Source organism: Onychostoma macrolepis, chromosome 21 (genome assembly GCF_012432095.1).
Source record: "Onychostoma macrolepis isolate SWU-2019 chromosome 21, ASM1243209v1, whole genome shotgun sequence".
Classification (NCBI taxonomy): Eukaryota; Metazoa; Chordata; class Actinopteri; order Cypriniformes; family Cyprinidae; genus Onychostoma; species Onychostoma macrolepis.
The window spans coordinates 23567710-23639798 of NC_081175.1; the positions used below are offsets into that span (position 1 = coordinate 23567710).

At 37.5% G+C, this 72089-nt stretch overlaps 3 protein-coding genes across 3 annotated transcripts; all 3 read left to right on the forward strand.

The window, feature by feature from the left end:
• The first annotated feature begins 21026 nt into the window (after positions 1-21026).
• On the forward strand, positions 21027-31717 carry LOC131528373 (uracil nucleotide/cysteinyl leukotriene receptor-like). The gene is made up of 3 exons (XM_058757465.1): positions 21027-21852; positions 30009-30196; positions 31601-31717. Exons 1-3 carry the CDS (start codon positions 21027-21029, stop codon positions 31715-31717), a joined length of 1131 nt encoding a protein of 376 aa, XP_058613448.1.
• A 10968-nt stretch (positions 31718-42685) lies between these two features.
• On the forward strand, positions 42686-43838 carry LOC131528212 (chemokine XC receptor 1-like). The gene has a single exon (XM_058757216.1). It carries the CDS (start codon positions 42686-42688, stop codon positions 43559-43561), a length of 876 nt encoding a protein of 291 aa, XP_058613199.1. The 3' UTR covers positions 43562-43838.
• Positions 43839-51564: 7726 nt separating this feature from the next.
• LOC131528375 (hydroxycarboxylic acid receptor 2-like) lies at positions 51565-52423 on the forward strand. The gene has a single exon (XM_058757466.1). It carries the CDS (start codon positions 51584-51586, stop codon positions 52421-52423), a length of 840 nt encoding a protein of 279 aa, XP_058613449.1. The 5' UTR covers positions 51565-51583.
• Positions 52424-72089: the final 19666 nt, after the last annotated feature.

A 72089-nucleotide genomic window follows, 5' to 3' on the forward strand; every position in this document is an offset into this window, starting at 1 on the left:
TAAGGAACTCTTTACTTTCAGTCGTTTCTGTTATGTACTGTCTGGTTTTGTTCAGCCTGTTCCTTATCTTCACCGGGCTGGAAAGGTCCTGTCTCTGTTTTCCATCATTTTTCCCATAAAAGTACCAAGTAAATGAAAGGGAAAATCTGAAAGCAAAATCCTTGATTGTCCTATTCTACATCTGTTCTGTGTATGTTTAAATGCAATCGTTCTGTGCAGTTGTTGTGTGTGTGTGTATACATTAAAAGTAAATGAAATAATGTAAGCATTCAAAATCAAATTTTCCACACAGAATACATTGTTGTATCCTGTTTATTTTTTGTACTTTTAATATTTGCATATCTGATGTCTATGTGACCTGCAGCAGATGAAATAATGTTGACGCATTTAAGTCAGTCTACAAAACAAAGCAGAGAGATTTACACACATGCAGAGAGACTGGACATTCACTCTTCAGGTGACAAACCTTTCGTATAAACTTGATATTTTCTGTATGAAATGAATGCTTAACATTGAAACAAAACAGGGCTGGTATCTTCTATAGATTTTAAAATTCATGGTAAAAATGTGAAAGGCAGTTAAGGGAAATTTAGCAGAACTGAATAAAGTGTTAATGCAAATTTATAGACTATGTAAGCATTTTATCAGGATGCATTTCTCTCATATTATTTGGGTGTATCAAAGTGGCTTGCACAAGTTTGTGTGTGTGTGTTTTTCTTTTCAACACAAAGGTTGTTTTAATACAGTCTGACTTTTCACTTATTGTTTCCTACAGCTGACATATTTATTTAAATACTTTTTAGAGCTGGGAAGACAAAAACAGAGATGAACAACTCTACAGTGAACTTCACCTCACCTGAAACATCTACAAACACTACAACTCAATCCATCGGGCTAGTGGAAAGTCTGAACATTTGTTTGTACAGCATTAGTTTTCTGTTTGGTCTTCCTACACACTACTTTGTTATATGGCTCATCATCACAGGAACAGGAAGTGGAGTTGCATCAGAGTTCTTCATCCTCAGTCTCTCTGTTTGTGAAATTGTTAACAGTCTGAACAGTTTGTTCTGTATACTAACATTCATTTGGTTTTCACATATCACAAATATTTGTCAGGTCTAGGCATCACTGGTCGTCCTCTGTTTCAGTGTCAAACCTTATCTGGCCCAGTTGACCTAACATCACTCTCCACATTTCCCTCCATAGATATGCATAGACATAGACTGCAATGTTATTAAATTTTTTTTGTGAGTTTTTGAATTGAGAGATACGGTAAAAAAGGAGAAGATGAATAATGCTACAGTGAACTTCACATCTGAAGCATCTACAAACTCCAAATATGATGCATTTTGGGAAATTAACAGCCTGGACGTTTGTATGAGCAGCATCAGTATGCTATTTGGTCTTCCTACACACTCCTATATTATATGGCTCATCGTCACAGGAGTAGGAAGTGGAGTTGCACCAGATTTGTTCAATCTCAGTCTCTCAATTTGTGAGATTGGTATCTGCCTGTACTCGTTGTTTAATCTAATTTATTATTGCACTGGGCTGTCACATATCATAAGCTTTGTATGGTTTTCATTAGGACTGCTCGTCACTGGTCGTCCTCTGTTTCAGTGTCTGATCTGTGTTGAGCGTTACCTGGCAGTGGTTCATCCTGTAACCTTTCTGAAGTACAAACCTCTCAGATACAGAGTGATCTGCTGCACTGCTGTCTGGATAATCACTCTTGGGTCTTGTTTGTGCTACTTATTTATAGGCCAGTTTAAATATGTTTACATATTATTCTGCTCGATTCAGTTCCTTCTCTTCTTCTCCATCCAGTTGTTTTGTCTTGTGGCTGTTCTCAGAGCTCTGAAGCAGTCAGGACCAGGAGAGAGAGGCAGAGAGAGAAAGGAGGAAACCCACATGAAGAGAATAGCATTTTATCTCATTCTAATAACTACTGTGACAATGTCTATTATATATATCCCATATATTGTCTCAGGGTTCTATTTTATTCTTACGCAAAAGTTTATTGCATATTTTTTTTCTTTTAGTTTGTTTTGTTTTATTGTGGGTGGTTTTGTTCAGCCTGTTCTTTATCTGAACCGGACTGGAAAGCTCTCCTGCTTTTGTTATCCATAAAACATTACTAAGTTAATTTACTGAACATTTTTTTTTTAAATATTTCATTTGTTAGATACTATTCAGTTTGAAATATTGAAGTTCGGCTGGAACATGTTCAGGTAATCCAACCAATAATTCCACCTCTAGAGGAAGCCCATATACTTTACATACTGTAGCTGTCTCTCACTTCTGTCCCTTGACAGTTTTGCAGGATCCCTCCGCCACTGCAACTCCTCACTCTTGGCAGACTACTATCCCACCCAGGGATGGGCGGAGGACTCTAGGTTAAGGCCAAATTTTGAGTTGAGCCAAATATTTGTTATTTTCCCTATCTGATTACATAGGTGTGAACTCGTGAATTCTTTTATAACCCTGAAACACTGTAATCTGATACAATGTAATTTAATGTTCACCCGTCTTACTTTATTTATGCATATAATCTTTGACTTTGACCATCTCATTCTGCATTCAGATTAACTCTATTTTGTGTGTGTTTATCAGAGAAGGTTTATATATGTTTTCCAATTTGAGAATTTTCACAGATTACTTTATTTGACCTGAAATCCCATAAACAAATACTGTATGTCTTTAATTTGACAAATGTTAGATATATATTTGCATAACAGGAGTTAAATGTGTTGCACCTGTGCAGGCCGGCTTTAGATTTATGAAAGCTGTTTAAGAAGACTGATGTTTTTAAGCTATCAAAGTAGATTATATAGCAATAATTATTTTTGCCAGCCTTAGTATTAGTTAATGGTCAGTCGATAAATGTTGTATGGAAACCAGTTTCAGTTTTATGTCAAGATAAGTTTAATCATAGACAGATCAGATGAAGTTACTAAACAACATGAAATATGTAAATGGTGCCACACAGCACTATTTTGTGCAACATGATCTCACAGAATTCTGTGTAATGACCACGGACTTAAGTAACCCCCGAATCTGTGGTGGCATCACGGAATCGCTGAAAATTCCGTGATGGGCTCACAGAAGTGATACCAATGTAAGTCAGTGACAGGCATCAGCCGTGCTCCACGCACAGATCCACTGGTTCAACACTTTAAATAGGAAACCCTTAGCATCGATATGCCGACGCGATACTGGGAAATTTATCGTCATCATTATTGTTCAGAACTGGGTAGGTTTAGGGTAGGGGTGGGGTCAGGTACTCCAGTGAAAGTATAAATTTATATACAAAATATAACTGCATCGGAGTCTCTCTTTTTACGTGGTCCGATGCAGCGCTGGTGTTGAACCAGTGAATCCGTGCATGGACCACGGCTAATGCCTTCTGTGAGCCCATCACGGAATTTTCGGCGATTCCGTGATTCCACCACAGATTCGGGGTTAATTAAGTCCGTGGTCATTACACGGAATTCTGTGAGATCAGGTTGATTTTGTGAGTCCATCAAATTAAGTTGTTTTTTTTTAGGCATGTCTGCATTTAATCCTTGACTTATAGTGTACAATGATCATTAAATTGTATTTTTAATGTAAATAAATGTATGTATAAGCATTCAAAAATATGACTGTGGCGACATTTTTACATGATGACATTATCTATGTATCATATTAAGGAAACAGAAAACGAGTTCCTGGCTAAATTAATGTTTTTCTTTCTTTCTTTCTTCCTTTCTTTCTTTCTAAAAAAAGTAATTTAAAAAAGTAAAAGTAATTTATCTCATTACAACTCTGAGCATTATTATCATATGTGTGCCATATACAGGTGCTGGTCATATAATTAGAATATCATCAAAAAGTTGATTTATTTCACTAATTCCATTCAAAAAGTGAAACTTGTATATTATATTCATTCATTACACACAGACTGATATATTTCAAATGTTTATTTCTTTTAATTTTGATGATTAGAGCTTACAGCTCATGAAAGTCAAAAATCAGTATCTCAAAATATTAGAATATTACTTAAGACCAATACAAAGAAAGGATTTTTAGAAATCTTGGCCAACTGAAAAGTATGAAAATGAAAAGTATGAGCATGTACAGCATTCAATACTTAGTTGGGGCTCCTTTTAGATTCTCTATGGGGTTCAGGTCAGGTGAGTTTGCTGGCCAATCAAGCACAGTAACACTATGGTCATTCAACCAGCTTTTGGTACCTTTGGCAGTGTGGGCAGGTGCCAAGTCCTGCTGGAAAATGAAATCAGCATCTCCATAAAGCTTGTCAACAGAAGGAAGCATGAAGTGCTCTAAAATTTCCTGCTAGATGGCTGCGTTGACTGTGGACATCAGAAAACACAGTGGACCAACACCAGCAGATGACATGGCAGCCCAAATCATCACTGACTGTGGAAACTTCACACTGGACTTCAAGCAACATGGATTCTGTGCCTCTCCACTCTTCCTTCAGACTCTGGGACCTTGAATTCGAAATGAAATGTAAAATTTACTTTCATCTGAAAAGAGGACTTTGGACCACTGAGCAACAGTCCAGTTCTTTTTCTCCACAACCCAGGTAAGATGCTTCTGACGTTGTCTTGGTAGCCCTTTTCCTGAAGACGTCTGTGTGTGGTGACTCTTGATGCACTGACTCCAGCTTCAGTTCTCTCCTTGTGAAGCTCTGACAAGTGTTTGAATCGGCTTTGCTTGACTGTAGTCTCAAGCTTGCGGTCATCCCTGTTGCTTGTGCACCTTTTCCTACCCAAATTCTTCCTTCCAGTCAACTGTGCATTTAATATGCTTTGATACAGCACTCTGTAAACAGCCACACCTTTCAGTAATGACCTTCTGTGACTTACCCTCTTTGTAGAGGGTGTCAATGTTCGTCTTCTGGATCATTGCCAAGTCAGCAGTCTTCCCCATTATTGTGGTTTCAAAGAACAAGAGATACCCAGAATTTATACTGTAGGGATGGTCATTTATTCAAACTAAAATGTAAATATTCTAATATTTTGAGATACTGATTTTTGACTTTCATGAGCTGTAAGCTCTAATCATCAAAATTAAAAGAAATAAACATTTGAAATATATCAGTCTGTGTGTAATGAATGAATATAATATACAAGTTTCACTTTTTGAATGGAATTAGTGAAATAAATAAACTTTTTGATGATATTCTAATTATATGACCAGCACCTGTATGTTATATGGCTCATCATTACAGGAGCAGGAAGTGGAGTTGCATCAGAGATCTTCAACCTCAATCTCTCTGTTTGCGAGATTGGTAACAGCCTTAATGCGATGTTTGGGATACTGTCATAGTTCTATTTAAATTTGACAATTTTAACACATTTTTTGTAAGGACTAGTCGTCACTGCTCATCCTCTGTTTCAGTGTCTGATCTGTGTTGAGCGTTACCTGGCAGTGGTTCATCGTGTAACCTTTCTGAAGTACAAACCTCTCAGATATAGAGTGATCTGCTGCACTGCAGCCTGGACAATTATTCTTGGATCCTGTTTATTCTGCTTCTTTATTTTAGTCTCACTCAACACAAAAGTATATGTATGGTTCTTCTCGCTGCACTTCCTTTCATTCCTCTCCATCCATTTGTCTTGTGGCTGTTCTCAGAGCTCTGAAGCAGTCAGGGCCAGGGGAGAGAGGGCGAGAAAGAAAAGAGGAAAACCACATGAAGAGGAGAGCATTTTATCTTATTCTGATAACAACAATGAACATGATTATCCTATATGTTCCATATACTGTCACAGGATTATTTGTCAATATTTGTCATTCTAACATATCAGAATTTTCTTGATTTCTAGTCTCCTGCTTGTCTTATGTCCTGGCTGGTTTTGTGCAGCCTGTTGTTTATTTACAGGCTGAAAAACTCTTCTGCCTCTGTTTATCATAAAACATCCCAGTTAATAATTTGATCTCACAATGACGTCACCGTGAGCTAAAAGTGTAACCACACAGCACAACCACTGTGTGCTCATACTATAATCAAAATATGAGATCACTGTTGGCACCAATAGCCTCGTGGTTCACGGTGACCTGAGTTTGAATCCCGGCTCATGGTCCTTTGCCGATCCTGCTCCCCTCTCTCTTCACTCAATGCTTCCCTATCTACTCTACACTGTCCTGTCCAAATAAAGGCATAAAAATCCCATAAATAAATATTTATAATTTAAAAAAAAAAATTAGGTCACTGCGCACTCACTGTGAGCTCACCATGTGAGACCACTGTCATATCATTGTGTTAAACTCATACTGTTAGTTTAGTGTACACTAAACTAACAGTATGAGTTTTAGGTATGGCAGGGCAGTTTTAGGACTTTACTAGAGTAATAGGATTTTACTCAAGCCTATTACTCTAGTAAAGTCCTAAAACTGCCCTGCCTCTGTTCCCCATAAATCATGTATAATTTTAGCAAGTACTTAATAAAATGAAAAATCTGCAAGTAAAATCCTTGACTGTCCCATTCTAATTCTATTCTGTGTGTGTCTAAATGTACATAGTTACAAATGGTTCTTTCAATGGTTTTGCAATTTTTTTTTTCATTTTTCATTAAAAGTAAATGAAGTAATGTGAGCATTCAACATTCCACACAGATTTCCACACATCCAGAGAGACTAGACATTCACTGTTCAGGTGACAAACGTCTTTTCTAAACTTACTGTTTTCTGTATGAAATGAATGTCGTTTTGGCTCACATTTAACAAAAACCCACCAATTCGCTGTTTCAACAAATTAGAATATGGTGACATGCCAATCGGCTAATCAACTCAAAACACCTGCAAAGGTTTCCTGAGCCTTCAAAATGGTCTCTCAGTTTGGTTCACTAGGCTACACAATCATGGGGAAGACTGCTGATCTGACATTTGTCCAGAAGACAATCACTGACACCCTTCACAAGGAGGGTAAGCCACAAACATTCATTGCCAAAGAAGCTGGCTGTTCACAGAGTGCTGTATCCAAGCATGTTAACAGGAAGTTGAGTGGAAGGAAAAAGTGTGGAAGAAAACAATGCACAACCAACCGAGAGAACTGCATCCTTATGAGGATTGTCAAGCAAAATCAATTCAAGAATTTGGGTGAACTTCACAAGGAATGGACTGAGGCTGGGGTCAAGGCATCAAGAGCCACCACACACAGACGTGTCGAGGAATTTGGCTACAGTTGTCGTATTCCTCTTGTTAAGCCACTCCTGAACCACAGACAACGTCAGAGGCGTCTTACCTGGGCTGAGGAGAAGAAGAACTGGACTGTTGCCCAGTGGTTCAAAGTCCTCTTTTCAGATGAGAGCAAGTTTTGCATTTCATTTGGAAACCAAGGTCCTAGAGTCTGCAGGAAGGGTGGAGAAGCTCATAGCCCAAGTTGCTTGAAGTCCAGTGTTAAGTTTCTACAGTCTGTGATGATTTGGGGTGCAATGTCATCTTCTGGTGTTGGTCCATTGTGTTTTTTGAAAACCAAAGTCACTGCACCCGTTTACCAAGAAATTTTGGAGCACTTCATGCTTCCTTCTACTGACCAGGTTTTTGAAGATGCTGATTTCATTTTCCAGCAGGACTTGGCACCTGCCCACACTGCCAAAAGCACCAAAAGTTGGTTAAATGACCATGGTGTTGGTGTGCTTGACTGGCCAGCAAACTCACCAGACCGGTATTGTCAAGAGGAAAATGAGAAATAAGAGACCAAAATGCAGATGAGCTGAAGGCCACTGTCAAAAAAACCTGGGCTTCCATACCACCTCAGCAGTGCCACAAACTGATCACCTCCATGCCACGCTGAATTGAGGCAGTAATTAAAGCAAAAGGAGCCCCATCACCATTAAAAGAACCAAAGACTTAAACTACTTCAGTCTGTGTGCATTGAATTTATTTAATAGATGAGTTTCACAATTTGAGTTGAATTACTGAAATAAATGAACTTTTCCAAGTTCATTCTAATTTATTGAGATGCACCTGTAGACTATGTAAGTATTTCATTTAAATTAATAGAGCCATTTCATGTTTTGAATTAATTTAATATTGGATGCATTTATCTCATGTTTGGATGTATCAAAGTAACTTCCACTAAATTGGCTGTAAAAGTTAAATACGTATTATGAAAATGGTTTTGTGGAATTACACAGCTTGAAAATCTTAAAATGTAATAAAAAAAAAAAAAAAAAAAAACACAATTAAAGAGGCTGTTTTAATACGGTCTGCATTTCCCATTCTTGTTTCCTACTGATCACAGCTGCAACACATATAGTCCGTTGGGGGAGTGGAAAGTTTGAACATTTGTTTGCACAGCATCTTTTTGCAGTTTGGTCTTCCTACACACTCCTATGTTACATGGCTCATCATCACAGGAACAGGGAGTGGAGTTACATCAGAGTTCTTTATCCTCAATCTCTCTGTTTGTGAAATTGCTAACTGTCTGAATCGTTTGTTCTATATTCTTAATATATTTATTTGGTTTTCAAGACTCACAACATTTTTATTAGGTCTAGCCATCACTGGCCGCCCTGTCTTTCAGTGTCTGATTTGTGTTGAGCGTTACCTGGCAGTGGTTCATCCTGTAACCTGTGTATGTGTATGTTTAAATGCAATTGTTCTGTGCAGTTGTTGTGTGTGTGTACATTAAAAGTAAATTAAATAATGTAAGCATTCAAAATCAAATTTTCCAGACAGAATACATTGTCGTATCCTGTTTACTCAGAGAAGTTTGTTCATATTTTAAGTTATTATTATTTCATTTATTTTTTTACTTTTAATATTTGCATATCTGATGTCTATGTGACCTGTAGCAGATGAAATCATGTTGACGTCATTGAAGTCAGTCTACAAAACAAAGCAGAGAGATTTACACACATGCAGAGAGACTGGACATTCACTCTTCAGGTGACAAACCTTTCGTATAAACTTGATATTTTCTGTATGAAATGAATGCTTAACACTGAACAAAACAGGGCTGGTATCTTCTATAGATTTTAAAATTCATGGTAAAAATGTGAAAGGCAGTTAAGGGAAATTTAGCAGAACTGAATAAAGTGTTAATGCAAATTTATAGACTATGTAAGCATTTTATCAGGATGCATTTCTCTCATATTATTTGGGTGTATCAAAGTGGCTTGCACTAAATCTTTGAAATGTGTGTGTGTGTGTTTTTTTTTTTTTTTTCTTTTGTGAAATTACACACAAATGTTGTTTTAACACAGTCTGACTTTTCACTTATTGTTTCCTACAGCTGATACTTTTTAGAGCTGGGAAGACAAAAACAGAGATGAACAACTCTACAGTGAACTGTACCTCACATGAAACATCTACAAACACTACAACTCAATCCATCGGGCTAGTGGAAAGTCTGAACATTTGTTTGCACTAGTTTTCTGTTTGGTCTTCCTACACACTACTTTGTTATATGGCTTATCATCACAGGAACAGGAAGTGGAGTTGCATCAGAGTTCTTCATCCTAAGTCTCTCTGTTTGTGAAATTGTTAACAGTCTGAACAGTTTGTTCTGTATACTAACATTCATTTGGTTTTCACATATCACAAATATTTGTCAGGTCTAGGCATCACTGGTCGTCCTCTGTTTCAGTGTCTAACCTTATCTGGCCCAGTTGACCTAACATCACTCTCCACATTTCCCTCCATAGATAATGACTGCAATGTTATTAACATTTTTTTGTGAGCTTTTGAATTGAGAGATACGGTAAAAAAGGAAAATATGAATAATGCTACAGTGAACTTCACATCTGAAGCATCTACAAACTCCAAATATGATGCATTTTGGGAAATTAACAGCCTGGACGTTTGTATGAGCAGCATTGGTATGCTATTTGGTCTTCCTACACACTCCTATATTATATGGCTCATCGTCACAGGAGTAGGAAGTGGTGTTGCATCAGATTTGTTCAATCTTGGTCTCTCACTTTGTGAGATTGGTATCTGCCTGAACTCGTGGTTTTATCTAATTCATTATTGCACTGGGCTGTCACATATCATAAGCTTTGTATGGTTTTCATTAGGACTGCTCGTCACTGGTCGTCCTCTGTTTCAGTGTCTGATCTGTGTTGAGCGTTACCTGGCAGTGGTTCATCCTGTAACCTTTCTGAAGTACAAACCTCTCAGATATAGAGTGATCTGCTGCACTGCTGTCTGGATAATCACTCTTGGGTCTTGTTTGTGCTGCATATTTATAGGCCAGTTTAAATATGTTTACATATTATTCTTCTCGATTCAGTTTCTTATCTTCCTCTCCATCCAGTTGTTTTGTCTTGTGGCTGTTCTCAGAGCTCTGAAGCAGTCAGGACCAGGAGAGAGAGGCAGAGAGAGAAAGGAGGAAAACCACATGAAGAGAAGAGCATTTTATCTCATTCTAATAACTACTGTGTCAATGTCTATTATATATATCCCATATATTGTCTCAGGGTTCTATTTTATTCTTACGCAAAAGTTTATTGCAGATTTTTTTTCTTTTAGTTTGTTTTGTTTTATTGTGGGTGGTTTTGTTCAGCCTGTTCTTTATCTGAACCGGACTGGAAAGCTCTCCTGCTTTTGTTATCCATAAAACATTACTAAGTTAATTTACTGATCATTTTCTTTTAAATATTTCAATTGTTAGATACTATTTAGTTTGAAATATTGAAGTTCGGCTGGAACATGTTCAGGTAATCCAACCAATAATTCCACCTCTAGAGGAAGCCCATATACTTTACATACTGTAGCTGTCTCTCACTTCTGTCCCTTGACAGTTTTGCAGGATCCCTCCGCCACTGCAACTCCTCACTCTTGGCAGACTACTATCCCACCCAGGGATGGGCGGAGGACTCTAGGTTAAGGCCAAATTTTGAGTTGAGCCAAATATTTGTTATTTTCCCTATCTGATTACATAGGTGTGAACTCGTGAATTCTTTTATAACCCTGAAACACTGTAATCTGATACAATGTAATTTAATGTTCACCGTCTTACTTTATTTATGCATATAATCTTTGACTTTGACCATCTCATTCTGCATTCAGATTAACTCTATTTTGTGTGTGTTTATTAGAGAAGGTTTACATGTTTTCCAATTTGAGAATTTTCACAGAGATTATTTTATTTGACCTGAAATCCAATACACAAATACTGTATGTCTTTAATTTGACAAATGTTAGATATATATTTGCATAACAGGAGTTAAATGTGTTGCACCTGTGCAGGCCAGCTTTAGATTTATGAAAGCTGTTTAAGAAGACTGATGTTTTTAAGCTATCAAAGTAGATTATATAACAGTAATTATTTTTGCCAGCCTTAGTATTAGTTAATGGTCAGTCGATAAATGTTGTATGGAAACCAGTTTCAGTTTTATGTCAAGATAAGTTTAATCATAGACAGATCAGATGAAATTACTAAACAACATGAAATATGTAAATGGTGCCACACAGCACTATTTTGTGAGTCAATCAAATTAGGTTTTTTTTAGGCATGTCTGCATCTAATCCTTGACTTATATAGTTTAATGATCATTAAATTGTATTTTTAATGTAAATAAATGTATGTATAAGCATTCAAAAATATGACCGTGGCAACATTTTTACATGATGATATTATCTATGTATCATATTCAGGAAACAGAAAACGAGTTCCTGGCTGAATTAATGTTTTTCTTTCTTTCTTTCTTTCTTCCTTTCTTTCTAAAAAAAAAAAGTAATTTAAAAAAGTAAAAGTAATTTATCTTATTACAACTCTGAGCATTGTTATCATATGTGTGCCAAAATCATCACAATTAAAAGAACCAAAGACTTAAACTACTTCAGTCTGTGTGCATTGAATTTATTTAATACACGAGTTTCACAATTTGAGTTGAATTACTGAAATAAATGAACTTTTCCACGACATTCTAATTTATTGAGATGCACCTGTAGACTATGTAAGTAATTCATTTAAATTAATAGAACCATTTCATGTTTTGAATTAATTTAATATTGGATGCATTTCTCTCATGTTTGGATGTATCAAAGTAACTTCCACTAAATCGACTGTAAAAGTGAAATACTTATTATGAAAATGGTTTTGTGGAATTACACAGCTTGAAAATTCTTGTTCTTGTTTGTCCCTATTTTTATTTTTATTTTTTTATTGTAATATTTGCATATCTGCAAATGTGATGTGTGTCAGATGAAATCATTCACATATATTCATGTGATGGCTGTGAAGTCAGTTCACAAAATACAGCACAGAGATTTATATACATCCTACTGGACATCCAAAAGTTTTATTAATTGTAATGTTTTATTTTAAATAGTATTCAACATTTTTTACTGCAATTATTATCTATTGTATAATGTTTTATCATGTGATATGTGATATGTAATATGCCAAATAAAACAGGATTGAGATTGTTTTTACACTGTAAAAAGTGATAAGTTGACTTAACTTAAAAAAAAAATTGAGTAAATGATTAAGTATATAATGATTTTTTATTTTTTGTTTTTTATTTGACAATTCACTTAACTTATTTTTTTTAAAGTATCATTTACTTAAAAATTTCAAGGCAACAGGTTTACTCATTTTTTTTTTTTTTTTTTTGTTAAGTCAACTTATCACTTTTTACAGTGTATGTATTATGTTTTTTTTATTTTCTTTATGTCATTTAGGGTAAATATGTGACCCCGGACCACAAAACTAAAAATTAAGTGTACATTTTTTTTTTTTTAAATTGAGATTTATGCATCATCTGAATAAATAAGCTTTCCATTGATGTTTGGTTTGTTAGGATAGTACAACATTTGACCGAGATACAACTATTTGAATATCTGTAATCTGAGGGTGCAAAAACAATCTAAATATTCAGAAAATCGCCTTTAAAGTTATCCAAATGAAGTTCTTAGCAATGCATATAACAAATCAAAAATTAAGTTTACTTAATCTTTACTTAATATCCTAATAATTTTTGGCATAAAAAAAATCTATAATTTTGACCCACAATGTATTTTTGGCTATTGCTACAAATATACCAATGCAACTTAAAACTGATTTTGTGGTCCAGGGTCACATATGAGAACGGATTTGATTGTTCATGTAAACATATGTGAAACTTAAGAAACTTTTTTTTTTAAGAGCATATTATTGAATGTGTGAAATTCTGAGCTGATATGAACTCTACAGTGAACTTCACAGCTGAAGCATCCACAACTTTAGACTTTGGGCTAGTGGACAGTCAAGGAATGAGTGTATTAAGCATCTGTTTGCTGTTTGGTCTTCCTGCACACTCCTATGTTCTATGGCTCATCACTACAGGAACAGGAAGTGGAGTTGCATCAGAGATCTTCAACCTCAATCTCTCTGTTTGTGAGATTGGTAACAGCCTTAATGCGATTTTTGTGATACTGTCATAGTTCTATTTAAATTTTACAATTTTAACATATTTTTTTGCAAGGACTAGTCGTCACTGCTCATCCTCTGTTTCAGTGTCTGATGTGTGTTGAGCGTTACCTGGCAGTGGTTCATCCTGTAACCTTTCTGAAGTACAAACCTCTCAGATATAGAGTGATCTGCTGTAGTCTGGACAATTATTCTTGGATCCTGTTTATTCTGCTTCTTTATTTTAGTCTCACTCAACACAAAATTATATGTATGGTTCTTCTCGCTGCACTTCCTTTTATTCCTCTCCATCCAGTTGTTTTGTCTTGTGGCTGTTCTCAGAGCTCTGAAGCAGTCAGGGCCAGGGAAGAGAGGGCGAGAAAGAAAAGAGGAAAACCACATGAAGAGAAGAGCATTTTATCTTATTCTGATAACAACAATGAACATGATTATCCTATATGTTCCATATACTGTCACAGGATTATTTGTTATTCTAACACATCAGAATTTTCTTGATTTCTGGTCTCCTGCTTGTCTTATGTCCTGGCTGGTTTTGTGCAGCCTGTTCTTTATTTACAACGGGCTGAAAAACTCTTCTGCCTCTGTTCAACATAAAACATCCCAGTTAATAATTTGATCTCACAATGACGTCACCGTGAGCTAACATTTTTCTCATGATTTGGTCACAATGTGGGGTCACAGTGAGCTAAACGTGTAACCACACAGGACACTCACTGTGTGCTCATACTATAATCAAAATATGAGATCACTGTTGGCACCAATAGCCTCGTGGTTCACGGTGACCTGAGTTTGAATCCCGGCTCATGGTCCATTGCCGATCCTGCTCCCCTCTCTCTTCACTCAATGCTTCCCTATCTACTCTACACTGTCCTGTCCAAATAAAGGCATAAAAAGCCCATAAATAAATATTTATATTAGTGCTGGGCATAGATTAATCTAGATTAATCTCATCCAAAATAATTTTTTTGTGTACATAATATATGTGTGTGTGTATTGTGTATATTTATTATGTATATATGAATACACACCCATGTATGTATATATTTAAGAAAAATGTGTTATGTTTATATATTAAATATATTTATATATCATATAAATTATATTAATATAAATATATACATGTAAATGCATGTAAATATTTTCAAAATATATACTGTATGTGTGTGTCTTTATATACACATAATAAATATTCACAGTACACACAGATATATTATATAAACTAAAACTTTTATTTTGGATGAGATTAATCTAGATTAATCTATGCCCAGCACTAATATATATATATATATATATATATATATATATATTTTTTTTTTTTTTTTTAAATTAGGTCACTGCGCACTCACTGTGAGCTCACAATGTGAGACCAGTGTCATATCATTGTGTTAAACTCATACTGTTAGTTTAGTGTGTTAACTGTTATCTAAAAGTTATCTAATATTGGTCAGTAATATCACAATTTTATGTATTCATGTAGAATTTAATATTTTATTTCCTTCAAAGTATTTCTACAATTCAGTTGTCTTTTTTATTTTTATTTATTTTCAGTTTGGTGTTGGTATTTGACACAAACATTTCAATTCGACAGATTCATTCTGCTTCTGGTGTCTCCTTTTCGATTCTTAACTTCGATTTCTTTGTCCCCTTGGAAAGACCTGAAACACAGAGAACAATATGTATTTGCAATCAGTTGCTAACAGCCTAACAGGTGAAAATAACTATTAGTTCAACAAAATATGAAACAAATAATGCAGCCATGCTTCCAGAAAACATGATTGTATATTTACTGAAATATGTTCCCGATTTAGTAATGTAGTCTAGTAATGATCTGATATGGGAAGTATAACAAATCATAAATACTGATATGCAACCTAAAGCCAGGGACACACTTAACGACTAGCTGAAACATTGTAAGACTGAACTGAACACACTTATGATTTTAAATGCTGACTGTAAACACGGACTGAATGCAACTGGCTCTGAAGCATTTGGGTGTGATCAGTTATAAGTATCAAATTACACTCATAATCAGACTTACAGTTGTAGTGTGTTCCTGGTTGAGCTGATGGCTGGTTCACATGTACCTGGCTGACACGTATACCTGGCTAATTTGCTAACATGGGGCCAGGCCACAGTGCATATTGGGATTATAATATCATATCAGTGTATGTGAATAGCAAATAAAGAAACCACTCACCATTGCTCCAGAACAAAACAGCAACTCCATGGTCGAAATGTAAATCACTGTAGTGATGTTCGATTCCTGAACGAATTGTTCTTTAAGCCTGTTCATTCATAGGAAGTAACCGAACTGAATCAAATTTTAGTTCCGGGCTGATGACGCAAGATGCACAGCCGAAGTTTGCTGACCCGTTCGTTGATTCGTTGATAAATAACCTTTTATTAAAACCTTCAAATTCTTAACATCACCGATAGCCGCGTAGGCAGCGCGCCAACATACAGCTCTGTGCGCTATGGGCGTCTCGAGTTCGAATCATGGCTCGAGGACCTTTCCCAATCCCACCCCACCCCTCCTCTCTTTCCACTTCTCTTGTCAGAATATCTTATCATAATAAAGGCAAAACCTCCAAAAATAAATCCTAAAAAAATACCAATGCAAAATCATATATGTAGAGAAATGTAAATAAATTGTAGTTTATTGTGCATGCAGATTAGGCTATATTTTAAGTTATCAAGGAGCTTATAAGGAGTTTATATCTCTATATACTTTAGACATGTAGAACATCAGCGTTTCTGCATCAATGTATGTAATGTGTGCTGTAAGTGTGAAACTTTTAGGAATCTTATCCAAGATGTTGATGATCTTATCCCCAGTGAACACTATTTAAACTGCCTCCTTACAACCTGCTCAAAACTGATTTCATACTGAGCTCGCATATACTATTCACACTGTGAGGATCACAGTATGAGGATCGTGTGATCATCGCATGATCTCACGTGTTGACTTTGATGGTATTGTAGAGTATTACATTAAATAACTAAACCTTATTTTATCTTTTTATAACTTACATTACTGGATGTGTTCATTTTACACTGGCTGTCAGTCTGTGCATTTGTGCTAGGGATTTTCAAGTGACTTTTCCTGAAGGTTATATTGTGGATAACATTTTTGAGTGAGTCTTTGAATCATTCAATTTGTTTAAACAAAAACGATTCATTAAGTAACGAAACACCACTACAGTGTGTTTTTTATGAGATGCTGTTGATTTTTATTTATTTATTAATTTTTTTATGCATGTGCTACATGTGTTGCACCTGTTTTTAGCATACAGAAATATTATTTAATAATAATTTGTTGTATTGTCAGCCTCGAAGTAAATGTTATTGGTCAGTTGATACATTTTGTTTAAAACCATTTCAAGACAAAACAAGTTTGTGCCTGATGAAATAACAAAATATCCAAACAGGATAACACTTTATAATAACTGCACACTATGAATCATTAGTTAAGCATTAGTAAATAGTCAATTCATCCTTTATAAAGCATTGTTCCAACATTAATAGGCATTAGTAAGCAGTTTATAAATACAGCTATAAATGTTTTGTTCTTGAGCATATCTATAATGTTTAATAATTGTATTTTCATACTTTATTAATGATCAATTTATCATTTCTAAATTATTACATTATTTACAAACCAATTATTTAGGAGTTGTCAGTGGTTCATAAGATCATTTGTGAGTAAATAATTAATAAACTATTTAAATGTACATTTGTAAATCTTATTATTTAGACACATGGTAATAGTTGCTCAGTGTGTTAATAAATGCTTTATTAACACATATTCCTGCTGTAATTCATGATTAAGTCAGGTAGTTATAAAACATTTAGTAGTTGCCAGCCATCTATTTTTCTGAGCTCATCTAAAGTGAGGACTATTCATACCTCGTAAAGCATTTACAAAGGAGATTTAAAGGCTCATTTATCTTCCAAACACAAAAGTTAAACAAACACAACACAGAGGGATACAGAACACAGAAAGATTTTTAATATTTTTAATTAGTTAACATGAACTAAGAATGAACAATACTTCTACAGCATTTATTAATCTTAGTTAATGTTAATTTCAGCATTTACAGCATTATTAAAATCACAAGTTGTGTTTGTTAACATTAGTTAATGCAACATGAATAAACAATGAGCAACTGTATTTTCATTAACTAAAATTAACAAATATTAATAAATAGTGTATTAAATGCATTGTTCATTGTTTGTTCATGTTATTTAATACATTAACTCATGTTAACAAATGACACCTTATTGTAAAGTGTTACCAAAAAATGAAAAATAAACCTCTGCAATTTCATAGAAAAAAATAAAATAAAAATTAAAGTGTACAGTTGTACACTTTCATTTTATTTTATTAATTTATTTGCATCTTGAAATAAATATTTCTGAGTTCTGTATCCCTCTGTGTTGTGTTTGTTTATTTGTTTATTTATTTATTTTTCTGTTAGGAAGATAACTGAGCCTTTAAATCTCCTTTGTAATAGTTATGCTTATAAATCAAGAACAAGGCATTTATAGCTGTATTTATAAACTGCTTACTAATGAATATTGATGTTGGGACAATGTTTTATAAAGGATGAACTGACTATTTAATAATGCTTACCTAATGATGTAGTTATTATAAAGTGTTACCCAAAAAAGCTTATCAGAATTGTCATTTTTTGCATTATTGTAAATAAAGTGTTGTCATTGTTCAAAAATGTAACTGGCTCGCTATCATAATCTGTATCAAAAAGTTGTTGTTGTTAATTTATAGAGACCAGTTCCAGCTTTCCAACACTCTTACTGTTTTTGTATCAGTCGGTCATTGGCTGTCAATTCAAATGTTTAGTCTGATACATGTCTGTCTATTTGAACATGTTGTTTTGATTATATATTTGCATATCTGGTGGTTTATGTGACATGCAGCAGATCTTTCATATACATTCTTGTGACAGCTGTGAAGTCTACAAAACACAAAACAGATTTCTATACATCCAGAGAGACTGGGCATTCACTCTTCAGGTGATAAAGCTCTTCTTATAAACTAGAGATTTTATGTATGACTGTAGGCAACATGAGTGAACATTTGCTTGTTTTTATTAATACAACATGATACTTTAAAGCCATTTTTATCTAGGAGTATACAATGTATTGAAATGTAAAATTGTACTTCAGATTGTTGTTTTGTTTCATTTGCAGTCCGAAATTATAAAATATTATTTTTAAAATAAAACAGATACAATAGGATCTTTTTTGAATGACCAGTCTATTCTGATTGAACCGGAGACTGTGTGTTTTGAGAAAAAAAATATTATCAGGTTGACTTTCATTTTAAAAGTTCATTTTACACCGCAGTATTGCAGTCTAGCAAGAATTTCTTGAAAGAACTGGCTCATTTTAGCTGTTCTGATAAACTGGGATCAGCAGCTAAATATTAAATCAGTTTGAAAACTTTGCTAATTTCAGTATTTATAGACCGTGATGATGTCATTAAAAGTGATACATGGTTTTGAAATATACTCACATCATCACCTGGGCATCCAGAGAAAAAACATGAACTTACTTTTATGAGATTATAATGTAAATTCACTAATTATTGAATCTTCTTATGTTACATTTCATAAACTAGACAGAATCTACATTCATAATAGAACATTTTATTTAAACTATTGGATCTTTAAGGACTAAATTCTCAGTTTTCCTGACATCACCCTACTTTTCCTCCTGTAGAGGAATAATTTGTACCAGTTTTGTGGACAAACACAGAGGAGATGAATGACTCGGCTATGAAATTCACCACGCCTGAAGCATCTACAAACTCCACAAATCATTTAATTGTGGTAATGACCATCCTGGACAGTTACATGTACTGCCTCAATGTTATGTTTGGTCTTCCTACACACTCCTATATTATATGGCTCATCGTCACAGGAACGGGAAGCTTAGTTGCATCAGATTTCTTCATCCTCAATCTCTCTGTTTCTGAGATTGGTTTCTGTCTAAACTGTTTGTTCACTGCATTTAATTATTTTACTGGGTTTTCATTTCTAAGATTAATAGGGTTTTTATTAGGACTACTTGTCACTGGTCGTCCTCTGTTTCAGTGTCTGATCTGTGTTGAGCGTTACCTGGCAGTGGTTCATCCTGTAACCTTTCTGAAGTACAAACCTCTCAGATATAGAGTGATCTGCTGCACTGCTGCCTGGATAATTTGTCTTGGCTCTTGTTTGTGCTGCATGTTTACTACAGAACAATTGAATTATGAGATGTACATATACTTCTACTCGATTCAGTTCCTCCTCTTCCTCGCCATCCAGTTGTTTTGTCTTGTGGCTGTTCTCAGAGCTCTGAAGCAGTCAGGACCAGGAGAGAGGGTGAGAGAGAGAAAGGATGAAAACCACATGAAGAGAAAAGCATTTAATCTCATTCTAATAACTACTGTGGCTATGACTAATATATATATGCCATTAATTATCTCAGGATTCTATTTCATTCTTACTCAGCAGTTTATTGTGAACCTTTTTTCTGTTGGTTTGTTTTGTTTTATTCTGGCTGGTTTTGTTCAGCCTGTTCTTTATCTGCACCGGGCTGGGAAGCTTTCCTGCTTTTGTTGTTTTTAGTACATTAAATGGTTTAATTTTCAATGGTGAACATTTGACATTTAAAAAAAAAAATTGCATCGCATGTGTTAAATGTGTTGCACCTGTGCAGACCAGATTTATGAGTTTTAGCAAGACACTTTTTTTAGCTTTCAAAAATATTATGTAACAATAATTGATTCTGTTGTCAGCCTTGATGTAGAACTTATTGGTCAGTTGATACATTTTGTTCAAAACCATTTCAAGACAAAATAAGTTTGTGCCTGATGAAACAACAACATATCAAAACAGCTTATCAGATTTATTTATTTTTTTTGCATTAATGTAAATAAAGTGTTGTCATTGTTCAAAAATGTAACTGGCTCCTAATCATAATTTGTATCAAATAGTTGTTGTTGGTCATTTATTGCTCTAATAAAATGTAGTTTTAGTTTTCCAGTCAGTTTTCAGTGAGACCAGTTCCAGCTTCCACAATAAAATGCTTTTTTTATTTTCTCTCTCTTCCTGTTAACACAAATAATTCCGTATTTTTCAGTCTCATTTTTACTTTTAATATTTGCATATCTGATGTTTTATGTGAGGTGTAGCATATAAAATCATGCACATGTTATATTCCTGTGGCAGCTGTGAAGTTTGTGTCTACAAAACACAGCACAGGGATTTATATACATCCGGAGAGACTGGACATTCACTCTTCAGGTGACAAATCTTTATTATTTAATTTATGTATTTATTATTATTTTATTTTATCTCATATTGTGTTTTTTAACTCCATAATATTCAAAATTTTTGCTTCATGGTTTAGCTTGTAACATGCTTTAACTACAAAGCAAATAAGAGTTGTTTTATTTTGGTAGAGTTTCAGATTAGTGGGGAAAACATCCATTCAAAGGAAATATAATAAATTAATGAGATCTTCTATATGAACAATAAAATTACAATTTGACGAATGAATGTCAAATTACTTTATTTGAATTTGATAGGATCCTTTCATGAGCCTAAATATATGTTGTTTTTTCTCTGCTGAAAAGACAAAAACAGAGGAGATGAATAACTCTACACTGAACATCAGCATGCATGAAGAATCTACAAACTCCACAAATTTGTATGTTGGGCTGTCCAGTTGGGACATGTTGGATAGTTCTCTGTTTTGCTTTAATTTGCTGTTTGGTTTTCCGACACACTCCTATGTCATATGGCTTATCATCACTGGAACAGGAAGTGGAGTTGCATCAGAGTTCTTCAACCTCAATCTCTCTGTTTGTGAGACTGCTTACAGTCTGAGTGCTATTTTCAATCTACTGTCATTTTTCTTTTCAAAACTCATGATAAGAAGACATTTTTTCCAAGGATTCGCCATCACTGGTCGTCCTCTGTTTCAGTGTCTGATCTGTGTTGAGTGTTACCTGGCAGTGGTTCATCCTGTAACCTTTCTGAAGTACAAACCTCTCAGATACAGAGTGATCTGCTGCACTGTGGCCTGGGTAATCACTCTTGGGTCCTGTTTGCTCACAATGTTCATTTCGGAGAATGTTACAGCACACACGTGGTTCTTCTCTACACAGTTCCTCTCCTTCCTCTCCATTCATTTGTTTTGTCTTGTGGCTGTTCTCAGAGCTCTGAAGCAGTCAGGACCAGGAGAGAGAATGAGAGAGAGAGAGGAGGAAAATCACATGAAGAGAAGAGCATTTTATCTCATTCTAATAATTACAGTAAGCATGAGTATCATATATGAGCCATACATAATAATAGGATTCTCTTTCATTTTGACTCAGCACTTAATTAAGGAGCTCTTTTCTTTTAGTTTTATTTGTTACATTCTGGCTGGTTTTGTTCAGCCTGTTCTTTACCTGCACCGAGTTGGAAAACTTGGTAACACTTTATTTTAGGGTCTCTTAACTAGTTGCTTACTAGCATGCATATAATATTAGCCATTTATTAGTATTAATTAAGCACATATTAATGCCTTATTCTACACGACCTTATTCTACATCCCTAATCCTACCCAATACCTAAACTTAACAACTAACTATTAATAAGCAGCAAATTAGGACTTTATTGAGGGAAAAGTCGTAGTTAATAGTGAATTAGTGTTCCCTATTCTAAAGTGTTACCGAAAACTCTTCTGCCTTCTCTCTCCATAAAACATTAGCTGTCTCATTCTACATTCAGATGTAATCTATTCTATGTAAATGGAGTGGTTATTTGCTGGCATTTTTTTCCCCTAATAAATTGCTTCATTACTAATGCAACACTGGCATTTGTGCTTTGATGTAAATGAGGTGTTGCAAGCATTCAACATGGAATTTTCACTTGGAATGCTTATAGGCTATTTATTTTTTTTGTATTATTATTTTTTTCTGTTTCTATGTTTACCCACAAGGCGATCCATCTTTAGCAAGTTCATTTCCATTTTCATATCTGGTTCATGCATATATATATATATATATATATATATATATATATTCTTGTGATAGCTGTGAAGTCTACAAAACACAGCACAGAGATTTATATACATCCAGAGAGACTGGACATTCACTCTTCAGGCGACATCTACTTGTTACATGTGGTAGATTTTCTGAAGTCATTCAATATTTGATTGCATTTGTCTTGTGTTGTTCAGTTGCTTGAGTATATGTTGTATAGAATTACTAATTTTGGTGTATGGAAGTGATCTGTGTTATAATGACTTAAAGTTAGATATTGAATATTAAAATGTTCCATTATAGAACCTTTAAACAGAAACTTGTTTCATGCCATCTGAATTACATTTTCATTTGAATTACGTTTACATTTAATATTTCAAATAATTGTATATATAATTACATTTAAGGATCTTTTGAACAGAGAAGACAAACACAAAAGAGATGAATTACTCTACGATGAACTTCACCACACCTGAAGCATCTACGAATTCCATAACTGATTCCTTTTCGATGGTGGACAGAATGAACATTCTTCTGTATAGCATCAGTTTGCTGTTTGGTCTTCCTACACACTGCTATATTACATGGCTCATCGTAATAGGATCTAGAAGTGGAATAGCTTGCTCTCTATACTTGACAGTTGGTTTCCACATCTCAAAACATTAACATGGTTTTTATTTGGCCTTGGCATCACTGGTCGTCCTCTGTTTCAGTGTCTGATCTGTGTTGAGCGTTACCTGGCAGTGGTTCATCCTGTAACCTTTCTGAAGTACAAACCTCTGAGATATAGAGTGATCTGCTGCACTGCGGCCTGGATAATAACTCTTGGCTCGTGCATGTGTTGCATAGTTACCATAATGTCACACTACATTGTATATCTGTGGTTCTTCTCAACACAGTTCCTCCTCTTCCTCTCAATCCAGTTGTTTTGTCTTGTGGCTGTTCTCAGAGCTCTGAAGCAGTCAGGACCAGGAGAGAGAGGAAGAGAAAGAAAGGAGGAAAACAACATGAAGAGAAGAGCCTTTCATCTCATTCTAATAACTACTGTGATTATGATTATTATTTACGCACCATTTTCTATATCAGGATTCTTTGTAATTTTTAGTCAACAGTATATTAAGGAACTTTTTTATTTTAGTTTTATTTGTTTTGCACTGGCTGGTTTTGTTCAGCCTGTTCTTTATCTGCACCGTGTTGGAAAGACTCCTGTCTTTTCTTTGTATAAAACATTATTTTGTCTTACCAAGTTAAATTACTGAAACTTTTTTTAATCATCTTTGGCAGGAAAATTGGCAATATTGTGTAAAATGACTGTCTATATTTTTTAGAGATTATTGTACAATGCTCATTTTTGTTAAGATTAAGTTAATTGTCAGTTCAAAAATGTTATTCAAATGTTGCTTTGTAAACAATTTTAATAGCATGTCAACATAAACCAGCCATGTCGGATACAATTACAAAACAAAATATGAAAACATGGTTATAGAGCAAAAATGTGTATTCTTCACTAAAGAGAAGTACCATTGATTAGATAATCAAGTCACTTGATTTTCTTCTCTGATTGTATTCAGTGCATTATCTCTTTATATCATTATATGATTGTCATTTACTGCATGAATGTAAATAAACTATGTTAAGCATTCAGCATATAACTTTCTATATAGAATTACCTAGATAAGACTATGTGTCTTTTTAAAATCAGTTTTTAGTTTAGTAAATATGTGTGTATCTGGTGATTTAGCAGATGAAGTCCTGTACATATATTGCATTTAATGTTCTGTTTCTTTAGAGAGATTCACCACCTTACTGATGTATTTGTGAATAAAATCCTTGACTGTCTTATTCTACATTTAGATTTACTTTGTTCTGGGTAAATGTAGCTGTTCTTTCCCCTAATAAATTGCTCTTTTCTAATGCAGCATTACCTTTGTCAATTTAGTGTATTGCCTCAGAGATTACTTCTTTTTTAAATGTTAAATTAAATCACACACAGATACTGTACATACCTTTCAATAGATTTTGCACTCTCACAAATTTGCATCGTAGATTGTAAATGTGCTGCAGCTGTGCAGGCCAGTGTTATTATAAATATTGTTTAAGAAGATTGATGTTTTAGCTTGTCAAACTAAGATTACATATTTATTTATTTTTTCCAGTCTCATTACTGAAATTAATGTTTAGATGACAAATGATGTTCAAATGTTGCTTGGTGATAAATGTTAAGTCAAGATAAGTCAGCAAATATGAGATAAAATATGAAAACTCATTTTCTAAGGAAAGGTATTATTCATAATATAATGAAGCCACAAACTTTTCTTAGTCTTCCCTGCTTTTTCTGTGCAATATAACTCATATGATGGTTACAAATTGACCCATAAAGTGTAATTTATTTGCATAAATGTAAATTAACTGTTGTATGCAGTCAACATGCAATTTTCCACTTAGAACTAAGATGCTTTTTTTTTTTTTTTTTCCTGTTCCCATATTTATTCATAATTACTTCTAATATTTTCATATATGGACTTATTTTCATATTTGGTTCATGCACATATATTCTTGTGACAGCTTCAAGTACAACACAGCACATATATTTGTGGACATTCACTCTTCAGGTGACTGTTTAGATATACTTGTTATATGTGATAGATTTGAACATATGTGAAAGCCGTTTAATGGAAATATAAACAATCTGTGTGAAATTTTAATTCAAGCAGAGGCTATGTAAGTAAAACACTACTTTATTTGAATTTAAACAGTCATTTCACATTCTGAAGTCATTTAATATCAGATTGCATTTGTCTTGTGTTATTTAGTTGCTTACTGACTCACAGTGGTGTATGAAAGTGTATTATACTGACCTGTAAATGTTTTCTATTTAATATCAAAATTTTCCTTTTAATATAGAATTGTGTGGAATTACATATTGTTTGAAAAGCTTTAGACTTTTTCATGCAGTCTGAATTACAATTGCACTCCTTTCTTACTGCTGATCACAGAAGCTGTAGTTTCTACATACATTTCTTGAGTTTTTGAACTGAGAAGACGTACACAGACAAGATGAATAACTCTACAGTGAACTTCACGACACCTGAAACATCTGCAAACTCCACAACTCTCGCCTGGTTAGTGAACAGACTGGACATCTTTCTGTGCAGCTTCAATCTTCTGTTTGGTTTTCCTACACACTCCTGTGTTATATGGCTCATTGTCACAGGAAAGGAACTGGATTTACATCAGTATTCTTCATCCTCAATTGTTCTATATATTAGAAAATTGTATTTTATTTTCACACCTCACAAAATTAACATGGTTTTTATTAGGTCTAGGTGTCACTGGTCGTCCTCTGTTTCAGTGTCTGATGTGTGTTGAGCGTTACCTGGCAGTGGTTCATCCTGTAACCTTTCTGAAGTTCAAACCTCTCAGATATAGAGTGATCTGCTCTACTGTGGCCTGGATATATATTATTTGCTCCTGCTTGTGTAGCATGTTTAGTTTAATCTCAGTTATAGATAATGTATAAACATGGTTCTTCTCACCGCAGTTTGTCCTCTTCTTCTTCATCCAGTTGTTTTGTCTTGTGGCTGGACCAGGAGAGAGAGGGAGAGAGAGAGATGAGGAAAGCCACACGAAGAGAAGAGCATTTCATATCATTCTATTAAATACTGTGACTATGGCTATTATATATATCCCATTTATTTTCTCAGGGATGTCTGTCATTCTGACACAACAGTTTATTAAGGAACTTTTCTCTTTTGGGTTTGTTTGTTATATACTAGCTGGTTTTGTACATCCTGTCCTTTATCTGCACCGAGCTGGAAAACTGTTCTGTCTTTGCTTTCCATAAGTCATCAAATTGTTCAATGTTAAATTACTGAACCTCAAAACTTTAAACTATGTGAGCCTTTGACATTTAGTGTTATAGAAATTTACCATTAACTTTTTTTTTGTTTAATATAGTTGTTGTTTGTTTTTCCAATAATGCAACATTGCCAGAATGCATCAGAGCTCTGAGTGATTTGATCTGCTGCACTATGATCTGGATAATCACCCTTGTCTTTTATTTGTTCTCAATGTTCATTTTGGAGAATGTTGCATTACACACATAACTTTTCCCTACACAGTTCCTCCTCTTCCTCTCCATCCAGTTGTTCTGTCTTGTGGTAGTTCTGAGAGCTCTGAAGCAGCCAGGACCAGGAGAGAGAGGCAGAGAGAGAAAGGAGGAAAACCACATGAAGAGAAGAGCATTTTATCTCATTCTAATAACTACTGTAAGCAGGAGTATAAGTCATATATAATATTAAGATTCTTTTTATTATTATTATTATTATTTTGACTCAGCACTTTTTTAAGGAACTCTTTTCTTTTAGTTTTGTTTTAATCTTGCTGGTTATACAACCCGAATTCTGGAAATGTTGGGACGTTTTTAAAAAAAAACAAAAAAAACAAAACCTCTTTAGCCCAGAGGACACGGCGTCCGGGATCCAGATTATGCAATTTGACGTTGAGGAACATTGCTTTTAAAGTATGTCACAATCTTTTTACGCACTCTTTCACAGATTGGAGAGCCTCTGCCCATTTTTACTTCTGAGAGACTCTGCCTCTCTAAGACATCCCTTTTATAGCTAATCATGTTACAGACTTGATGTCAATTAACTTAACTAGTTGCTAGATGTTCTCCCAGCTGAATCTTTTCAAAATGTCTTGCTTTTTTTAGCCCCTTGCCAACTTTTTTGAGACCTGTAGCAGGCATACATTTTGAAATGAGCTCATTTAGTGGATAACATTTTGGCGTTTGAACATTTGTTATACTGTAAAAAGTGATAAGTTGACTTAACTTAATTTTTTTTAGGAAACCCGTTGCCTTAAAATTATTAAGTAAATAATAATAGTAAAAAAAAAAAAAAAAAGTTAAGTTAACTTAAATTATTATTTTTTAAATTATTATTTACTTAATAATTTTAAGGCAACGAGTTTCCTAATTTTTTTTAAAGTTAAGTCAACTTATCACTCTTTACAGTGTGTGTTCTCTATGTTCTATTATGAATAAAATATTGGCTCATGTGATTTGAAAGTCTTGTAGTTTTCATTTTATTCAAATTTAAAAAACGTCCCAACATTTCCGGAATTTGGGTTGTATTCAGCCTGTTCGTTTGCTGCACCGAGCTGGAAAACTCTTATGTCTTTGCATAAAACATTAAATTAACTCATTTTAATAAGCTAAACTTGCTTATTTTGTGTGGTGTGTAGCAACTCATAATATAATAACTGCACATAATGTAAAAACGGCACATAATGTAATTGTCACGAATCTGGTCTGCACTCCCGTTCATTCACCACTAGAGGTCACCCGCTCACCACATGGACTTTTACACCACACATCACATGGACTGCATTTCCCATCAGCCATCTCACCAATCACACGCACACAGCTGTCACCAATCATTCATTGCACTAATCACATGCACACCTGATCACACAGCATCACTAATCACACACACTATTTCACCCTGGACATTCTCTCCCTCGTGGCCGAGTATTGCATGCATTATCGCTGCCCTACAGAGCTCCGTTAGTTTTCCTAGTCTTGCCTTGCCTTGCCTAGCCCTGCCTTTGTTGGATTGTGTTTTCCCCTGCCTGGACTATCGCTCACGTTTCGGTTTACCTCTCCTGTCTCGCCCCTTTGGATACTGTTTGCCGATCGCCGACCCACGCTTGTCTCTGGTTACTTTTTGTCTCGCCCATATTATACCTGTTTGCCATTGTTTTGACCCTGCCTGTTATGACCACGTCTCTTACAAATAAAAGTCTGCACATGGATCCGCACGCCTCTCGTCTCATCAGCCCCGTAACAGAATACTTGGCCACACAAAGATCCAGCGGCTGTTCAAGTGGATCATGGCCAGGTATGGACACAGCGATCTTGTTGCTAGCCCTCAAGCAGGGCACCCGATCACTTGAGGGTTACATTGTGGAGTATTTGGCTTTGGCGAATGGCTCGGAATTACCAGACAGCATGTTGATATACTTTTTCTGTGATGGCCTTAATCAGCCTTTAAGAACAGAAGTAATTCATGAGGGTCCACATTCATCATTGAGTAGTTTCTTGGATTATGTTCTGTGGTCTGTTGGTTCAGCTTTCACTGTGGGTGTCGCGGAGGAACGCGACACCGCACTCTCGTTGGATAGCAGCCACACTGGAGCAGACTCCCAAAATGGCGGCCACAAATTCACCCCTTCACGTCATTGCTGCCATTCACGAGTCAAGCCAAGTTAAAGCTGATCTTCATGTATCAAGCCAAGTCAAAGCTGATCTTCATAAGCTAAGTCAAGTCACCGTTGATCGTCACGAATCAAGCCAAGTCAAAGCTAATCTTCATGAGTCAAGCCAAGTCAGAGCTGATCTTCACAAGCTAAGTCAAGTCACCGTTGATCGTCATGAGTCAAGCCAAGTCAGAGCTGATCTTCATGAGTCAAGCCAAGTCAGAGCTGATCTTCATGAGTCAAGCCAAGTCAGAGCTGATCTTCATGAGTCAAGCCAAGTCAGAGCTGATCTTCATGAGCTAAGTCAAGTCACCGTTGATCATCACGAATCAAGCCAAGTCAAAGCTAATCTTCATGAGTCAAGCCAAGTCAGAGCTGATCTTCACAAGCTAAGTCAAGTCACCATTGATCGTCACGAATCAAGCCAAGTCAAAGCTAATCTTCACGAGTCAAGCCAAGTCAGAGCTGATCTTCATGAGCTAAGTCAAGTCACCGTTGATCGTCACGAATCAAGCCAAGTCAGAGCTGATCTTCATGAGCTAAGTCAAGTCACCATTGATCGTCACGAATCAGGCCAAGTCACAGCTGATCTTCACAAGCTAAGTCAAGTTACAGTTACTGTTAAAGAGCCCAGTCCAATCACAGTTGGTCGTCATCAACCGAGTCACGTCTCAGCTGACCCCCTAAGGTCAAGTCACCTCTCAGCTGTCCGTCCAGAGTCACAGCACGTCTCAGCTGTCCGTCCAGAGTCACAGCACGTCTCAGCTGTCCGTTCAGAGTCACAGCACGTCTCAGCTGTCCGTCCAGAGTCACAGCACGTCTCAGCTGTCCGTCCAGAGTCACAGCACGTCTCAGCTGTCCGTCCAGAGTCACAGCACGTCTCAGCTGTCCGTCCAGAGTCACAGCACGTCTCAGCTGTCCGTCCAGAGTCACAGCACGTCACAGCTGATCTCCTAAAGTCAAGTCACGACACAGCTGCTCATCCAGAGTCACTTCATGTCTCAGCTGATCTCCTAAAGTCAAGTCGCGTCACAGCTGCTCGTCCAGAGTCACAGCAGCACGTCACAGCTGCTCGTCCAGAGTCACAGCGTCACGTCTCCGCTGACCTTCCAGAGTCGGGTCACGTCCGGGCTGACACACTCAGATCATCAAGGTCAGTCTTTCATTTTCCCAGTCTGATATCCAGTGTGAGGGATTCACCGCTGGTGTCTGCACGCACAGCTGGTATCCCCAAACTCACTCACTCTAACCCTCCTGTTCCTGAACTGATTCCCCTGTCTGAAACACTTCCCCTGATGGGGATCGCATTTTGGTGTGTTTGGGCTGCATACACCACCACAGAACTCCCAGAGGTGGCGGCGTCCACAATGATGTCTCTAGCAGTGGCGGCTGACGCTGCAGAACCTCCTGAGGTAGTGGCGCTCACTGCTATGTTCCCTGAAGTGATGGTGCCGCTGCAGTTTCTCCAGAGGAGGCGGTACATGCTGCAGAACCTTCCGGCGGTGCTCACTTCAGCTCCTTGTGTGGTGGTAGCGCCCAGCAATGAACTCTCAGCCTGTTGTGTTACGGTCAAAGAGACCATTACTGAACTCTCCCTGTGTCCTGTGTTTACCACTGTAGAACCTCCAGAGGTGGCGGCAACCGCCGCAGAACCTCCAGAGGTGTCAGCGGTATCTGTCAAAGAACTCTCGTTCTGTCCTGTCACGGCTATGGAGGCCGTCAAAGAACTCTCGTTCTGTCCTGTCACGGCTATGGAGGCCGTCAAAGAACTCTTGTTCTGTCCTGTCACTGCTATAAGAACTAACTATGAACTTACTGTGTTCCCTACCCCAGTCCTTGTGTCTGTGCATGTTCTGTCTTCTCCTTGTGTCTCCGTCCTCCCTAGGTCCCAGGCTCTGCTGTGGGTTCCTGATCCGTCGTGGTGGGCTCCTGCTCTATCTGCTCCACCGTGGTGGTCTTCTGCTCCAACTGTTCCACCCGCTCCGCTGTGGTGGTCCACTACCTGGCTCTGGTGGTCTTCTGCGCTACCCTGGTGGGCTCCTGCTCCATCTGCGCCACCGTGGTGGTCTGCTGTCTGGCTCTGGTGGTCTTCTGCACCGCCATGGAGATCTTCAGTCCCGTCTGGTCCGCCCTGGTGGGCTCAAGTCCCGCCTGCTCCGCCCTGGTGGGCTCCTGCTCTGCCCTGGTGGGCCCCAGTCCCGCCTGCTCCGCCCTGGTGGGATCCAGTCTCGTCCACTCTGCGCTGGCTTCCTGCTCTGCCGGCTCTACCTCGGTCCCAGATCACTCCGCTGCCACAAGGACCTGGCCCTCCATCCCTCCCCCTGTTCCGCCTCCGCTCCACCTCCCTCCTGATTATAGACTGTGTGGGCGTCTGGGCCGCTCTTTGGGGGGCTCTGTCACGAATCTGGTCTGCACTCCCGTTCATTCACCACTAGAGGTCACCCGCTCACCACATGGACTTTTACACCACACATCACATGGACTGCATTTCCCATTAGCCATCTCACCAATCACACGCACACAGCTGTCACCAATCATTCATTGCACTAATCACATGCACACCTGATCACACAGCATCACTAATCACACACACTATTTCACCCTGGACATTCTCTCCTCGTGGCCGAGTATTGCATGCATTATCGCTGCCCTACAGAGCTCCGTTAGTTTTCCTAGTCTTGCCTTGCCTTGCCTAGCCCTGCCTTTGTTGGATTGTGTTTTCCCTGCCTGGACTATCGCTCACGTTTGGTTTACCTCTCCTGTCTCGCCCCTTTGGATACTGTTTGCCGATCGCCGACCCACGCTTGTCTCTGATTACTCTTTGTCTCGCCCATATTATACCTGTTTGCCATTGTTTTGACCCTGCCTGTTATGACCACGTCTCTTACAAATAAAAGTCTGCACATGGATCCGCACGCCTCTCGTCTCATCAGCCCCGTAACAGAATACTTGGCCACACAAAGATCCAGCGGCTGTTCAAGTGGATCATGGCCAGGTATGGACACAGCGATCTTGTTGCTAGCCCTCAAGCAGGGCACCCGATCACTTGAGGGTTACATTGTGGAGTATTTGGCTTTGGCGAATGGCTCGGAATTACCAGACAGCATGTTGATATACTTTTTCTGTGATGGCCTTAATCAGCCTTTAAGAACAGAAGTAATTCATGAGGGTCCACATTCATCATTGAGTAGTTTCTTGGATTATGTTCTGTGGTCTGTTGGTTCAGCTTTCACTGTGGGTGTCGCGGAGGAACGCGACACCGCACTCTCTCGTTGGATAGCAGCCACACTGGAGCAGACTCCCAAAATGGCGGCCACAAATTCACCCCTTCACGTCATTGCTGCCATTCACGAGTCAAGCCAAGTTAAAGCTGATCTTCATGTATCAAGCCAAGTCAAAGCTGATCTTCATAAGCTAAGTCAAGTCACCGTTGATCGTCACGAATCAAGCCAAGTCAAAGCTAATCTTCATGAGTCAAGCCAAGTCAGAGCTGATCTTCACAAGCTAAGTCAAGTCACCGTTGATCGTCATGAGTCAAGCCAAGTCAGAGCTGATCTTCATGAGTCAAGCCAAGTCAGAGCTGATCTTCATGAGTCAAGCCAAGTCAGAGCTGATCTTCATGAGTCAAGCCAAGTCAGAGCTGATCTTCATGAGCTAAGTCAAGTCACCGTTGATCATCACGAATCAAGCCAAGTCAAGCTAATCTTCATGAGTCAAGCCAAGTCAGAGCTGATCTTCACAAGCTAAGTCAAGTCACCATTGATCGTCACGAATCAAGCCAAGTCAAAGCTAATCTTCACGAGTCAAGCCAAGTCAGAGCTGATCTTCATGAGCTAAGTCAAGTCACCGTTGATCGTCACGAATCAAGCCAAGTCAGAGCTGATCTTCATGAGCTAAGTCAAGTCACCATTGATCGTCACGAATCAGGCCAAGTCACAGCTGATCTTCACAAGCTAAGTCAAGTTACAGTTACTGTTAAAGAGCCCAGTCCAATCACAGTTGGTCGTCATCAACCGAGTCACGTCTCAGCTGACCCCCTAAGGTCAAGTCACCTCTCAGCTGTCCGTCCAGAGTCACAGCACGTCTCAGCTGTCCGTCCAGAGTCACAGCACGTCTCAGCTGTCCGTTCAGAGTCACAGCGTCTCAGCTGTCCGTCCAGAGTCACAGCACGCGTCTCAGCTGTCCGTCCAGAGTCACAGCACGTCTCAGCTGTCCGTCCAGAGTCACAGCACGTCTCAGCTGTCCGTCCAGAGTCACAGCACGTCACAGCTGATCTCCTAAAGTCAAGTCACGACACAGCTGCTCATCCAGAGTCACTTCATGTCTCAGCTGATCTCCTAAAGTCAAGTCGCGTCACAGCTGCTCGTCCAGAGTCACAGCAGCACGTCACAGCTGCTCGTCCAGAGTCACAGCGTCACGTCTCCGCTGACCTTCCAGAGTCGGGTCACGTCCGGGCTGACACACTCAGATCATCAAGGTCAGTCTTTCATTTTCCCAGTCTGATATCCAGTGTGAGGGATTCACCGCTGGTGTCTGCACGCACAGCTGGTATCCCCAAACTCACTCACTCTAACCCTCCTGTTCCTGAACTGATTCCCCTGTCTGAAACACTTCCCCTGATGGGGATCGCATTTTGGTGTGTTTGGGCTGCATACACCACCACAGAACTCCCAGAGGTGGCGGCGTCCACAATGATGTCTCTAGCAGTGGCGGCTGACGCTGCAGAACCTCCTGAGGTAGTGGCGCTCACTGCTATGTTCCCTGAAGTGATGGTGCCCGCTGCAGTTTCTCCAGAGGAGGCGGTACATGCTGCAGAACCTTCCGACGCGGCGGTGCTCACTTCAGCTCCTTGTGTGGTGGTAGCGCCCAGCAATGAACTCTCAGCCTGTTGTGTTACGGTCAAAGAGACCATTACTGAACTCTCCCTGTGTCCTGTGTTTACCACTGTAGAACCTCCAGAGGTGGCGGCAACCGCCGCAGAACCTCCAGAGGTGTCAGCGGTATCTGTCAAAGAACTCTCGTTCTGTCCTGTCACGGCTATGGAGGCCGTCAAAGAACTCTCGTTCTGTCCTGTCACGGCTATGGAGGCCGTCAAAGAACTCTTGTTCTGTCCTGTCACTGCTATAAGAACTAACTATGAACTTACTGTGTTCCCTACCCCAGTCCTTGTGTCTGTGCATGTTCTGTCTTCTCCTTGTGTCTCCGTCCTCCCTAGGTCCCAGGCTCTGCTGTGGGTTCCTGATCCGTCGTGGTGGGCTCCTGCTCTATCTGCTCCACCGTGGTGGTCTTCTGCTCAACTGTTCCACCGCTCCGCTGTGGTGGTCCACTACCTGGCTCTGGTGGTCTTCTGCGCTACCCTGGTGGGCTCCTGCTCCATCTGCGCCACCGTGGTGGTCTGCTGTCTGGCTCTGGTGGTCTTCTGCACAGCCATGGAGATCTTCAGTCCCGTCTGGTCCGCCCTGGTGGGCTCAAGTCCCGCCTGCTCCGCCCTGGTGGGCTCCTGCTCTGCCCTGGTGGGCCCCAGTCCCGCCTGCTCCGCCCTGGTGGGATCCAGTCTCGTCCACTCTGCGCTGGCTTCCTGCTCTGCCGGCTCTACCTCGGTCCCAGATCACTCCGCTGCCACAAGGACCTGGCCCTCCATCCCTCCCCCTGTTCCGCCTCCGCTCCACCTCCCTCCTGATTATAGACTGTGTGGAGCGTCTGGAAGCCGCTCTTTGGGGGGGGGGGCTCTGTCACGAATCTGGTCTGCACTCCCGTTCATTCACCACTAGAGGTCACCCGCTCACCACATGGACTTTTACACCACACATCACATGGACTGCATTTCCCATTAGCCATCTCACCAATCACACGCACACAGCTGTCACCAATCATTCATTGCACTAATCACATGCACACCTGATCACACAGCATCACTAATCACACACACTATTTCACCCTGGACATTCTCTCCCTCGTGGCCGAGTATTGCATGCATTATCGCTGCCCTACAGAGCTCCGTTAGTTTTCCTAGTCTTGCCTTGCCTAGCCCTGCCTTTGTTGGATTGTGTTTTCCCCTGCCTGGACTATCGCTCACGTTTCGGTTTACCTCTCCTGTCTCGCCCCTTTGGATACTGTTTGCCGATCGCCGACCCACGCTTGTCTCTGATTACTCTTTGTCTCGCCCATATTATACCTGTTTGCCATTGTTTTGACCCTGCCTGTTATGACCACGTCTCTTACAAATAAAAGTCTGCACATGGATCCGCACGCCTCTCATCAGCCCCGTAACAGTAATAAGTATTACATTATTATTGTAATAAAATGTTCATAATGTAATCATTTTCTCAAAACGTAATACAATTTTGAGCTCATAATGTAATAAAAATTATTACATTTTGAGAAATGTATTACATTATAAACTCACCAAAAATATTGTCAAATTTCATAATTGTAGTAGGCTTCTTAAAAATAAAAACATCAGTGCTTCGAAAATTACATTGCACTGTACATTTCAACATCCATTGCTCGATTTCCATGCCCTTTTACATTGCTAAACCAAAGGGTAGTGCCAACTACAGTACGGAAGCTCTCATGGCTCTCATTGTTTTTATTCAAGTATCAAAATATTCTGCGTTCCAGAATTCTGATGTTGTTAGAACACATCAGAGAAAGGAGAAAAACACCTTAAAGTATGAATATGAATTATAAATTAGTATAATCTAAAGGAGAGGATGAAGTGGATGCTGATCTGACCATATCCTTCCTTCTGATATTAATTATGATATTAATATTTATTGTGTGACTATTAATCAAGTTATTGATCAGTATTTAACCTCCCAGATTGTTTAATGATTGACTTAAGTAGTAGAGTACCTCTGTCAGGGTATAATTGTTGAGGATTTTGAATTGTAAGCAGAGCGGCCTTTGAACTCCACCGCGAGTGTTGAAGCTGATTTCTGCCTGAAACTGCAAACTATGTTCTTCAGTAATTTTTTCTTTAATTTATCGCATCTCTGACTCCTGGTCTTTGTTCATCAAACCTGGTCCTTGGGTTTTAACTGTTATTCCCCAACAAATCGGTGTAGGTATAATAAGAAGACTTGTTAAATATAATAAACAGCTACAGTAATATTATTATAGTGAAAAATAAGCCAAAGACAAGTTTCTTTTTGTGTTATGTGAAGCAAGGGTGTTGGTTTGATTTTGACATTGGTGGGGAAACAAAGTATAAGCAGCCCAGTACTTCCAAACTTCTAAAATATATATTTCCATTTAGAAATAATTTGTGTGTGCGTATACTCAAACAAATTAATTCTAAAAGGACATGCTTTTAGTTTTCTTTTAATGTTATAGCTTATTTTACATAAAACTATTATTATGCTTTGTGGTCAAATTTATTGAAAGATAATTATAATATTGTAAACATTAATTTAAATTATGTGCTGGTATTACCTTATGAACTGTGATTACATTATAAATTGCCACAGTGTGTTCATAATGTAATTCTGTCACGATCCTACTGGATCCCGGGAAACGAGGAGACGAGGAGCTCGGTAATAAGGATTTTATTTACTTAACTCAGGAACACAGGAGACATGGGACTTCCAAACAGACATATAGACAATTAACAGCTGACGTGGAGACAGGGAAACACAGGGCTTATAAACAGTAGGAAATCAAACGAGGAGAACAGTAACAGGTGGGGAACAAATCAAACACGGCTGGAGACTAATAAACTAATAATCTAAGGAACAGGAACAAACCAAATATGGGCACGAGAGGAGGGGAAACACAAGACAGGACTGACATTACTCCCCCCTCCCGGAAGGCGCGTCCCGCGCCCAGCAACATCCACGGGGAGGGGGGGTGGGCGCTCTGGAGGCCTCTAGGGACCAGGAGACACAGTCGGCCTCCAGGGCGGCGCCCGTTCCGGGAGCCATGGCGGATCAGGGGAGTCCGGCGGCCATGGCGGGTCAGGGGACTCGGGATGCCATGGCGGATCTGCCTCCAAGACCTCGGCCCCAGCCCCCACCTCGGCCTCTCTGGCCGGAGCCCTACTACCCCCCCCCAAAATTTTCCTTGGGAAATTAGAGGTGGTCTTGGGCTGGGTTTCAGGGGAAGCGGACTCTTGGGAGCACCTTAGTGGCGGAGGCACAGGGGGGCGTTCTGGCAGCGCGGAGCTGGATGGGACCAGCGGAGACTCTTGGGAGCGCCTTCGTGGCGCAGGCACTGGGGGGCGCTCTGGCAGCGCGGAGCTGGACGGGACCAGCGGAGACTCTGGAAGGCTCTTGCGAGGGGCCGGCACAGGCGGGCACTTGCGAGGGGCCGGCACAGGCGGGTACTTGCGAGGGGCCGGCACAGGCGGGTACTTGCGAGGGGCCGGCACAGGCGGGCACTTGCGAGGGGCCGGCACAGGCGGGCACTTGCGAGGGGCCGGCACAGGCGGGCACTTGCGAGGGGCCGGCACTGGCGGGCTTGCCGTACTCTCTGCCGGCGGGCTTGCCACACTCTCTGCCGGTGGGCTTGCCTGGACCGCGATCAGCGGCGGGCTTGCCTGGACCGCGATCAGCGGCGGGCTTGCCTGGACCGCGATCAGCGGCGGGCTAGGGAGAGCCGCGGACGGCGGCAGGCTTTCGTGGGCCGCGAACGGCGGCTGGTGGGACGGAGCCGTGGACGGCGGCGGGCTTTCGTGGGCCGCGAACGGCGGCGGGCTTACGTGAGTTGCGGCTGGCGGCTGGTGAGGTGGAGCCGCGGACGGCGGGCGAGCTTTCCTGGGCCACAAACGGTGGCTGGTGAGGGGGGGCCGCGGATGGCGGGCTAGTTCCGGCTCGGGCCCGGACGCTTCCCAGACACCGGTAAATACCCTCTCTCCAACACAGTCCCGTGGTGTCTGGGAGCTCCATGGAATGGTGGAGACTGGCTCCGAGCCGGAAAAGGTGGAGGATGCCCGCGTCCTCCAGCGGCATTCCCCTCGCAAGCTTACAGAACTCGGCCGCATACTCATAGAACGGGAGATCCATCTGGGCAAGGGCGAAGGAAACAAAAAACAGGAACAAGAAACTGACAAAAAATGTGGAAAACAAAAACGGGGGAAAAAATGGAAGAGGTTACTGTTTTGGTCAGCTGTTCTGTCACGATCCTACTGGATCCCGGGAAACGAGGAGACGAGGAGCTCGGTAATAAGGATTTTATTTACTTAACTCAGGAACACAGGAGACATGGGACTTCCAAACAGACATATAGACAATTAACAGCTGACGTGGAGACAGGGAAACACAGGGCTTATAAACAGTAGGAAATCAAACGAGGAGAACAGTAACAGGTGGGGAACAAATCAAACACGGCTGGAGACTAATAAACTAATAATCTAAGGAACAGGAACAAACCAAATATGGGCACGAGAGGAGGAGAAACACAAGACAGGACTGACAAAGACATTTCTCATACAATAACCTATTACATTATGTGAAAAATTGTTATTACATTTAAAAAATATTATTACATTATGAGCTCAAGATTTTATTACGTTTTGAGAAAATTATGAACATTTTTTTGGAATATTAGCACATTTTTAACTAGGACTAGGAACCGCTGGTCATCCTCTGTTTCATTTACTGATCTGTGTTGAGCCGTTACCTGGCAGTGGTTCATCCTGTAACATTTCTGAAGTACAAACCTCTCAAATATGGAATGACTTGCTGCACTGCGGCCTGGATAATTATTTTTGGATCTTGTTTATTCTGTGTCTTTATTTTAGTCTCACTCATCATTCAGTTGTTTTCTCTTTTGGCTGTTCTCAGAGCTCCGAAATAGTCAGGCCTTGGAGGCCGCCACACTTCGGGTGATATGAGCCTTGACCCCTAAGGGTGAGGGAAGGCCAGAGGACTCATATGACATAGTAATGGCATCAACAATCCACCTACTAATGCCTAGTTCACACTGCACGATTTTCAAGCTCGTCGGATCGCTGTTCTTTTCACACTGCCTGACTATCTGGGGTATCATTCAGTCGCTGCTGTGTTCACATTGCACGATGGATCGGCGACAGGGGCTTTCACATTGCACGATTTCACAATAGGAAGAATCGCCGACAACTCTGTCTGATCCGCAAACTACGTTTCACAACAAAACACACGCGAGAAGTGATAAGGAAATAACGCGGGGACCTGCGCGTGTCAGCCCGTTGTTCTCGAGCAAGACTGGAAGTATTAAAAAATATAGCCTGCAAATTGTCTGTGCACTGATTTCAGCTACAAAAAGAAAAACAGATTATGCAGGAGGGCAGGGAACAGGGATTGTGTTCTGCAAAGAGTGGTAAATAATAATTTTGCAGTAACTGTTATGCTGATGTTGCGGCTGGTCAAGCGTTTGTGCTTGTTTCTGTATGATATAATTGTACATTTTAAAATACTGATATGGTCTATAACTCCTCACCGAACTTCCCTCTGCCCTGTATCTTTGTCTCTCATTGGCTGAAGGTCATCGCCGATGTAGTTTTCAGTCAGAAATCATTGCACACAGCGTGATTGTGAATCGCCAACAGCTCCAGATATTTAGCATGTCAAATATTTCACGGGCGTCGGCGACGTGTCGGCGATTCTCTCAGATCTCGTCTTTGATAATTCACACTGCGCGATTGTCACTCGCGAGAACGAGCTCCGATTTGCCTCCGATTTCGGGCATTTGTCGGCGATTTATCAAAACCTGTCGGCGAGTGAAAAATCGGGCTAAAATCGTGCAGTGTGAACTCGGCATAAGGGTCTTCCTCCACATGGCAGCTCTGTGGACATATGTGTCCAGTGCTTACGCATGTAATTTATCTTCTGCTGGTCAGGCTCCCGAAAGGGAGAAGGACAAAATGCCTGAAGTACGACGGGCCGAGGTGCTGAGGATGGAACTTTAGGGACATACCCCAGTCTGGGGTACAGAAAAGCTTTGGCCAAGTCGGGCACAAAGTCTAGGAAGGAGGGGGCCACTGACAAGGCCTGCAAATCTATGACTCTCTTCAGCGATGTGATAGCTAACAGGAAGACAGTCTTAAGTGTCAGAACTCGATCAGAAACCTCCTCTAAAGGTTCAAACGGAGGTTTACAGAGAGCCTCCAGGACCACGGCCAGGTCCCACGGGGGGACACGAGATCCAGCGCACCCCGGAGGAAACGTGTAACCAGGGGGTGTCTTCCCACAGACTGACCACCGAGAGGGGCGTGGTGAGCAGTTATAGCCGACCACTTACACCTTCAGGGTGGAGTGGGTCAACCCTGCAGAGAATCTAGCCTGCAAGAACTCCAGCACTGAACCGACAGGGCAGTTAACTTGGTCAAGCTGGCGATCTCTACACCATGAAGTGATTCCACTTTTGGCCATACAGTTTCCTCGTAGAGGGAGCTCTGGATTGGAGGATGGTCTCAACAACCTCGGTTGAGAGACCAGAAGCTATGAGTTGTGCCCCCTCAGAGGCCACACCCATGCACTGCTCTCAGCGAGAGGAGTTTGTCCTGGGACCACACAAGGATCTGGTGTGCCAGCTTGAACAAGGGGCACGAACGCAGACCTCCCTGGTGGTTGATATAAGAGACCACCGATGTGTTGTCAGTGCGCACCAACACATGGCGATCTCTTAGGTCTGGGAGAAAAAAACTCAGTGCTCGAAATACGGCCAGCATCTCCAGGCAGTTGATGTGCCATGTGAGATGGCGGCCGCTTCACAGAACACGGGCAGGGTGGCCACTCATGACCGTACCCCAACCGGTGAGGGACGCATCTGTCATTAGCGTTACGTGACGACAAGGAACTCTCAACACCAGCCCCTGTAACAAGAACCAAGGTTTCCTCCACATGTCTAAGGTATGAAAGCATTGTCGCGTGACCTTGATCTCGGGGAAAACCCCTTGGTCTTGAGCCACCACTGTAGGGATCTCATGTACAGTAGCCCAAAAGGTATCACGTTGGACGCAGCTGCCATCAGACCCAGCAGTCTATGAAACTGCTTGACAGTGGACCTCGGGACCCACCACAGTGGAAACGATCCCGTTGAAACGAGGCGGAGGAGAACCAAACTTGGCCCTGGGACAAACCTCAAAAAACGCTCATCCAACCTGCTCTTTGAGGGTTCAGCCTGCTTTTCAGTGGGCCATTCAAGATTTAACTTGGCCACAGTGCGAGTTATAACCTCCACAAGCTCCTCATACTGTGCAGACTAGGGTGGTTCATCGGCACTCTCGCCATCAACCTCCTCGGAGGACGACAATCTGAGCGCCTAGTGCTCTCCCTGGGGGGAAGAAACCGCTCTGTCAGAGTGTGCTTCCAAGCCCTGGGAGGTACTGTATAAGTTACAGTAACAGGAACCAAACGAGCAGAGGGCGAGAAGCGAGACCAGTCACGATTACAAAAAGATTTTTCGGTCTTTTGTGTGGGAAAATAAAATGACTTTAACGCAAGAAAAATGTTCATGTAGATTCAATGGTCATTGTATTTGAGTTTTTGAATTAGTTGTGGTTTTACATCTGTGTTACCCCTTTGTGAATATTGGATCATTTTAAATTTTTAAACATAATTACTGTGAAGCTGAATTTTGAATTTAAATTTCCTTTTCCATGAGACTATATTCCATTGAGGAAGATTACTGTTATCAATGAATGTAGTTTGGTTAGTAAGAAAGAGAGATAAAAAAAAAGTGCAAAGACATTAAAATTATGATCCTCTTTGTCAAAATAGTTACTTAAATCTTAAAGGGTTAGTTTACCCAAAAATGAAAATTAGCCATGTTTTACTCACCTTCAAGGCATCCTAGGTGTTTAAAGATGTCCTGATTTCTCTTTTGTCCTGCTATGTATGTATGTATGTATGTATGTATGTATTTATTTATTTATTTATTTATTTTAAGTAGTGATGTCTCGCTCACTAGTTGGTTTTCAACAGGTTTCACTTTATTAGTGAGGATATTTTTGAATACTGAAATTTTAGACCTCCACAAGTATGGCTAAACCTGTACACACACACACACACATACACACTACCCCCAGGTCTACTCCTACCCCTACACATAATCCTCATTCCCACATTTCTGCTGCATGTTTGTTTAGCGATTTGAATCATGGGAACCGCTGGGTGCCTTCATGATGTAAGGGGAGTGGCCTGAAACCTGAATGCACATTACAAGGTCAAATGAGCACACACAAACACAGAGCTCTGGTTATGTTTGTAATCATGACCAACTAAATATGTTAATATTCCCTGTATTTGTGTGCAGGATACTTTCAAACTCCTTGATGAAAGAATCTTAACACATGTTTATCATAACACTAACCAAACAGAGTAGAAATGGGAAGAATTGTGTGCAATTGTGTGCTATTCAAATGGTTTAAAACAACATCTATCATTTTAAACCTAATGTTTTTTTTGACTGTGTTGTTTGCATATATATTATTTTATGTGAAAGGTTGCATATGAAGCCGTGCAAATATATGCTTGTGACAACTGTGAAGTGATACTACTGTACAAAGCAGAGTGTTATTTACATCCAGAGAGACTTGACATTCACTCTTCAGGTGACAAACTTTTATTTTTGATTATTTTGTTAGTTATTCCATTTAGATATATGCAAAATATCTGTGTGATTATCAGACATAGTTTAAAGGGCAATAAAGTAATTTAATCTGTGAATGCAGTTGCCTTTTAAGTATTTAATAATTATTGTTCTATGCATTATTGTTTTTAAATGACCCGTGCATGAAAGCTATATTATATTGGAGTGTTATGGTTATTTGGGTTTAAATGTGGAATGCTGAGACTGGAATATGTATGTATATATATATATATATATATATATATATATATATATATATATATATATATATATATATATATATATATATTTATTATTATTTTATTTTTTTATTTTGTTTTCTTACATAATAGTTTTGACTTTTCATGCAGTCTTAATTGCTTCATTAATTTGCATTTCTCTCATCAAATAGATGACTATTGCAACTAATACCTCATTTTATGAGGTTTTGAGCTTAGAAGACAGAGGAGATGAATAACTCTATAGTGAACTTCACCACACCTGACACATCTACAAATACCACAATGGATTCATTTGATCTAATCACCAGAATGTGTGTGTCCAGCTTCAGTTTCTTGGTTGGTCTTCCTACACACTCTTATGTTATATGGCTTATTATCAAAGGAACAGGTGGAGTTGCATCAGAGTTCTTCAACCTCAATTTCTCACTTTGTGAAATTGGTAACTGTCTGAAAGGTTTATTTGTTCTACTGTCATTTTGGTTTTCAAGTCTCAAGACATTGTCACAGATTTTGCAAGGACTCTCCATCACTGGGCGTCCTCTGTTTCAGTGTCTGATGTGTGTTGAGCGTTACCTGGCAGTTGTTCATCCTGTAACCTTTCTGAAGTACAAACCTCTCAGATACAGAGTGATCTGTTCTACTGCTGTCTGGATAATTACTTTTGGTTCCTGTTTATTGTGCTTGTTAATTTTACTGTCATTTGCCATAAGCATCTATAATTGGTTCTTCTTGATGCAGTTCCTACTTTTCTTCTCCATCCAGTTGTTTTGTCTTGTGGCTGTTCTCAGAGCTCTGAAGCAGTCAGGACCAGGAGAGAGAGGCAGAGAGAGAGAGGAGGAAAACCCTATGAAGAGAAAAGCGTTTTATCTCATACTAATAACGACTGTTAGCATGGCTATCATATATGTTCCATATACAGTGACAGGATTCATTGTGATTTTAACAGAACGGCATTTTCCAGTTCTTTGGTTTACTTCTGTGTTTTGTTATGTTCTGGCTGGTTTTGTGCAGCCAGTTCTTTTTCTTGGCCATGTTGGAAAACTGCCACTGTTCTCTAAGAAACTTGTTAAAGTTAGCAACTGTAATGTAAATAACATTAAGTAACAATTTACTCACTATTTATTTATTTAGTTAGTCTGATTCCAGAACATGTTAGCGTGGAATTTATTCATATGCAAATTATGTATTTTTCTATCCTTGTTTATCAGATATAGCTGATATGGTTATTTGTTATGTGGTTTGTTTTTTGAATAAACTACTTCATTAATGACCAGCGTTACCATTTTCCAGTTTAAGAGTTGTCTTAGAGATTCTATTGGACTTGTCTTTGCATTTATTGCATTCATGTTTATACCACAAATACAATATGTTGTCATGCTTGTGCATTTTGGACCACCTGGAATGTAATCATTTCTGATATCTTGTAATTTCTAGTTAAAATGTTCCACATGGAAATGAGAATTTCTTTTTTTTTTTTCTTCAGTTTTTCTTTGTATTCAAATGTTTAAGCCATTTGAATCAAATGTATCATTTTGCACCTCATGATTTTTTTACAAATAATTTGCATATCCACTTTTTGTGAAGTGTTGCGTATAAAGCCATTTATTCATTTGACAGCTTTAAAGACTACAAAAACAGCACTGAGTAAGTATTATACACATCTAAATGGACTGGACATTCAGTCTTTAGGTGACAAATTCTTACATTTATCTTTGCAGTCAATAATATGCAAATAACAATGCAATCAACAGATGAAGATAATTGGTTTGATAATAATGAAAGCAGCTATTTTTTCTTAGTAATTTTAAAACGGGGTAATTTAGGTATTGGACAGCACGACTGCAGAATTTGTGGATTTATTAAGTTACCTGAACGATTATACCTACACATGAAAATATTTTAATATCGTATGCTTTGGGTATTTGGATTTTTAATTTTAAACGGCAGAATTAGGGACTGGAATATGTTGGAAACGTCTTTTTTTTTTACATCTTCACCTTGTTTTGACTTTTTTTTTTCCATGCTGTCTTAAGCTGAAAAGATATGGAAGAAATTAACTCTACAGTGAACTTCACAACAAACTCAACAACTCATTCCATTGGACTAGTGAGCAGTGTGACACTGTGTGTGTGCAGCATCAATGTCCTTCTTGGTCTTCCTTTACACTTTTATGTTATATGGCTAATTGTCACAGACACCGGAATTGTAACAGACTTCTTCAATCTAAATCTGTCTGTTTGTGAAATTGCAAACTGTCTGAAATGTTTAATTGATATACTGTCACTTTGGTTTTCGATTTTCAACACATCGTCACAATTTTTGCAAGGACTCGCTATCACTGGTCGTCCTCTGTTTCAGTGTCTGATCTGTGTTGAGCGTTACCTGGCAGTGGTTTATCCTGTAACCTTTCTGAAGTTCAAACCTTTCAGATATAAAGTGATCTGCTTCACTGCTGGTTGGATATCCACTCTTGGTTCTTGTTTGTTTTGCATGTTCATCCCCTTCAACAGTAGTCCATATACACGATTGTTCACAGTGCAGTTTCTACTTTTCACTTTTGTTCAGTTCTTTTCTCTTGTTGCTATTCTCAGAACTCTGAAGCAGTCAGGACCAGGAGAGCAAGAGAAAGAGAAGGAAAACCAAATAAAAAGAAGAGCATTTATTCACATTTTAATAACCACTATGGCCCTTGTTTTCATATCAGTCCCATATAAAATCTCAGCATTCATTTTAACACATAGTAATATTTCGGCTCTGTGGTTTATCACTTCAGTTGGTTATTTGCTGGATGGATTTGTGCAGCCTGTTCTTTTTCTGCGTCGAACTGGAAAATTAACCTGCTCCTTATAATACCTGCTAGCACTAACGTTTTTATTTTATGTTTTTATTTTTAACTGTCTGCATTGATTTAATTTCTCTCTAATTCAGAGTTTATGATCCCAAAACATGTTAGTGTAGATAAAATGCCCATTCATTTCTTTAGAGAGGTCCACCACTTTAAACCAACTTGTGATTTAAATCATTTGACTATGTTATTTGCATACACTTTAAGCCTTTTATGTGTGTGTTTGTCAGATGTGGTTGTTACACTTGTTTGTGGTTTGTTTGATTTGACTAAGTACTTCCTGCTTCAACCAGTTTCACCATTTTTCCTTACTTAACCTTTCATAGTGCATATGAAATGGGAATTTTGTCTTTGCATTTTATTTTTCAAATGAAGTATTGCTAAACCTTACACTGTAAAAATGATGTTTAATGCTATACTTTAGACATACACATTTGTTTAGACATAAACGGCTCATGACCATTAAATAAAAAGCTAATTATTTTTTGTAACTGTTTCTACAATGTTAAAGCATGTTTTCAAAGCATATTCCATTGTGTTGTGACTTAGTTGTAGTTAGATCTTATGTAGTTTTCTTAAGAAGTTGGGATTTATTTTTTTTGTTTTTTTCGTTTTGTGAGTCTGACCCTGATTCTCATTGGCTGGAAGAGAAAACTGTGGTCTTTTCAAGAAACAAATGAGCAGACATTAGAGGTTTCATGGGTGATTTAACTGGCACATTTGTGCCTAATAGTGGGGTGAAAATATTTGGCCTTAAAGTCGATTTGTTCAAATGTTTTAGACAGTTGAATTTACGTTACTACTTTTCTAAATCAGCTGCCTTTTCCTTACCTAAGACTCCGTTCAAGTCTAGAAGTACTTTTTGTCCAACGGTGTCTAATCATACGATTCATACTTTCTGTCGAGTGGTGGAACAAGATGTTTTAAAATCATGTACAGTTTCTAACACAAATTGTGAGCAGAATTTGTCTCTGAATGAGAGAACTGCTTTGAATGAACTTATGTCTGATTTGGACCTGATTATAAAACCTGCTGACAAGGGGGGTGCAATTGTGATACAAGATACGTGTAATTACCTTCTTATATTAGAGATTCCACAGATTTTATTAACAAGATTTCGTAGTTACAAGATTTATCTAAATAAGCAGTCTAAAAATTTTAGAGATCTTCTTGTACATGCCCGGTTTCAGAGTGTGGTCTCTCCTACATCTCAAACCTTATTAAGTCCTATACAGAAAGGAAATTATTGGTGCGGTAATTGTGCACAGTGTAATAATACATTCAAAACTGCGTTTTTTTGTCATCCAAGAACAGGTTGAAAATATAAAATTAACTCTGTCATTACATGTGCTTCAACCCATGTTGTGTACCTAATTCGATGTCCATGTGGTTTGTGTTACATGGGAAAAACATCTCGACAATTGAAACTGACGATCAGTGAACATAAGAGCTCCATTAGGAGAAAGGATACAAATTATCCAGTCGCTGCACATTTCCTTTCTTCTAATCATGATGTGTCCTCCCTGCGTTTTTTGGGGATTGAAAAGGTGTCGGTTCCACCACATGGTGGTGATATTGAAACTCTTTTATTAAGACGTGAATTGTTTTGGATTGTGACTTTGCAAACCTTATCACTCTTGGGGTTAAATGATGAAGCATTATTTAATGTAATGTTGTAGGGTATTTTTTATTGTGCTGTATTTTTGAGTGTCTGCTTAATTGTGAAGAGATGATATTGTAATCTTGTTTAGATACTTATTGTCTAACAATGTGACTTTGCAAATATCATTAGATTTGTTTAGAAAATAGGGAACATCGTTTATTGGTAATATTGAAAAGTGCTTTTTATTGGATATTTAAGTCCTCGCTAATCATGTCTTATGAGTTGGTGATTGGTTCACATTTAGTGTCGATTACATTCATTGGTGGTGACTGTTTTTAAAGGTCTTGTCTGTAACAGCATACACAAGCTTGATGAAGGTCAGTGGACCGAAACGTCGCTGTTTTTTGTAATAAATTTCTGTATTTAGCATGGACCGATAGTGTGCGGGATCATCATTTTCATCGTTCTTCTATGCCGTTGCTGTGAAAACCCTCTTTTGAAAGAGTGTAGTTCTAAGATTTTTAAGGGATCATCCTGGTAAACATAAGACACACAATTGTTTTTTTCTTCTTCTTGAGCATGGATCCCAGTTTTGCCCAGTGTCTTTTAGAAGGTGTATTTTAGTCATGAACACTTAGCTGAGGTGAGAGATGCCCAAGATCTTTCAAAAAAAAAAAAGGTTTGTTTTGTTTTGTTTGACATATTGCATATATGCTTGTGACAGCTGTAAAGTGAGACTACAAAACAGCACAGAGTAACTGTTGTTGATAAATAAAATAAATACATAAAAATGATTTATTTATTAGCTATTGAGTAAAATGGGTCTGAATTTTATTGTTTCACTAGACAGTTTGATTATATAATACTAATTGTTTCATTTTAATTTATTTTAATTTTTACATTACTAATGATGGAATACAGTTTTTATTATTATTTTATAATTATGTGAAAATTACCTTTATGCCAGAGTAATTTAATATTGGAAAACTGTGGTAATGTGGAGTTTTGTACAATTAGAGACTGGTCTGACTGAGTTTGATTTATTTATTTTTTGGCTACTTCAATGCAATACATTTACACTTCTCTCTTCCATTAGATCACCATTACAGCTAATTATACATTCTGAATTGAGAAGACATGGAGCAAATGAATAACTCTGTGAACTTAACTGAATCTGAAGCATCTATAAATTATTCCTCTGAACTAATTAATTGTAACGTGGCTGACGAGACGTGAGACGTGCGGATCCATGTGCAAGCTTTTATTGACAAGAGACGTGGTCATAACAGGCAGGGTCGAAACAATGGCAAACAGGTATGGCAGGGACAAGACAAAGAGTAATCCTTGGGCAAGCGTGGGTCGATGATCGGCGAACAGTGTCCAATGGGGCAAGGCAGAGAGCTAACCCAGGTACACGAGCAAGAATCCAAGAGAGGTGCAAACAGTGCCCAAACGGCAAGGCCAGGGTTAATCTAGGGAACACACAATACAAAACAGGCAGGGAAAAACTAGGAAAACTATCAGGGGCTCAGTAGAGTAGCTACAGCTAGGGGAGCGGTAAACACATACAATACTCGGCAACGAGGGAGAGAAAATCCATGGCTTAAATAGAGTGTGTGATTGGTTACAGCTGTGTGCGTGTGATCAGGTGAGCGTGTGATTGGTGAGATGGCTGATGGGAAACGCAGTCTATTGTGATGTGTGGTGTGAAAGTCAATATAATGAGCGAGTGACCTCTGGTGGTGAATGAACGGAAGTGCAGACCAGATTTGTGACATTAATAGACTGGCAGTTATTATGGGCAGCTTTAGTTTCCTGTTTGGTCTTCCTTCAAACTCCTATATTCTATGGCTCATCATCACAGGAACAGGAAGTGGAGTTGCATCAGAGATCTTCAACCTCAATCTCTCTATTTGTGAGATTTTGATTATCGTACTGTCAGTTTGGTTTTCAAGTCTCAACATAAGACTGTGTCAACTTGAACTCGCCACCGTTGGCCGGTCTCTGTTTCAGTGTCTGATGTGTGTTGAGCGTTACCTGGCAGTGGTTCATCCTGTAACCTTTCTGAAGTTAAAACCTCTCAGATATAGAGTAATCTGCTGCACTGTGGTCTGGATAATCACTATCGGATCCTGTTTGTTCTTCATGTTTATTATAGTTTTGCACCATGATAAAACACAAACAGCTATATTATTATATGGTGCAGTTTGTACTCTTCCTCTCCATTCAGTTGTTCCGATGTGTGGCTGTTCTCAGAGTTCTGATGCAGTCAGGACCAGGAGAGAATTTGAGAGAGAGAGAGAGAGAGAGAGAGAGAGGAAGAAAACCACATGAAGAGAATAGTTACTCTAATAACTACTGTGAACACAGTTATCATAAACATCCCAAATGCAGTCTTAGGATTCATCACTGTTTTGACACAACAGTATAGTAATGCAATTTTGCTCACTGGTTTGGCTTATTTAATGCTCCGGACTGGAAATCTGTTCTGCATCTGTTCCTGATTAGACATGCTAATTAAAGTATTACAAAATCAAATAACTAATCTTTATTTATTTATTTGTTTTTTGACTTAGTTGTATTAACAACTATTGTTATTGAAATTTATTTATTTATTTTATTTTTTTAAAGCTCATGATCTTTGAACATGTTAGTGTAGCTCTTGTTTATTCACTGTTTAATTTAGATAGGTTCACTGGCCACTACTTAAAAATAAAAATTGTTCATAAAATAATTTTGTGTTTGTGTATGTTTTTTAAGATATACATTAAGCCTTTTCTGTGTGTTTATTAGATGGAGTTGTTTTGAATAAATTACTTAATTTATACATTTTTTGATTTTTTTTTTTTTTTTAGTTTTGTCTTAGGAATCTTATGAAAAATGATTCAAATATTACAATGATGGATTGATATAGAGTCAGTAGACTCAGACAGTAGCGCGGATGCGAGAGACCTGTGATGATCTTTGAATGTACAAAAGAAAAAGAGAAAATCACTCACTGCTCTTGACTGATTCATTTGAATAAATTTAATAATAATCATTTATATTTAATGCATACAGTGAAGACTGTGCAGTGTATCAGGTTTGGAATTTAAAACTGCTGACCTATACTATAGACCTATCTAAAAACTTGAACTGTTTAATTTGTATTTTTGATGAATATTTATTTATCCTTTTGCTTGTAATTAATAATTAGACAATTTACTTCCCTTCAGTAAGTTTAAGAATGTTTTACTTACCTTAGTAGTAGTAGTAGTTTTTGCTGTTGTTTTGAAATTATAATTGGCAGCTTCTAGCTTCAAAGAAAATATAGTTTTCTAACATCTTTGCAGAAATAGTTTTTATGGGTCCAAAACCACCTTGAGTTATAATACCATTATTTTCGAATAATTCAACGGTCTGTCATCAATTATTTCTTACATAATGCAGTTTATTAACTGTAAAAGCTTTCAAAAATAAAACAGTTGTGAGTTGGCTGTGAGTTATGGAAAATACTGTACATGCAGGGCTTTTTGTACACAGTGTGTACCATTTATAAAGACTAGGTTTATCCCTCACAGCCCCATTTTCATGCAAGAAAAAAATCTAAATGCCATCTACGCTATCTAAGGTCTAACTATTCGTCATATAAAACCCAAAACACAGCCACAGTCAGTGATGAGATGTGCATTTTCTGCTGTTCAGGTCCCATTCACCAAGCTCCCTCCACCCCCACTCTTGAATTTATATATTTACTGTAACGATGAATAAAGTCAAGTCCCGCCCTATAATTTTTCACATTCTAAAAGTTGTTTCACAAATCAAGTCAGCCATGATTTCTGTTACGTGACTTTAAGTTTGCTGAGCAGGACATTAATTATGAGATTATTTGAAATCAAAAATGAAAATGGCAAGATGCAATAGAGGTTTGCTTTTGTTACATTTAAATTGACGTTGTCTTGTTCTAGTTGTAAAGGTTGAAACAAGGTTAAGATACTGACAAACAGTAGTGTTTAATTGGAGTCAGACTTGACTAAGACTCTGGCTATTTGGACTCGATTAGTTAAAGACTTGGACTCGAGTCAGACTCAACTTACGTGGGCTCGAACCCAACACTAGTGCTATATATAATTTAATTTCTGTGGTTAAATCGGCCCACAAAAACAAATACACACAATTTCTCACTTGTTTTCAAATGTTTTAATCCATTTGAATAAAACCCCATGGATAATTTTGAATTCCATGCATGTTGTATATGTTTGCATATGTTTTGTTTTATGTGACATATATGAAGCCATGCCTTGTGACAGCTGTAAAGTGATACTGCAGAAACAGCACAGACTATCATTTACACCTAGAGACTGGACATTCACTCTTCAGGTGACAAACTCTCCTTTTTGATTGATTTGTTTGTTTGTTTTTCCATTAAATGATATGCAAAAAGTTTTCCGTGATTATTAAATGTGTGTTATTGGTGAGTTAGATGAATTAGCTAAAATGAGTAAAGAGTCTGAATTGTATTATTTCACCAGGCATTTGTTAAGAAATATTATAGAAAATGTTTTATTTATAACTGCTGCCTTATATTAATGAATAAAATCATTAGCACTTTTTGCATAGAAGAAATACTCTTCTCTCTTCCAGTAGATCACTGTTGCAACTAATTAATTTTGTGAGATTTTGAAAACACAAGGAGGAAATGAACAACTCTACAGTGAACTACACCACATCTGAAGCCGCTTCAACTCATTTATTTGAGCTTGTGGACATCCTTGAAATGTGTGTATGTGGTTTAAGTTTCCTGGTTGGTCTTCCGATACACTCCTATGTTTTATGGCTCATTGTCACAGGAACAGAAAGTGGAGTTGCATCAGTGTTCTTCAAGCTCAATCTATCTGTTTGTGAGATTGGTATCTGTGTGGAGAGTTTGATTTTTATACTGTCATTTTGGTTTTCAAGTCTCAAAAACTTAATATGTTTTTTAATAGGACTAGCAGTCACTGGTCGTCCTCTGTTTCAGTGTCTGATCAGTGTTGAGCGTTACCTGGCAGTGGTTCATCCTGTAACCTTTCTGAAGTACAAACCTCTCAGATACAGAGTGATCTGCTCTGCTGCTGCCTGGATAATTATTCTTGGCTCATGTTTTTTCTCTGTGTTTATTTCGCCATATACTATATCGCATACATGGTTCTTCTCAGTGCAGTTCCTCATCTTCTTCTGCATCCAGTTGTTTTGTCTTGTGGCTGTTCTCAGAGCTCTGAAGCAGTCAGGACCAGGAGAGAAAGTGAGAGAGAAAGAGGAGGAAAACCACATGAAGAGAAGAGCTTTTCATTTCATTCTAATATGTACTGTGAACACCGTTATCATATACGTCCCATTTACTCTCTCAGGATTCTTTACCATTTTAATAGAACAGAATATCCGTGCACTTTGGTGCATTTGTTTGTTTTGTTATGTGCTGGCTGGTTTTGTTCAACCTGTTCTTTATCTGCACCGCTTTGGAAAACTCTCCTGCCTCTCTTCCTTTCACATTGTGTAGCTTTTTTTATGAATACATTCTACATGACCTTATTCTACATCCCTAATCCTACCCAATACCTAAACTTAACAACTACCTTACTAACTATTAATAAGCAGCAAATTAGGAATGTATTGAGGTAAAAGTCATAGTTAATAGTGAAGAAGTGTTCCTTAATCTAAAGTGTTACGGATATTTCATTATATTGAAAATTATATATACAAATATTTTATTATATTTAAAAAGTAGATAATATTATTTTCACAGCACTGCATATGGGCTAAGTAGAGTTTACACCCTGTTGAAATGCATACCTTGAATGCATGTTTCAAGTCACTTGGAATGAAAGTGTTTACTAAATGATTTTCCATATTTTTTAAACTGAGAAAATTATTATTTATTTATTCATATATCATTGACATTTACTAGTATTTATTCATATTAAGTTCTAACATTAATTTAGTTTTCATTGTAATGTCCACAGGGGCAAATTTTTGAGTCTATTCAAATGTTGTAATTCATTTGAATGAACATCATTCAAATCAAACTTTTTTCAACCACATGCATTTGCTTTTGTTTTTTTTTAATGTGACACATCTTTGATAAATGTTTGTGGCCACCTCTGAAGTGAGACTACACAAACAGGACCGGGCATTATTTACACCCACAGAGACTGAACATTCTATCTTCAGGTGAAATATTTTAACTTAATTTGTTTATTATTCCATTCAGTGAAATTCAAATATCAGTGTGATTAGCAGACATACTGTAGTTTGAGTTATGAGCTACTTAGATTAATTAGCTGTTCAGTAAAACAAGGCAAGGTTATTTTTTTTTTTTTTTTGTGACACTTTATAATAAGTACACACTAATAAAGTACTTACAAATCATTAGCAAACTATTAGTTTATAGGTAATGCATAGTTTATAAACTGTAGATAATACATCAACATAATCCATATTCAGTCCTTCATTCATTGTCACTGTTAACACAATTATTACGACTTAATTAGCTTGTAGTAAAGGCATTGTTAGTTGGGAGTTATGAGTGAATAGTTATCACTTTAGATTCAGTCATAGAAAATTAGAAAATGTAATTAAGTGCTTTAAACCAACCTTTACTGAACATTAATTGCTCTGGACTTCCTTAAAATGTTTACAAGAACATTAAGGATATATACACACACTGGTTTAAAGGGGCTCTCCATAGGTGTAATGGTTTTTATACTGTACAAACCTATTTTAATGTATTATACCGTTTATAAAGTATGAATTAACTATTTATAGTTTGTAAATGATTTGTAAGTACTTTATTAGTGTATACTTATCATAAAGTGTTACCTTTTTAATCTAGTAGCTTTGTATCTAACATACTTACTCTTATCTCTTTCTATAGATAAATTATTATTTATTGTCAGGGGTCTTACAAGACAAGGAGATGAATAACTCTACAGTGACCTTCACCATACTTGGAGCGTCTGCATACCCCACGACTCAATCCATTGAGCTAATAGGCAATCTACAATTGTTTACGTGCAGCTTTACTTTCCTGTTTGGTATTCCAACACAGTCCTATGTTATATGGCTCATCATCACAGGAGCAGGAAGTGGAGTTGCATTAGAGTTCTTCAACCTCAATCTGTCTGTTTGTGAGATTGGAATCTGTTTCTTAGATACAATGGCAATTTGGTTTTCACATCTCAAGATAGTATCAAATTTTCTCAATACTATTGCACATGGATGGTTCTATGTACTGCAGTTTGCCCTCTATCTCTCCATCCAGTTGTTTTGTCTTGTGGCGGTTCTCAGAGCTCTGAAGCAGTCAGGACCAGGAGAGAGAGGGAGAGAGAGAGAAGAGGAAAACCACATGAAGAGAAGAGCATTTCATCTCATTCTAATAACTACTGTGAACACGTTTTTTATAAACGTCCCATTTACTATTTCAGGATTATTTCGTTTTGTGACAAAACACAATAGTCCGGAACTGCGGATTGCTGCTTTGATTTGTTACGCACTGGCTGGTTTTGTTCAACCAGTTCTTTATCTGCACCGCACTGGAAAACTCTCCTGCCTCTGTTTTTCATAAGCATCCTCTAAAAAATAAAATAAAATAAAATAAAGTTTAATTTACTTCTATTAAACCAAAAATAGGAGAATATAATTTGTCTATATTTTATGTATAATCAGAGATATGCTTTACAGAATTACTCAAGTATGCTTATTCTGACAAATAGACAGAATAGTCTTAGTATAATTGGCCTATACTTGTACTTAATCTGTTATACTGTCTATCTTTATCCTGTAAGTAGTGTTTTAGTTGGTAAATGTATATATTTGTATTCAAATTAGTTTTCCACAGAGAATAATTTTTTTTTTCTGTTCATGTTTACTCAAGACTGTCTTTTTAACCTCCTGATTTTCACTTTACATATTTGCATAGCTGATGTTCTGTGTGATGTTTACAAAGCAAAATAATGCTCACATATGCTTGTAACAGCTGTGAAGTCTCTATATAAAACAGCAGTGAGCTTTACGTCAAACCAGAGAGACCGAACATTCACTCTTCAGGTGACAAACTCTTTTCACTTTGATTCATTGTCTGTCTCTGCTCTATGATATATAACAAACAGGACAAGGGTTATGAGAATGATAGGTGGATTAGTTACATTAAACTGTGTTGAACTCTGGTAACAAATAATTTGAACTTAATCTTTGAATGTTAAACACATTTAAATGATTATAGTTTTATAACATGATATTTATGTATTTATGTTTTTGGGTGTAATTGGGGTATTGTGTAGAATTATTAAAATTACCTACATAAATGTGTCAATTGGTGTGTTGTCATCTGCTTTTTATTGATTTTCCTTTAAACACTTAGACATGTCTCTTTCCATAGATCACAGCTGCAACATTTTTCCTTTGTTCTTTTGTTTCTGGCTGGAGAAGATAAACATGGAACTAATGAAGAACTTTACTGAACCTCATTCATCTGCCAACCTCACAATAGCTTCATTTTGGAAAATAGACATATTAGAAATTTGGGCGTTGACCTTCAACTTCTTATCTGGTCTTCCTACACAATCTTATATAATCTGGCTCATCATCACAGGAACAGGAAGTGGAATTGCATTAGAATTATTCAACCTTAATATGTCAGTTTGTGGGATCTTTTTCTCTGTGGACTCTTTGCTCACTCTAGTCACAAAATGGTTTCCATATCCAAGTCTCACAGCAGTGACACAGTTTTTGTTTGGACTTATTGTCACTGGTCGTCCTCTGTTTCAGTGTCTGATCTGTGTTGAGCGTTACCTGGCAGCAGTTCATCCTTTAACCTTTCTGAAGTACAAACCTCTCAGATACAGAGTGATCTGCTGCACTGTGGCTTGGACATTTATTTTTGGTTCTTGTTTGTTCTGTATGTTCAGTTTTCTCTCATTTACTGTTCATACATATATATGGTTCTACTCTCTGCAGTTTGTTATCTATCTCTCCATTCAGTTGTTTTGTCTTGTGGCTGTTCTCAGAGCTCTGAGGCAGTCAGGACCAGGAGAGAGAGAGAGAGAGAGAGAGAGGAAAACCACATGAAGAGAAGAGCATTTCATCTCATTCTAATAACTACTGTGAACACGTTTTTTATAAACGTCCCATTTACTATTTCAGGATTATTTCGTTTTGTGACAAAACACAATAGTCCGGAACTGCGGATTGCTGCTTTGATTTGTTACGCACTGGCTGGTTTTGTTCAACCAGTTCTTTATCTGCACCGCACTGGAAAACTCTCCTGCCTCTGTTTTTCATAAGCATCCTCTAAAAAAAATAAATAAAATAAAATAAAGTTTAATTTACTTCTATTAAACCAAAAATAGGAGAATATAATTTGTCTATATTTTATGTATAATCAGAGATATGCTTTACAGAATTACTCAAGTATGCTTATTCTGACAAATAGACAGAATAGTCTTAGTATAATTGGCCTATACTTGTACTTAATCTGTTATACTGTCTATCTTTATCCTGTAAGTAGTGTTTTAGTTGGTAAATGTATATATTTGTATTCAAATTAGTTTTCCACAGAGAATAATTTTTTTTTTTTTCTGTTCATGTTTACTCAAGACTGTCTTTTTTAACCTCCTGATTTTCACTTTACATATTTGCATAGCTGATGTTCTGTGTGATGTTTACAAAGCAAAATAATGCTCACATATGCTTGTAACAGCTGTGAAGTCTCTATATAAAACAGCAGTGAGCTTTACGTCAAACCAGAGAGACCGAACATTCACTCTTCAGGTGACAAACTCTTTTCACTTTGATTCATTGTCTGTCTCTGCTCTATGATATATAACAAACAGGACAAGGGTTATGAGAATGATAGGTGGATTAGTTACATTAAACTGTGTTGAACTCTGGTAACAAATAATTTGAACTTAATCTTTGAATGTTAAACACATTTAAATGATTATAGTTTTATAACATGATATTTATGTATTTATGTTTTTGGGTGTAATTGGGGTATTGTGTAGAATTATTAAAATTACCTACATAAATGTGTCAATTGGTGTGTTGTCATCTGCTTTTTATTGATTTTCCTTTAAACACTTAGACATGTCTCTTTCCATAGATCACAGCTGCAACATTTTTCCTTTGTTCTTTTGTTTCTGGCTGGAGAAGATAAACATGGAACTAATGAAGAACTTTACTGAACCTCATTCATCTGCCAACCTCACAATAGCTTCATTTTGGAAAATAGACATATTAGAAATTTGGGCGTTGACCTTCAACTTCTTATCTGGTCTTCCTACACAATCTTATATAATCTGGCTCATCATCACAGGAACAGGAAGTGGAATTGCATTAGAATTATTCAACCTTAATATGTCAGTTTGTGGGATCTTTTTCTCTGTGGACTCTTTGCTCACTCTAGTCACAAAATGGTTTCCATATCCAAGTCTCACAGCAGTGACACAGTTTTTGTTTGGACTTATTGTCACTGGTCGTCCTCTGTTTCAGTGTCTGATCTGTGTTGAGCGTTACCTGGCAGCAGTTCATCCTTTAACCTTTCTGAAGTACAAACCTCTCAGATACAGAGTGATCTGCTGCACTGTGGCTTGGACATTTATTTTTGGTTCTTGTTTGTTCTGTATGTTCAGTTTTCTCTCATTTACTGTTCATACATATATATGGTTCTACTCTCTGCAGTTTGTTATCTATCTCTCCATTCAGTTGTTTTGTCTTGTGGCTGTTCTCAGAGCTCTGAGGCAGTCAGGACCAGGAGAGAGAGTGCGAGAGAGAGAGGAGGAAAACCACATGAAGAGAAGAGCGTTTTATGTAATCCGAGTAACTACTGCTAGCTTGGTTATCACATATGTTCCTTTTACTATCACTGGATTGCACTCTATTGCAACACTGCAGAATATTCAGATCGCTTGGTCATTTAGTTACATTTGTTTTATGCTGGCTGGTTTTGTTCAGCCTGTACTTTATCTGCACCGGACTGGAAAACTGTCTTTCTTCTGTTCTCCAAAAAAAAAAAACGTAACTAAGAGATTGGTTATAAATCCTTTTATTGTCTGCTTCGTGCCAGAGTCCTGATTACCTGATCGTTTTATTTTGATAATTTTGCTAAATAAATAAATGCATAGACAGGAAAAGATCATTTGAGATATTAACACTTTCTAGAGATTGCAGAGATGGAACAAAAGTTGAGCATTTAGTTATCTGACCAGTCAGAATTATGTTCTCCAGAGAACCGTATGATATTATAAAAAAAATGATATTTATATTTAGATAAGATATTTAGAATAGATATTTTAGGTTTAAAATATTTCACCTTTTTTTTCATTTGTTAATGCAAGTGTAATTTAGTATTTATCATCAGTTTTTAGATTCATATATTCTATGTTTCATAAATATTATTTATTTTCTGTTCGATAAATAGTAACATTTTTACAGCATCACAATTATTAATCTTTTTTAATGTTAGTTAATAAATACAACTGTTGATTTTTTACATTTGTTCTTTTTTTATGTATATGTAACTGTTGAAAGATTAATCAATGCTGTAGAAGTTCATTGTTACTGTAGTTCATATTAACTCATGTACTTAACTAATGCTAACAAATAAAACCTTAAAAAAAGTAAATGGTTATCGATATTGTTTAGTTTCAACTGAGAAAGAAATATGTGGGGAACAACAATACAGTAAACACTAGAGTTGCAGCTGCTCGAACTAATTACTTTAGTCAAATGAGTCAATTCCAGGGCAACAACCATGGAATCATGCAAATGTTGAAAATAACAGTCATAATAATATGAAAAATAAAAATAATCCCACCCCAAACCTTAAGCATGGCTACATGTAAAGCATCAGCATAAATGTATGGAAATGTCAGTATACTGTTAACCACAACATGTAGTTACAACACTAGTTGTTTTTTTTTAAATTGGCCAAATTAATTTGACTTTATCTGTGTAAAGTGACTTCCATAACTGTAACAGAGTGACAGAAGTGTGAGGCGTGCGGATCCATGTGCAAGCTTTTTATTGACAGACATGGTCAACAAGCACAGGCAGGGTCAAAACACTAGCAAACAGGTATGGCACAGGCAAAAAACAAGAATATTCCTAGGGCTAGCGTAGGTCGTCAATCGGTGAACAGAATCCAGAGGGCTTGACAAGAAGAGTAACCCAGAAACACGAGCAATAGTCCAGACGAGGTACAGACAGAGTCCGAGCGGCGAGACAAGGGTTAATCCAAGGTACACCGGCAGGAATCAGGAAACAAGAAACAAGGCAATACGAGAAGACTAGACTAAACTAGAACAAGGCTCCGCAAGGCAGCTATCACTAGGAGTACCCACTAGGTAAGTACACTCTCAGAAATAAAGGTACAAAAGCTGTCACTGGGGCGGTACCTTTTAAAAAGGTACACTTGTGTACCTATTATGTTAAAATATGTACACTTTAAGTACTAATATGTACATTTAAGGTACCAAAATGGACCCTTTAGGTACAAACATGTACCTTTTGAAAAGGTACCGCCCCAGTGACAGCTTTTGTACCTTTATTTCTGAGAGTGTAGCTAACACTAGGAGAGCGCTAAATGCTAGACAATACTCTGCGATCTGAACAGGATCTGAGTGGGTGTTATATAGTATGTGTAATAGCTCTTAGGTGAGCATGTGATTGGTGACAGCTGTGTGATCATTCAGCTGTGTATGTGTAATCAGTGCAATGGATGATGGGAACTGTAGTCCGGAGTGACATGTAGCAGTCTGTGTGATGTAAGAGTCAATATGAAGGAAGGGCAACCTCTGATGGCAAGTGGACGGAAGACCATGAACCGGATTCGTGACAAGAACTATCAAATTTGTGCCACACTTCATGTTACATGTTGTGATTTAAACATTTAAAGGAATAATTCACACAAAAAATAATAAATGCTGGAAATGTACTCACCCTCAGGCTATCCATGATATAAATTAATTTGTTTCTTCATCTGAACAAATTGGGGAATTTTTGCATTAACACTTGCTCACCAATGGATCCTCTGCAGTGAATGGCTGCCATCAGAAGGGGAGTCCAAACAACTGATAAAAACATTACAATAATTCACAAATAATTTCTATGATTCTAGTCCATCAATTAATGCTTTTTGAAGCGAAAAGATGCATATTTGTAAGAAACAAATCCATAATTTTGATGTTTTAACTTCAATACATTCCTTCTGGTCCATAATCTATGATATTATTTTCTCCAGTGAAAAATCCCTCTGTATCAGGAGAGAAATATGCACAATTCACTCTCTCACAAACTAGGTTTTACCAATTTGTCAGCAAGAACCACTGGAATTTAACAGCATGGGCGAAGGTATAATGTCTGTAGGTGTTTTACTTGTGCTTCTGCAAAGTTCACTTAATTTATTAGGATTGAGTTTCAATTTTATTATAGCTCCATGTTATTATTTATTTATTATTAATTTATCTTATTAGCTGATTATTATAAGATTAATTGTGGCTTAATTTAGATATTTGATTATTCTAGACATCCCATAGTGTCAGCTATTTGTTCATGAGGGACACACAGTGTCTCATTCCGGGCAGTTTGACCTATCCTGGATGCAGATTTGAAGTAACACCAGTTTCCACATCTGCTAGTCATAATGATTTCAGGAGAGTTCAGAATGAGTGTTTGGCCACTTTCCATTAAATACCCAGACCAGAACAAAGAAATATTCAACTCTAAGTAGTAAAGCACAGAACACTTTTTGGTTAGTCAAGAACCCATGACCCAAGGGTCACTCCTGGCCAGAGACCTTGTGAGAGACACATCGCTCAATAGCACATAACTCATAACTCTAAAACATAATTCTTCAAAGTTTCCAATGCTTCTCATAGTATAAGTAAGTGACTGCTGTGAAATTTAGACCATTTTACTAAATGAGACATTTAAAATGATACCAAACATGAAAGGTGAAGAAAAAAAAAAAAGAAAGAGAAAGAAAACAATAGATTCACAAGATACATCATATGTGGTACAGTATGTAGACATTCTTAATGAACTTTCAGTGACTTGAGTCTGGTGGATGAGGAGCGGGAAAGGGGACTCGTAGATAAGTGAGTAGAGAAGTTTGGGTGTCCAAACTTTGAAATCTCTCCAAATTAGAGCTTTATTTTATTTATTTATTTATTTTATTTATTTATTCTGCAGGGTGTTTGATCTCATGTTCTGTCTTAGCAGGAAAACCCATCCTTACAGTTAATCGTTTAAAACATGATCAAATTCAGTGTGCTCACTTATTCTTTTATATATTTTAATAAGTACAGGTCAGTACAGGTATGTTGTTTCATTTTTACATAAATGTCTGTTACGCTGTTACATATTTTATTTTCACAAAAGTTATTTGAAACCTTAAAGCAGATACTTTACTTGCAGTTAATATGCTTTCTCACTCTAAAAAATTATAATAATAATGGTGCTATATAGCACTAAAAGTGTTTATTTGGCTCGTAATCATAGGGGAACCACTTTTGTTACTGTATAGCACCAAATCTTGGTGCTTCAGTGGTTCTTCAGCGGTTCTTCACCGCTTCTTTGGCATGACTGAGGGGCTATATAGCACCGCTACCATATACAGAACCTATTAAGCTCCTGTATGGTTCTTCAGTGGTTCTTTGGGGTGATTAAGGTGCTATATAGCACCACTGCCGTACAAAGAACCTGTTAAGCCCCTTTAAAGGTTCTTTACGAGCCAAAGAACCACTGTTGGTGCTGTTTAGCACCATTTTTGTTGGAGAAATACAATGTAATATGGCACCTCTTATGGTTCTACATAACACCACCTTTAAAGATATGGTGCTATATAGCAACAAAAGTGGTTCCCCTATGATTACGAGTCAATAACCACTTTTAGTGCTATATAGCACCATTTTTTTGGAGTGATATACAAAATCACATTTGTAAATTTAATTTGGATGTGGACACTGAAATGGGATGTCTCGTTTTTGACCCATGTGTGAAGGAAATGGCCTGTTCATTAAATAACCCATGCATGATAAAATACATACTTTTGCATTTGCGGCTTGAACGTGTTCAATTTGTTTTCTAAAAAATGCATTATTTCCACTTATTGATTGCATAGCTAATGTACTGTGTGATCGTGAGAATATAAAATCATCCACAATTACTTGTGCCAGCTGTGAAATCAACGCATTGAGACTGAGCGTTCACTCTTCAGGTGACAAACTCCTCTTTTCAGTTCAGATTGTTTTCCTCTGTTGTGCTGTGCGATATATAACAATTTATTGTTGTTGTAAGTCATATTATAGGAGTTATGGGAATATTATAGATTTGTTATTGTATAAAAAGGCTCTGAGTTTGTTTTTTTTTGTCATTGGGTGATTTACTTGAAAACCAATATATTGTTTTATAGTTTTATAGTAATTATAGTTTGCATTAATTTTACCCTCAAATTTTATCTTCACAATTGGTTGTGACTACTATCCCAAACCTTTCTATTCACACTTCTCTCTTTAGAATGTAATTGCAATATGTATTTGTTTACTTTATTTATTTATGTTTTTCCCTTTACTTCTTTTTGGTGAAGATAGATGAGGAAGAAATTAATACCTCTGCAGCGAACTTCACCACATATGAAGCATCCACCAACCTCACAATATCTATATTTAATGAAATTGGCATTCTAGAATGTAATGTTTTTGGTTTCAGTTTCATGATTAGTCTTCCTACAAACGCCTATGTGATCTGGCTCATCATCACAGGAAGAGGAATTGGAGTTCCATCAGACTTCTTCATTCTCAGTCTTTCTGTTTGTGGGCTCCTTTTTTCCATAAACTCTTTGCTCATTTTGCTCACAAAATGGTTTCTGTTTCCAAGTCTACTAGCCTTATCCCAGTTTTTGTTAGAACTTGTCATCACTGGTTCTCCTCTGTTTCAGTGTCTGATGTGTGTTGAGCATTACCTGGCAGTGGTTCATCCTGTAACCTTTCTGAAGTTCAAACCTCTCAGATATAGAGTGATCTGCTGCTCTGCGGCCTGGATCATCATTCTTGGATCCTGTTTATTCTGCATGCTTAGTTTTCTTAAATTTACTATTTATATGTATATGTGGTACCTCTCGATGCAATTTCTGCTCTTCCTCTCTATTAAGTTGTTCTGCTGTGTGGCTGTTCTCAGAGCTCTGAAGCAGTCAGGGCCAGGAGAGAAAGTGAGAAAGAGAGAGGAGGAAAATAACATGAAGAGAAGAGTGTTTTATCTTATTCTAATAACTACTGTGAATACGGTTATCACATATGTTCCATTTACTGTAACTGGACTGGTATCTGCTCTGACTGAGAAACTTTGTCAGATTTTCTGGTCAGTCAGTTATGTTTGTTTTATGCTGGCTGGATTTGTACCACCTGTTCTTTATCTGCATCGACTTGGAAAACTCTCGTGCCTCAGCATCTGTAACATTGTGTATTAATTAATCCTTGTGTCATTATCCATTCATCAAAATATAAATGTGTAACTTGAATGCAATGTTAGTTACTGTGGCATAAAGTGTCTCCCAAATGCATAAATGTAAATCTAAAATATATAATTTGGTAAAAAAAAAAAAAAAAGAGGTATTGTGTAGAATTATTAAAAGTACCTACATTAATGTGTGATTTTGCCTTTAGATCTCTTTCAATAGATCACAACTGCAACATCATTATTTTGTTCTTCTGGTTCTGGGTAGGATTAGGGATGTAGATAGAATATGGTCATGCAGAATATGTGCTTTATAAGCCCTAATAAACAGCCAATATGTTAATAATAGGCATGCTATTAAGCGAAAAGTTAATAGTGAGAATTGGTCCCATATGCTAAAGTGTTACCGTTTTGTTATGTGTATGCTTACAAATGACTCTCACTGTTCTTAAATAGGCATTATATGTATCATTTTAGCTTCGTTTTAAGCACAAAGTATGCGTTTTCTGCAATTGTTACAAGTGTTATTGTTTAGTTGTGTTAGTTATTACTGGATTGTGACTGAAACTTTTGGGGACATTTAAAATTGTGTGCAAAACAATCGCCCTCTTTGGGTGAAAATCACTACACCATTGCTCCAATAACCAAAAGGCTACAGTATGTTGGTCTGGTCTTTTGCAATGGATTTGTAATCTGTTTTGATTGTGATGTACTGTAAAACATGGCCATTATGAATCATACCTTAAGTTGTTTAGTGTTACCAAGTGTAAGTGTAATTTAGCTTTATCATTACACACAGACTTACAGAAATTATAATAAATGGTGTATTGCTACTATTTCACTTATGTTGATGCACTGAGCAGCCATATTGGATTTGGGAGTCAGGGCTGTTGGAGTTCCTCAGCGTTTCAGAGTTGGAAATCTGACTTGAGGTGCCGTTTATGTCAAACATTCTTACTGGGAACTCGATTTCTGATGTTCGCGTATAAATTGAGTATAAATACACAGGTTTCTGTCCATTTTAAAAACCAATTAGCCATCATTATATATCATCATACCATGTTATTTTTTTACCTAGAAGTTTATAAAAGTTATTTGATTATCCGTGTAAAGTGACATGGTGAACTGTCCCGTTTGTGTTTTGCCACACTTTCTGTGCGTGTTACGTAATGTTGCATATTTAATTTGAATGCATTTTCATATATGTACGTACATTTATTTGTGTTTTTTTTGTTTTGTTTTGTTTTGTTTTTTAATGTTTTCATGAAGGTAATGGTCTGTACATTAAATAACCCGTGCATGATGAAAGATGTACTTTTGCATCTGTGGCTTGAATGCATTTACTTTTTCTTCTGAAGTTGCCATTAAATGGTACCACAAAATTGAATATTATAAAATCCATTATTTCTACTTATTGTTTGCATAGCTGATGTACTGTGTGATGGCTAGAGTTGCCATTAAATGGTATCATTAAATGGTACCACAAAATAAAAATTAAGTATAATACAATGCATTACTTCCACTTATTGTTTGCATAACTAATGTACTGTGTGATGGTGAGAATATAAAATCATGCACAATTACTTGTGACAGCTGTGAAATCCACACATTGAGACTGAGCGTTCACTCTTCAGGTGACAAACTCCTCCTTTCAGTTCAGATCATTTTCTTCTGTTATACTGTGTGATATATAACAATTTCATTGTTGTTGCAAGTCATATTATAGGAGTTATGGGAAAGTTAGATGGATTGGTTATTGTATAAAACCGGTCTGAGTTCTGTTTTTGTCATTGAAGGTAATTTGTTTAAAACCTAATGCACTGTTGTAATTACTGATGCAAGCATTTTGAGGGATAATAATTTTGGGTGATTTTAGATTGAAATGCAATTTCAATTCTGTTTTACTCTGCATTATTGTACCTTCACAACTGGTTGTGATTTAACTGATGTACATGAAGTCTGACTACTAACAATAACCTCGGCATTTGCACTTCTCTCTTGCAGATCACAATTGCAATATTTGTTTGAATATTTTGTAGTGAGAAGATAGACAAGGAAGACATGAGTAACTCTACAGTGAACTTCACCGTAGATGAATCATCCACCATCATCACAACATTTGTATTTAATGAAATCGACATCCTTGAATTTAATATTTTGGGCTTCAGTTTCTTGTTTGGTCTCCTTACAAACACCTATGTGATCTGGCTCATCATCACAGGAGCAGGAAATGGAGTTGCATCAGAATACTTCATCCTCAATCTCTCTGTTTGTGGGATGTTTTGCTCTGTGTACTCCTTGCTAAGTTTTCTCATGAAGTTTTTTGTGTATCCAAGTCTAATATTATCAGCTAACTTTATGTTAGGAGTTGACGTCACTGGTCATCCTCTGTTTCAGTGTCTGATCTGTGTTGAGCGTTACCTGGCAGTGGTTCATCCTGTAATCTTTCTGAAGTACAAACCTCTCAGATATAGAGTGATTTGCTGCACTGCTGTCTGGATAATCACTCTTGCTTCTTGTTTAATCTGCATGGATAGTCTTCTTATATTTACTGAATACGCGTATATGTGGTTCCTCTCGATGCAATTTCTGCTCTTCCTCTCCATTCAGATGTTCTGCTGCGTGGCTGTTCTCAGAGCTCTGAAACAGTCAGGACCAGGAGAGAGAGGGAGAGAGAAAGTAGAAGAAAACCACATGAAGAGAAGAGCGTTTTATCTTATTCTGATGACTACTGTAAACACTGTTATCTCATATGCTCCATTAACTATAACTGCATTGATATTTATTGTGACACAGCACTTTCTTACGATTCTCTGGTCAGTTGGTAGTATTTGTTTTATGCTGGCTGGATTTTTACCACCCGTTCTTTATCTGCATCGATTGGGAAAAGTCTCCTGCCTCAGCATCTGTAACATTTAGAGTTAATTAATCATTGTATCATTATCCTTTTATTAAATATAAATTTTTACCTGGAATGCAATGTTTGATCACTTTGGATAAAAGCTTTTGCCATATGCATAAATGTAAATTATACAATTTAGTTTAAATTGGGTATTGTGTAAACATTTTAAAAATACCTACATACTTACCATAGATCACAACTGCAACATTATTCCTTTGTTCTTATGGTTATTGTTGGAGAATATAAACATGGAACTATTGAAGAACTTCAATGAAACCCCATTCTTCTGCCAATGTCACATTATCTTCATTTTGGCAAACAGGCATATTTGAAATTTTGATGCTGACCTTCAACTTCATATATGGTCTTCCTACACACTCTTATGTTATGTGGCTTATTGCAGGAACAGGATGGGAATTGCATTGGAATCATTCAACTTCAATCTCTGTTTGTGGATTTTTCCTTTTTCTTCTCTGAATGAAGTTTTTCACTCTAGTGACAGAATGGTTGCCATCTCCAAGTCCCATAGCATTGACACAATTTTTCTTTGGACTTCTTTCTTTGGATTTTCCTCTGTAGTACAAACCTCTCAGATATAGAGTGATCTGCTCCACTGTGTCCTGGATATTTATTTTTGGCTCTTCTTTGTTCTGCATATTTAGTTTTAGCTCATTTACAGTTTATATATGTGTGTATGTTTCTATTCACTGCAATTTATTCTTCTTCATTTAGCTGTTTTGTCTCAATTAATATAAAAATTATGTGAAAAATGAAAGTGGTTTTCATTTTAGAATAGATAATTTAGGTTATATAAAATTAAATGTAAATTTTGTGAATCATTTTAGCATAACAAACTGCATAAATCTGAGATTTAGGTTTGAAAGTGTGCTTTATTATATTGTATATTTCACGTATATTGCTTTTCATTTTCTCTATTTTATAAATAAATTGTAACAGCTCATTTCTGAATTATTTTGTCACAATGTCATATTGCTGTAACATTTTACCATAAAGTTCCTTAACATTAGTTCATGCATCAGCTAACGTGATCTAACAATGAGCAATGTATTTTACAGTGTTTATGTATCTTTGTTAATGTGAGATCATATAAAAGTGCAGTTGTTTATTGTTCGTAGTTCACAAAAATGCCAAGTTCTGTCGTTAAACTTTCATGTCGTTCCAAACCCGTAAGACCTTCATTCATCTTCAGAACACAAATTAAAATATTTTTGGAGCGTACCACGATGCTTTCTCCTGAACGTAAACAAGGTTGATTACGCTGATTACATTCTGGGGACAGCTCACGCATGCATCGTGATACTCTCCAAAATGGCAGAAGTCGGTAGCTCGGGAAGAAGAATTGTTGAATAAATTATCTTATTTTTGTTTTCATTGCGCACAAAAAGTATTCTCATAGCTTCGCAAAATTGAAGTTGAGCCACTGATGTCACATGGACTGTTTTACAGTCTGGGAACATTTCATTTGGGTTGCTATATATGCAGGGTCAGAGAGCTCTCAGATTTCATCAAAAATATATTAATTTGTATTCCAAAGATGAACGAAGGTCTTACATGTTTGGAACAACATGAGGGTGAGTAATTAATGACAGAATTTTCATTTTTGGGTGAACTAACCGTTTAAGTATCATATCCATTTCACAGATGGAGGTTGGAAAGTACTTTGTGAATCTGTTGATGCACTTAGCAGCTATATTAAGTCAGGAGTGTTGCAGTGCCTCTGAGTTCCCATGTTAGAATTCCAATTTAAGGTGCCTTTCTACTTAAAAATGACTGGGAACTCAGAATTTCAGACTTCTGAGTGAAACACACCATGCAGGTTTCTGACCATTTAAAACCGTCATTATATATTATCATACCATGTTTTTTTTTTTTTTATTTACCTAGAATTTTCTTAAATTGGCCTCCAAGCGAAGTTGTTTGACTATCTGTTAAAGTCACTTACCACTGGTGATTTGCCAAACTTACATGTTTGATTTAAATATATTATAATATATGTGCACATGATTGTGGGTTTGTGTGTGTATGTGTGAAGGCAATGACCTATGCATTAATTGACCTGTACATTATCTGTGCATGTACTTTTGCATCTATTGCTTGAATGCATTCCTTTTGGCTTCAGAAGTTGAGTACCATAAAATGCATTATTTCCACTTATTGTTTGCATAGCTGATGTACTGTGATGGCTAGAATATATAATCATGCACAATTACTTGTGACGTCTGTGAAGTCTGAGGCATTGAGACTGAGCATTCACTCTTCAGGTAACAAATTTCTCTTTTGAATTTAGATAGTTTTCTTTTGTTGTGCTGTGATATTGAATAATTCCATTGTTGTTATCAGTCATACTGTAGGAGTAAGAATGGATTGGTTAGTCGGACTGGGGGCAGTCGTGGCCTAATGGATAAAGAGTCAGACTTGTAACCCAAAGGTTGTGGGATTGAGTCTCAGGTCCAGCAGGGATTGTAGGTGGGGGGAGTGAATAACCAGCACTCTCTCCACCCTCAATACCACGACTGAGGTGAGACCCTTGAGCAAGGCACTGAACCCCCAACTGCTTCCCGGGCGCCACAGCATTGGCTGCCCAATGCTCCAGGTGTATGTTAAGGAGCAGGATGTTAACCCAGGATGGGTTAAATGCAGAGCACAAATTCGGAGTATGGGTCACCATACTTGGCCACACACCACTTCCCTTTCCTTTTCCTTTTTTATTGTATAAAGGGGTCATTGAAGGTGGCGCTATTTATTTGAAACCATATGTTGAGAGGATTTTATATTGAAATGCAATTCCAGTCCTGCTTTAGTCTACATTATTTTACCTTCACGACTGGTTGTTATTTAACTGATGTACATGTATTCTGACCACTAACATTAACTTTTGCATTTGCTCTTCTCTCTTTAGATCACAATTGCAATATTTATTTATTTATTGGAGTAAGGAATACAAGGAAGTCATGAGTAACTCTGCACTGAACTTAACCACAGATGAAGCATCCACCAACTTCACAACACCTGCATTTGATCAAATTGGCATCTTAGAATTTAATGTTTCGGGCTTCAGTTTCTTGTTTGCTCTTCCTACAAATGCCTTTGTGATCTGGCTCATCATCACAGGAGCAGGAAGTGGAGTTGCATCAGAGTTGTTCATGCTCAATCTCTATGTTTGTGGGCTCTTTTACTCTGTGAACTCTTTGCTCGGCTTTTTAACAAAATGTTTCCATTTCGAAGTCTACTAGAATTAACCCAGTTTTTATTAGGATTTGCCATCACTGGTTCACCACTGTTTCAGTGTCTGATCTGTGTTGAGCGGTATGTGGTTCCTCTAGCTGCAATTTCTACTCTTCCTCTCTATTAAGTTGCTTTGCTGTTTGGCTGTTCTCAGAGCTCTGAAGCAGTCAGGACCAGGAGAGAGAGGGAGAGAGAGAGAGGAAGAAAACCATGTGAAGACAAGAGAATTTGATCTCATTCTAATAACTACGGTGAACACGATTATTACATATGTTATGTAAGTGTATTGTTATTTATTGTGACAGAGCATTTTTTCTGACATTCTCCTCTTAGTAACGTTAGTGACGTTTGTTTTGTGCTGGGTGGATTTGTACCGCAGGTTCTTTATCTACATCGAGTTGGAAAACTCTCCTGCCTAAGCACCGGTAATATGTTGAGTTAATTAATCCTTGTATTATTATCCTTTTATTAAACTGTATATGTATGTGTACCTTGTCGATAAGTTGTTAGTCCACTTGTCGATTTGGATCAAAGTGTATGCCAAATGAAGACATTTACATGATCCACTGCACATTGGGGTCCTGCTCACTTTGTCAGGATCTCATATATTAGATTGCCATTATGTTGGTAGCCACAACATATTGTTACATTTGTTTAACGGTTTAGGAAAATAGAAAGCTCTATTGTTCATTAGGTAGCTAAACAAATTTTTAATGCATTGTGTGTAAGACTAGCATGCTTCATTTTACATTGACTACATAATGAAAATTGAAAGGGAAGCTACAAAATGTCCTCTTTAGGTTTCATAATGTAGTCAATGTGAAATGTAAATTAACTATTAGGAATGTACAATGAAAATATTGTATGTAGCATGAGTTCAGGTAAAGTGTGCTACTTAAATGTGCAAGTTAAATACCCAAACATTCATTCATTGATTGATTCATTTGTTTGTTCTTTATTGTTACATTTCTTTTAAATTTAATTTTAATTTAAGGTTCAAATGTAATATAGGTATATATTACAATAAACATTGAGGTCATGTACTCCAAACAAATGGCATTTTCTGGTAAAGTGGGACACTTTTTGTTAGTTTTGTTACTATCTTAGTTACCCAGACAACACAATTGGTCTAGAAGGAGAATGGTCTTTGTCCTGGGTGGGGTAAGACTCAAGGAAGTTTTAACTTGTGATTTCCCTCATGGTTTTATTCATGCTGGTCATGATGTGTTGTCTCTTTGATCATTAACTTTGGGTTGCTTGCACTAAATTTGACAATGTCCTTCCTGAGTTCCTTGTGTTGTTGGGCCTCCTTGTGGAATTTAGCTCTTTGTGTTGTTTCAACACTGATCTGATTGAATCTTAAATTGTCTGATTCGCTCTGATGTCCTACAGATTTATAAAAAGGTTGTTTTATAAATTAAAAATTTTAAGTTTGAATGCAACTTTGGTGCCGCCATTTCGTGACCAATTGTGTCATTACACCTTTTTGTGTCTAAAATAATAAAATATTGTAGTTAAATACATCTGTGTTTGTCTCATTCAAACATAATATCCAACTTTTACTTGACTGTACAATGAGAACTTACATTGACAAAAACAATTAGTTTGATATATTTTTTCCTTGCAATAACTTGAGTAACAGGGTTGAAGGTTAACCTTGAAAACTGTAATCAACAATATAATTTGTGTGAAAATGAAAAAAGGTAGATAATGAGATTCACTTTTCCTTCTACTTTTATGTCAAAATTATGTGATCTGTTATTGTCTGGGTGGCAGGATTTGTATCATGTGTGGTCAACACGATGACTTTATTGTTGTTGCTCTGTAAGTTGAACATTGCTTTTTTCTTTGCACAGTTCTTCCTCTTCCTTTCCTTTCAGTTGTTCTGCTGTTTGGCTGTTCTCAGAGCTCTGAAGCAGTCAGGACCAGGAGAGAGAGAGAGAGAGAGAGAGAGGGGAAGAAAACCACATGAAGAGGAAAGCGTTTTGTAATGTGACTTTGTTATCTTATATGCTCCTTATATTATTTTTGAAGTTCCAAATTTGATTTCAACACATGATACTGATCAACTTGAGTCTGTTAGTTATGTTTCTTTTGCTTTGACTAGTTTAGTGCAGCCTCTTCTTTTTCTCTACCGAGTTCAGAAACAACCATTCATCAAATGTCAATAATAACTGATAATAATATACATTTGAGGAGCAGTGCAGTGTAAAATGTGGTAACCTGCAATTGTTTCCCTAAAGAGCTATTTCTACCTGATTTAACCCATTAAAATGTTTTGTTGGTGTAAATTTATGTATACATGTTGACTCGGTGATGTTATAATATTGGACTTGAATTAAACCAGTTTGTTTAGATGTCACCACATTGCTTCAATTGTACATATACTTAAAATGTATATTTGCATATGTTTATACTTATATATATATATATATATATATATATATATATATATATATATATACTTAAAATGAATGATATATTTCACAGTACTGAAATGAGCTTGCTTATTTTGTTTTTGCCTTAAAAGTTTTGTTTTGTTGTCATAAGTTTGACAGTGCAATGAAAT

Bases quoted from the DNA above. Each gene is read 5' to 3' on its own strand.
- LOC131528373 (XM_058757465.1), top strand. From the start codon at position 21,027: ATGAATAACTCTACACTGAACATCAGCATGCATGAAGAATCTACAAAC. The intron at 21,853-30,008 runs GTAACACTTTAT...ACACCACCACAG, and splicing joins GCACCGAGTTGGAAAACTTG to AACTCCCAGAGGTGGCGGCG. The intron at 30,197-31,600 runs GTAGCGCCCAGC...TCGTCTCATCAG, and splicing joins CTTCAGCTCCTTGTGTGGTG to CCCCGTAACAGAATACTTGG.
- LOC131528375 (XM_058757466.1), top strand. From the start codon at position 51,584: ATGAACAACTCTACAGTGAACTACACCACATCTGAAGCCGCTTCAACT.
- LOC131528212 (XM_058757216.1), top strand. From the start codon at position 42,686: ATGAATAACTCTATAGTGAACTTCACCACACCTGACACATCTACAAAT.